At 43.8% G+C, this 62,941-nt stretch overlaps 1 protein-coding gene across 2 annotated transcripts; it reads right to left on the bottom strand.

Moving 5' to 3' along the window:
* Positions 1-22,920: 22,920 nt before the first annotated feature.
* LOC147620483 (amino acid transporter AVT6A-like) lies at positions 22,921-58,151 on the bottom strand. 2 transcript variants are annotated; one of them, XM_086824703.1, is made up of 7 exons: positions 57,994-58,151; positions 57,544-57,608; positions 56,971-57,458; positions 56,726-56,881; positions 25,585-25,791; positions 24,890-25,355; positions 22,921-23,492 (listed from the first exon to the last, which is right to left on the bottom strand). In XM_086824703.1, exons 3-7 carry the CDS (start codon positions 57,344-57,346, stop codon positions 23,375-23,377), a joined length of 1,323 nt encoding a protein of 440 aa, XP_086680829.1. In that variant the 5' UTR covers positions 57,347-57,458; positions 57,544-57,608; positions 57,994-58,151; the 3' UTR covers positions 22,921-23,374. The 2 variants fall into 2 exon arrangements, with proteins under 2 accessions (XP_086680829.1, XP_086680830.1); XM_086824704.1 differs by having other exon boundaries at positions 57,998-58,145.
* Between the last annotated feature and the right edge of the window lie 4,790 nt (positions 58,152-62,941).

Genomic DNA, 62,941 nt, shown 5'->3' with positions numbered 1-62,941 from the left:
CATGAGATTAGTGATCCAATGGCTCATCACATGAATATACAAGAGAGAGAAAATCTATAAGTGCATGTAGCAAGAGAAGATGCACAAATAGCCTAAGTGTGTTTAACCTCTCACCAAGAGGATGACCATGGAAGGCCAAATCTCCATAGATAGAGCCCAAAGGTACAAGATGACCAAAATTAGTAAAAGTGTCAAAAGATCCTACCAATGTCCTCCAAGCCCTATTTATAGCCACTTTCTCCTTTTGTCCATGGGCCTCTATGTACATGTGGAGATCAAGCTCTATGGTTCATGACAAACTATCCCTTCCCAAAGATTTTGTCCTCAAAATCATACAAGATATTTACAATTGAATCGCAATCTCAATGTAAACCCATGGGAAGTAGAGAGGTCTTCAAAAATGCGCCTCGAATACATTTGGAATAGGAAAACCAAATGTAGTGAATCCGGCAAACTCCTTCTCCAAAAATAGCATGTAGGACTGTTATGGCAGCCATGTTGTCGATGAAGCTTCCCTTGAAATTCTTCATGAAACCTCCATAAAAATGAGCTGCAAATGATGCGTAGCCGCACCCAAAAGGGTTCCACATATTTGTCATCGAACCAAATGATCTTCCAAGTGTGTTGGAGTAGATTGGTAACCCCAACAATAGATCCAACCAAAGCTGTCCAGAAATTACAGCACATATAAAACCTCATGATATGCCCATTCTTCACATAATAATCATACCACTTGATCAAGGAATACTTCCATCAAGTAAACCATGTTGTTGAACATACTCCATTGATTGCCAAGTAGCCTCATCTATGGGCAAGCACTTCCATTTCACAAGGAATTCATCAATGTTTTGGTTCCTCAAAACCCTTGTCCTCTTGTCCACAATCCTCTACGGCTCATAGATAATCTCTCCTTCTTCATCCATCGGTGGTAACTCTTCAATCTCTTGAGGAAGAGAGCCCACAAACCTCTTAAGGTTGGATACATGAAACACATTATGAATCCTTGTAGAAGGAGGTAGGTCAAGCTTATAAGCCAAATCACCCACTTTCTTGGCTACCAAATATGGTCCATAGTATCTATGTGCCAACTTAGAATTGGAAGACCCTTTGAGAATATTGTGACGGCTCTTAGGAAGCTTGAGCAACACATAATCACCTTCCTTGAACTCCATTTTGCGTCTATGCTCATCCGCATTTGCCTTCATGGCTTCTTGTGCCTTCTTCATATTATCCTTGCATAATTGAAGAAGCTGTCTCATCCTTTCCAACTCTTCCTTGGCTAAAGGATTAACCATTTTATACTCATCATGGAAGGTAATAGATGGCACATGCACTTGATACCCATAAAGAGTCTTGAAAGGTGACATCCCAATACTCAAATGCTTGCTTGAATTATGACAAAATTCAGCAAGGTAAAGCCATTCATCCCATGATGCTTGCATGTCATGAGACAATAGTGCCTCAAGGACACTTCGAGCCATTTGTTTGTGCACTCCGTTTACCCATCCGTTTGAGGGTGATAGGCTGTAGAAGGAGTGATTTGAGTCCCCAAGTTCTCATACAATGTCCTCCAAAAAGTGCCCATGAACTTGGTATCTCTATCACAAACTATGTTGGGTGGCAAACCATGTATCTTGAATACATGCTCCATAAATTGCTCGGCAATGTGAGAGGCCCCATAAGTAGTCTTGGAAGCAATAAAATGAGCTGATTTGGTGAGTCTATCCACCACCACAAATACTTGATCCCATCCATGCTTCGTCTTTGGCAAGCCCGTGATGGAAATGTGAGTCCATTTTCCATTCGGAATAGGCAAAGGATGAAGTAAACCACTTGGCAATTGGTGACTAGATCCTTATTCCTTTGGTATGACACATATTCCAAAACAAACTTCTTGACATCCCTCCACATGCCTTTCCAATAGAAGCTTTTGCTCACTTTGTCAAATATCTTGAGAACACCAAGATGACCCGAAAGCGGTGAGGAATGCATCTCATGAAGCACCTTGGGAATGTAGGATGAGGTTAGAACCAAATACACCTTATCCTTGTGCCATAGTAGACCATTTCGAACCTTATAATGAGGAAATTCTTCACCATCTCCTTGCTGTAATTTTCTGTAAATATGGGCAGCACTCTCATTGACAAGATACTCCTCTTGTATCCCTTTTATCCATTCACTATACACTTCCATAATTGATGTCAAGGTGTAAGTCCACATTCTAGACAATGCGTCCGCCGCTACTACATTGTCCTTTCCTGGAGCTCAAAGTCATATCCTTGAAGCGTAGCCAACCATCTCTTTTGCTTGGGAGAAAGATTGGGTTGAGAGAGGAAAAATTTCAGCACCCTATGATCACTTCTCGCCTTGAAATGAGCACCATAACGATAGTGATGCCATTTCTTGATTGCATGAAGTATAGCCAACATCTCTTGTTCATATACATGCAATTCCATCTCCTTCTCGGAAAGCTTCCTACTCTCAAATGCAATGACACCATGCTCTTGATACAAAACTGTCCCAAGACCTCTTCCACTTGCATCCGCTCTCACATAGAATGTCTTGAGAAATCCGGACAAACAAGAATAGGAGCTGATGTAAGTAAAGCCTTGAGCTCATTGAAACTCTTGTCGGAAATGGCATCCCAAAAGAAAGCTTCCCTCTTAAGTAGATCGGTAAGAGGTGCCGCAATTGATGCATAGTGCTCAATAAATCTTCTATAGAAAAAAGATAGACCCAAAAATCCTCTCAATTGAGTTGTATTAGTAGGGGTTGGCCATTCTTTGACACATGCCACCTTCAAGTTGATTGGGTTGAATAATATATTTTCTTGCAAGTCTCTATTTTCTCTATTTTCCTAGAAGTGGATCTGTGTCAATTTTTCACGGCTAAGGAGAGATACAAACACATTTCATGATGATATACATCGGCAATTGCAAGTAAGCACACATGTTTTAAAAAACATGTGAATGGGGGGCTTAATAAATAGGTTGTGTGAAAGGATTTTTTATACCTTAGGGTTTGAAACCCTACCATTATCTTTTTTGCAAGTATAACGAAGGCCTTCATTTTTTTGTTATGGTGGCGTGACCACCTTCTCGCTTCTTGTCTCAAGACTCCTTACTCTACTACTTTAGCAAAATCCTCGACTTTGCTAATGTTGGGCGGCTCTCTCTTTATGCAAGTGATGTTTGCTTTGGTTGCTGAAAGAATCCTTACGAGATTCCCATGAAGATGTGCTATGCAACACAAATCTAATTTGATTGGTCATGGCATAGTTTACAGCCTATTTAAAGAACAACAAGGCCAATTGGAGGAGTGAGAGCTCCACTAGTCTTTGTTTGATCTACACTTGAACCTTTCTTTAGCCCTTTCTGAATAGACAAAGATGACTCTACAATCACCAATGGCCCATCGGAGTTCTCTTTTTTCTATTACGCGAGTTGCCATCGTCTTTCTTTTGTCACTACTAGGGGCTCCCATTTGGAGCTGTCCCGTGCTCCATGTGTTTTCCCAAAACTCCTAGATCTCTTTGCTTGGCTTATAGTTTTTGATCTATTGAAAGTGATATGGTCGGTGACCTTGTGAACCTTCTTCTTAGACTTGGCTAACTGTTGTTTTTGTCTTCTGTCAATTTTACTTGTTGATGTGTTGCTCCTTCAATATGCTCCTATTGTGGACTCTCTTGTTGGCTGCCATTCTACTACCACCACTATTGATTTTGGATTGCCTTCTCTCTCATTAGCAACCCCAAGGTGCTACTCTACTACACTTCCTACGATTGTTACTGCAACCTCCTTTCTCTATAAGGTTTTTTAGTCATCATTCTTGATACCTTTAGCTCTCATATAAGATTCAAAACTCCATAGCATCTCCCATAATACGCTATTAACATGGCTTTGATGAGCTCCACCCTCCTTAAGCTCTATATACAGCTGTGTTTTTACCTCAGTCCCCCAACCACACACAGAGGTTCAATGTGACCCACTGATTAGGCCACCACGAGATCCTAATTGAGATCAAACATGTATGCCTTTGCTTGTTGCATACATCTTCTTTAAGGGTGCTTTCTTTGTAAAGTTTCCCTTGAGAAACCATAGGTACAGACCATGTGAAAAACTTATATTGCTTCTATGTCAATGTTGCTCATCTTCCATAAGCAAGTCTTGAGCATTGCCCCTTTCAACATGCTCATCGTGGACTTCTTCCAAGCCCACAACCACTAGCCCCTTCTTGGACAAGCTTTACATCTCCTACTTGCTCTTTGCGTAAGTGCAAAGAATCATGGGAAGAAAAATGGGATGCTTTGCATATGTGTTGATTTGAAGAAAGTCAATACGGATCATTATCCATTACCATACATAGAGCATGTTTTGGAAAGAGGGATTGGTGTGGAAGCTTACAATTTCATAGATGGCTGGGGATATAATCAGGTGTCCATTGCCCTGGAAGACCAACACAAAACAACTTTCACCACTACACGGGGAACCTTTGCATATAGGGTCATGCCGTTCTGACCAATGCTCTTGCAACATTCTAGAGGCTAATGAACATCGCTTTCAAGGAATACTTGTAAAAGTGGTTAGAAGTGTTCATCGATGAATCTCTATGTGTATCCATAATGGAATGGAACATTTAGCTTACTGAGAAAAGTTTTTAAAAGGTGTCGATTATATCATATATCTTTGAACCCTTTAAAATGCCAATTTTGTGTAAAGCATGGAGTGATATTGGGAAAAATAGTGTCCAAGAATGGGATTTCCACTGATGACAGCAAGGTGACACCCATACCACCTACCAATTACAAAGTAGGACAACAGTTTATGGGTTACGTAAGCTAATACTAAAGATTCATTGTATTCTTTGTCAAATGGACTGAGGAATGCCAATAAGCTTACGATGAATTGAAGAGAGTATTAGCCCCTATAGTGCACCTATCCTGAGATCATCAAATTGGGACCTCATGTTCCATGTGCATATTGATGTGTCAAACTTGCAATTGGGTGTATTTTGGCATAACCAAGAGAGCATAAAGCCATGGTATATGCAGCTCTCTTCCAATATTTACAGTACTCCCTCTTTGAATATAAAGCCATGCCAAAAGTCATCTTCTTTGTGGATCATTAAGCTTTGTTATATCTTGTCAATAAACCTTGCATGACTAGGCGAATTACTAACTGATAGAGTTTGACTTATTGTCATAGTAGTAAGCAAAGGTTCACAACATGTATTGGCAGATCACATGTCTAGAATAGCTAATGGAGAACCTACTAGCACTAGTGTTGATGTTAAATTGCCGGATGTAGCACTATTCAAATTGGATTTGACACTAGATAAAGTGAAGAAATCTATGAATATCTTGCCTATGGATTTCCATAGGATAAGCTATTGAACAAGGATAAGATGGGATGACTTATCAAGTTGGTAGCACCTTGCCAATTGATGGTAGGTCAATTGTATAAGCTAGGCAAAGATACGTGCTCAGACGGTGTGTTAGGAAGGATGAGCTCCTGACCATTTTGAAAGAATCTCATAGTGGGATCATTGGTGGACATTTTGCGGGCGGAGTAACTGCTCAAAAGATCTTGTAAAAATTGAGGTTATGGTGGCCAACTATGTTTAGTGATGTCATGGAATTGGTCTAACATTGTAATGAATGTCAACGCTTTGGTATCCCCATTTAGTGATGTTATGGAATTGGTCTAACATTGTAATGAATGCCAACACTTTAATATCCCTCATGGACAAGATAGAATACCTTTGGTTCCAATCATTGTGCGATAATATTTTGAGAAATAGGGGATAAACTTCATTGGACCCATTAGCCTAGCTGTGCATCAAACATTGATATATAATTGTTGCCACATACTATTTTAGTAAGTGAACCAAAGCGAAAGCCACACGGAAGGCAGATACTCATACAACTACCAAATTCTTATACGAGTGTGTCATATCAAGATTTGGATATTCCCTAGAGTTGGTTAGTGTGATAAGGACTCCCATTTCATCAATGAGGTCTGGATTTTTGATGCTGCACTGAAAGTTATCACCATACTATCGCCAAGCTAATGGACAAACAGAAACTACAAATAAAGTCCTTTGTGGTATCCTGACCACGAATATAGAAGCTAATTGTTAACTATTAGGAGCACATGTTAATAATGTGGTCCTATAAGACTTCCTATAAGATCGCTGTACATGACAAATTCCTTTTCGGCTCGCCTACCAGATTGAGGTAGTGATGCCCATGGGAAATACTTAGTGCCCAACTTGAGGATAGTAGTGAAAGAACGTTTTAGGGAGAACGCTCTAGCTGAGAGGTTAATCGAGTTGGAAAAACTTTATGAAACTGGAGTTGTTGCTCTCCATGGGATGATAGTAGAGAAGCTCAGGCAAAAATGATGGTTTGACCAAAACATGAAAACAAAAGATCTATAGGAAGGAGACTTGATACTTATATACGGAGTCGGCTCTTCCAAAAGGAAGAAGCTGAAATATCAAGGGCTAGGCGCATTTAGGGTTACAGAGCTCACCTCCCAAGGTGCGGCTCATATCAAAACCATTGATGGAGTCAAAATGTAAGGCTACATAAATGATACTAAGCTAAAAACATACTATGGACCCTTAACCCATGATATGTTAGAACAATAACAAGAAATAGGAGAAACTGAGACAAGAGAGGCTCAAGAAGGAGGCATACAAGGAGGCTAAGGCAAGGGCAACCGAATTCAAAGCAAAACAAAATGGGCTCTCTATTGAAGGAAAAACCACGAATCTTCTTGCTATGATCATATGAGATGTGGGTGAAACTAAACAAACCAGAGCTAAAAGTCTCTAGCATAGAAATTGGGGAGCGTCATAACTTACTCTCATATACGAGACGTGAGTGAAACTAAACAAACCACAGCTAAAAGCCTCTAGCATAGAAGGGACTTGATCACAAAGGTCGTACTAGCGCCATGGTGAAAGCTAAAATGATATATTGCTCGATGAAATGCCCTACTATAAAGAAAACCCACGGATGCCTAGTAACTGAGATACCTCGAAGCCACTAAGGTACACGATGAGTTTTCTAAGGATTAAGGTGAGGAATTGAGTAAGATATCACTTGAAGGGAAACATAAGGAGGAAGTCATCCTTTAAGAACCAAAAACCCCTAAGCTTACGAAAGCTAGGCATCGAAAATGAAACAAAGCTTTGGTAGAAGCTGAGCGAGAGGCCAAGAAAGTATGGCTAAAACAAAAAGTGAGAATGAGGATAAACCAGACTTGCTTTCAGTACCAAACCATTTTAAAACCTACACAGTTGACGAATGAAAGGTGGTCCAACTGACGGCAAAAAGAGTTAAGGAAGATGGGCTGTCCACAACATCATATACGATGGCCTAGCTGAAGTTAAGGAAGTTGATAATGCGGGACCAAGGGAGGAAGCCAAATCTATTTATATCGCTAAAGGACGTGACTTCGATTGAAGAAAATGAGCTCGTTACTCTCCTTAAGGAGTTTAAGGATTGTTTCTCCTGGAACTACAAGGAGATAAAGGGTGTACCATCTAAGGTGGTGCAACATACGATCCCAATCATGGAAGAATCAAGACCAACCAGTTCAAAAACCATACTAGATGAATCCTAAATATGTGGCAATTCCAGTGATGACCACCGTTTTGCAAACACCTCCAAATACAAAGCCAAGGGTAGTAAAGGCATTCAGAACCAACTCCCAACTAAAACCAATGGTAAGAGTACACAAATACTGGTGTGGAGGAAAAAGCTAACCCAGCAAGATGGGTTAAATATGACCAAACCAATACCTCTAACCACCTCAATCAAAGAGCTACACAAGGACATTGAAAGGAGGGAAAAAAAGGTGCAACAAATGGACACTGATACAAGCCCCCAATCCACAGGACTCAGTAGAAACACTGTTCAGTTGGGTGGAGGGAAGAATCAAGCACTCTCACACAGGAGTTAAAACGTCTGAAACAAAACCTACCCAGAAGTGCTAAAGTACCACCTTGGTTTCCATGGAAATAAAAGGATGAAGTTATCCATGAGAAGGAAGCCAGGTACCAAACACTGGAAAACAATAATTTGGTTCTCAGCCAAACTATTGTGCAAAGAATTAAAGAGAATACGAATTTGAAAGCACAGCTGGAGTAGGCTAAAGAGTAACTTTAGAAGGAAGTCACCCATAACCAAGAGCTAGAAGCTATCCATGCCCAGCAGCAGGTACAGGAGCTCAAGCACACTTCCCTAGCCAAGGAGGAACAACTACAAGGTCAAATCCAAACACTATCCTTAACTCTGAAAGAAGTAGAAAATAGAGTGACCCACTTGTAACAAGAAAGAGAACAGAACAACAAGGTAAATGCGGAGAAGATTAGAGCGCTTAATGACACCATCAGCACCCACTGAGATACAGAGAATGATGATTGCACACAAAGAAGCAATGGCATAAGTCACCCAATAGGTACAAGACAGTTACCAATTGGCTGCAAAAAGACTTGAAAGGATCACCGAGGCTCAAGAAAGAGAGGCTACCGTGCCAGAGAAGCGCAAGAAGAAGCAACAAGGCGCTTTGAGGAGCTAGATGCTGCCAGGATGGTCAGGGAAACAACAATTTCAAACATTCTAAGGATTCACGCATCCAAGAATTGGAACGTCAACTGGCCATCCAAGAATGAAGTCAACGATAAGAACCAACAGATGAGATGCGCCTACTCTTCCTTGAGCGAGCCTCAGAGATAGGTCAGTTGCCAGTAACTCCTCGGGCCCCTCCTCAAAATCTTACTCTCTTTTTGTCTACACTAACCCTCTCATTACTTCAATATGATATAAGCCTGTCTGAGGACCTAAGCCTAGGAGAACTAACACTCATTAAGCAAAATACCGAATGTGATGTTGATCCCACTATCATTATGGGAATTTTTTAAGGGGAAGTAGTATTAGATATTTACTTTTATCCCTTGCACCCAATTGTGCTAAACCTTCGTAGAGTTAGTGTCAGGTGCTCCAGAACTTTGAAATCCTGGACAACAACGTTGACAAATTAGACCTGTCTGTTCCATATAATATTCCTAACACACCGGCCAGCTAATGAGGTTGTAGCCCAGACTTATCAATGGATCATAAACCATGGGTGGCTAGAGGTATACAATACTCACCAGTACTTAAACCTATGTGAATCGTCTTTATATCACTCTTTTGGTATTCTAAAACTCTATCATAACATCTACAAGCATCAGAGGCAATGTTAACAAATGTCCTTTACACTTTTGATAAAACACATATTGAATATTCTAACATAAGTCCTAAGGATATAACTGAGCTCCAAGACTTTATGAAACTACACAAACCTAGCCACCCACCCCCAAGTTTTGGCCATGGTCAGGAAGAGACTTCAAGTTCATCATCTAACCCTACTTATCCCGTGTATTCTAATGTCGCTAGTAAATTACTTAATCCGTATCCTAATTCTCCACTTGGCTGACAAGTCTCAAGCAGACTGCATTTTTTCTACTCTCCCTTCTTAACCTTTAGAATTTCCTACTAACACTCTCACCCCCAAACAAGGAGGTACCGGCACCTGACCCATCTCCCCCACGACAAACTCAAGAGGTACGTCACACTCTCCCACAAGACACCATTGAATCTTTTATTGATGATACTATTCTGGACTCCTTGTCTAGTGCAAAGTATGAAGGATTCATAAGAGCTGGAAATCCACTACTAAAGCCAAAACTTATGTTCAAGGTGTTAATGCTACAGATAACACCCTTTGAACCAACTTGGTAGATTTTACCAGAAGCATACTCAGATGTCACACCGACAAAGCAACCTTATGTACCGTACCCTCTCCGAGAACCTCGCCCAGAATTAGAAGAACTGCTACCTTGGCTAGAGAGGGCACTTTATGGTCTAACATGGCACGGCACATCAAGTTAGCAAATCCACAATTGGCCGATCTCTTGGAAATCAGAATGGTGACATTTATGATCAGTTATAGCTTCCATAGATGGAGGAAGGTTCGCCCAATCCAAACAAAAGGAGGGTATACGACAATTATCACAGATGATGCAAACCCCAAGCTGGAACATTTCAGCATATAGCCAGACTGGAGAAAGGAGTTCCTCACAATCCCAAAATACAGCCATGAATATATGTGTGTGCCACCAACTCAACAAGTGGATCCCTTGTACATGCCACTAAAGAGAAGATGAACACCTTTGGAGTTTCAAGAGGCCAAGCAACAGGATTCACATGTCTGTTATAACTTCCCCATCTTCATGCCAGCCACATTTATAGACATAAGAGAACAAAGAAAGCAGATGCTGAATTGGATACATGCATGGCCTCATATCCCGGACCCGACAATAGTGGCCAGCGTCTGATTCTTAAAATTGCTTGTGGTCTTGATCAATCAACCCAAGGAACGGTATGATGGATATGATGCTGAGCAGCTACAGTTTGGCACATGAATCAAGGACCCTCTGATAGAGGCATGATGTTGTATTACCATTGCCTATGGTGTCCTCCAGCCTATATGCATGTCACATTCAAAGGCATGGTGGACACCGGGTTCTAGAGATCACACTCGAAATTCCAAGGAACCTTAAAAAAGCTTCAATCATGCCGTGACTTCTACCATCATCACGAGTTCGGCGACTAGGTCTTTCGACCTCGGTAACAAGTTCTGAGGACAGAAACTACATCAAGTCCGTGGGGGATGTTAATCCCATTTTGGATTAACAAATATGCTCCTCCAATTGAGGACATTAATAAGTGTCATGCAAAGGCACTATACAAGTTGTACATTATGAGATATTGGCCACCCAAGGCCTTAGTTAAGTAAGTTTTGGGCATCCAAGTGTGAATAAGGGCCAATTGTATATAAGGCATTTTCTCATAATGAATGGACACAATCCCCCTTTGTGCTATTGAGAGCTCTTGTTTGTGTCTTGAGAGAGAGCATTCTAGCACTTGTGCCTCTTCTATACTTGTATGTTGCATGCTTGTGTTGAAGAGTGAGAGAGAGTGATTGCCTTATGTGATGGTGCAAGCAACTCTACGGTGATAGCTTGGAGGATTGGAGCTTCTCAAGTGAGCTTGGAGGCCTCAAGCGACACAAGTTTGAAGCAACTCTACGGTGATAGCTTGGAGGATTGTGATGGTGCAAGCAACTCTACGGTGATAGCTTGGAGGATTGGAGCTTCTCAAGTGAGCTTGGAGGCCTCAAGGGACACAAGTTTGAAGCATTGGTAAGTGCCCTACAACAGTTGTGTTCTATTGCTCTTCCCTTAGGTGAATGCATTGAGTTCTCTCTTGGAGGTGTAACAATGCACAAGCACATGCGTTGCTTGCTTTGTTAGGTAAGAGGAGTATCATTCCTTACATTTGGTTATGTAGGACTGCTAAACATGCTTGGGATGCACTTGCGTTTCTTGCTTTGTCAGTTGTGAGGAGTATCATTCCTCACATTCGGTTATGCAGAACTGCTAAACATGCTTGGGATGTACTTGCGTCTCCATGGAAAGATTCCTTACAAAAATCAAGGATTTTAAGGAGAAGTTGGCTAGTGTTGATGAAATATATCATGATAGTTCCTTGGTGCCGACTGTCTTGATTGCATTGGCGGACTCATATCCAGGTTTTTCTTCTACCATGAGACTCATGAGTGATGAAAGGTAATCCAAATGCCTTGAATTTTGAGGAGTTGCTTTTTGTGCTCTTACAAGAAGAGTAATCAGCAAAACATATTTGTCATGTGTACAGGAGATCAGGCTTTTGCTCTGCTAGTCAACAAAAAGGCAAAGGTAAGTCCTTTCCTCAAGGTAGTTACAAGCTGAAATCAGAGTCATCAAGCAAGCTTATAGACAAGGAAGGTGACAAGCCAAAGAAAAAGGAAAAATGAAACTATTGTAGGAAACCTGGTCACTACATTAATGAGTGCAAGAATAATAGCCATGCATACATCCTTATGCGAAGGGTCATAACTGCATTATACAATAAAAGCCCAATAATCATGTGTATAGTTTGTAGATTCTTTGTTTTCTGCATTAGATGTTGATGCATCAACTACTACAGCCATACTTGAGTTTTTCTTACTGCTTCTCCAACTGTTTCCTATTGATGCATCAACTACTACAGCCATACTTGAGTTGTTCTTACTGCTTCTCCAACTGTTTCCTATTGATGCATCAACTACTATAGCCATACTTGAGTCTTTCTTTTTCTCCTTGTCCATGTTACCATATTATAGTAGTGATGTGTGTGAACACACTTAGGACCGCCGGGGCACTTTTTCCCTCACTAGGAGGTTTTTTCCCCCGTGCATTGTATATACGCCCATTATCTTCTAGGGATGGTTATCTTTCTTTTTGGCACTCATAATACACTACTGTGTTATGCTCAAGCTTCCTCATCTTCTTGAAGTTGTGTGTGCATTCCTGCAACCCTAATTCCAACAATTGGTATCAGAGCAGGCTTCCTCCTCCCGGGCAGCATCACCGGCACCTGCCGCTTCATCTCCTCCGATTGCGACGAGGTTTTACGAGCGTCTGCAGGTTAGTATATGCCGTGGGAAAGCCCGTAGGGCTCGTTCGTTTCAGAATTTTGATCTGAAGTCATTTCGCCCTCCGTTTTTGCATTCCAAGTACTGCGCAGGCAAAATCGTCCTACTGTGCAGATTTTCTGTCAAGATTAAAATCTGCAGGACAGGTGCCCATTCGTCTGTTTTGGGCTGTGCTACATAGCACAGGTCGATTTTATACAGGTTTACCTCTTACAGACAGCATTTACATCTAGTAGTACAGTCATTGGCCATGGCTGACAACAATGATGTATTCCGCATGTTGGCTGCTGAGGATAAGTTGGATGGCACCAACTATCCATTGTGGGCATATATGATGCGACATGTATTGGTAGCAAAGGGGTTATGGAACATTGTGCAGGGTATTGATGCACGTCCTATTGTGGCTGGGAATGTTGCAAACACATCAGAAACAGGTACTGTTGATGATGGTGCAGGCACAAGTGCTGTAGCAGCTGTTCGAGAACCACCACTTTCAGCAGAGCAGATTCGTTGGGATGGTAGAGATGCGCAGGCTCATGCCTTGATTGCGCTGTCTGTCAAACGTACCATTATCCCACATATTCGCTCCTGCAGGACTTCTAAGGATGCTTGGGATGTACTTGCCACATTGTATCAGGCAAGAAATGAGGCTCGTGTTGCTTATCTCCGTAAACAGTTGGAGAGTGAGCATATGAACGAAGGTGATTCTATGGATAGCTTTTTGACAAAGATCAAGGATTTCAAAGAGCAGCTCATTTCTGCAGATGAAATCCTGTCAGACAGTTCACTTGTGCAGACTGTTTTGAATGGTCTACCAGATTCTTATCAGGGTTTTGCTTCCACTCTTCGCTTGATGATGAAAGGCAATCCCAATGCCTTATCATTTGAGGAGTTAGTTTTTGTTTGCTGCAAGAAGACCAGTCAAGGCAAAACAGGAATATTATGCGTGTCGCAGATCAAGCTTTCGTTGCTAGTCAGAGAAGCGGGAAAGGTAAAGCTGGCTTTTCTTCTAGTAAGCAGAAATCTGCAAATGCTGCGCAACCAAAGAAGGAAGACAAAGATGAGAAGAAGGGTGACAAACAGAAGACATTTTGCAAGTACTGTAAGGGAAATGATCATGTCATCAAAGCGTGTCCTAAGCTGGCTGCGAAAGAGGCTAAGAAGAAAGAGGCTGGTATGGCTGTTGCAGATGCCTCTCCTTCTAACAATGAATCTGCTAATGTTGTGCTAGATACAGAATGGGCATTCAATGCGCAGTGCAGTTATGACCCATCTTTGCATGACACATGTATGTCTGCAGTAGATTCAGATGTATGGTACTTTGACAGTGGTGCCACTAAGCATATCACCTCGCAGCGCAGTTTATTCACTTTCCTTGAGTCTGCTCCCACAGGGAATACTGTCACTTGTGCCAATAACTCCTCTTATTCCGTTGAAGGAGTTGGACAGATTGTGCTGAATGTTGCAAATGGCAACACCTTTACACTTTTTGATGCATTGTATGTGCCAGGGATCAAAAAGAATCTGCTGTCAGTCTCCGCATTTGCCAAAACAGGTTTGGTTGTAAAATTTGTGGATGACAGATGTACTGTTCATGATCTCTCTTGTGGTGACATGTCGAGGGCTGTATAAGCTCAATATGGATGGCAAATGTGTAGAGGATTCAGCATGTGCTATTATGGATACGCAGGCTATTTCAGATGCAAAACTGTGGCATGCACGTTTTGGTCATCTGAATTTTGCAAGTTTGCTGCGCCTGCAGAAATCTGAAATGGTGTCTTCTTTGCCTAAGCTTGAGGCACCTGTCAAGCATGTTTGTGAGGGCTGCATATTGGGTAAAATGCAGCGTGCTTCCTTTCCCAAAGATGGATCAGTGAGAGCTGAACGCAGATTGCAGCTTGTTCACAGTGATGTTTGTGGTCCCATGCAAACTCCATCATTTGGAAACTACCTTTACTTCGTGACTTTCATTGATGATTTTACCAGGCATGCATGGGTATATCCTTTGAAGGCAAAGTCCGAAGTGTTTTTGTGCTTCAAACAGTTTTTGGTTATGGCTGAAAATGTGTCAGAAAGTAAGATGGGCACCCTCCGTTCAGATCGAGGGGGGGAGTATATGTCTTCAGAATTTAATGCATTTCTGGCTGAGCGTGGGATAAAACACCAATGTACAGTGCCGTATACACCACAGCAAAATGGTGTGGCTGAGAGAAAAAACAGGTCTCTCATGGAAATGGCAAGATGTATGGTTAAGAGTCAAAGTCTACCACATGGTTTTTGGCTTGAGGCTGTCATGTGTGCCACTTATGTACTAAACAGGTGTCCCACCAAAGCATTACAGGTTGTCACTCCATATGAGGCTTGGCATAGCCGCAAGCCATCTGTTGGCCATTTACGTGTTTTTGGTTGCCTGGCATATGCATTAGTGCCTGTGCAACATCGCAGAAAATTGGATGACAAAGCTGTCAAATGTATTTTTGTTGGATATAGTGCTGAGAGCAAAGGCTATCGTTTGTATCATCCACAGACAAAGCGCATTTTGGTTAGCCGTGATGTTGTATTTGTGGAAGATGCAGTTCAGCCCTTGGTTTCATGTACTAAGGAGACAGATATCAGCTCACGTGATGTCTATGATACATTGTTGCCTCTTTTCAGTGGTGCACAGTCAAGTGCAATACCTCATGAGGCAGTTTTTCAGCCTATGCAGGTTTTAAATGATGGCACAGATCAGCCTATATCTGATGCAGATGTGCATGATGCACTTGAGGATGAGAGACAAGAGATTGAGGGCTCTAGGAATATGCCTAGATGGCTGGTGCAGACTTTGCGTGACAGCAAGTTGGATGCCCCTTTGTCTAGTCGCACTCGTTCTGGCTCTCATGGTGCCTCTTATGCGTCAGAATGTTATGCATTGGCTGTTTCTAGTATGTGCGATGAAAGTGAGCCTGTTTCATTTGATGAGGCACAAAGTTCAGAAAATTGGATGGCTGCTATGCAAGCAGAATACGATGCTATTATGAAGAATGGTACATGGTCTTTATGTGACTTGCCCCCTGGCAAGAAGGCCATTGGCACTAAGTGGGTATACAAATTGAAGCGTAAGCCTGATGGCACAGTGGATCGCCATAAGGCTAGGCTTGTTGCAAAAGGTTATGCTCAAGAGAAGGGCATTGATTTTGATGAGACTTTTGCTCCCACATGTCGTATGACCACTGTTCGTAGCATCTGTGCATTAGCAGCTCATAATGGTTGGAATGTACATCAGCTGGACATAAAGACTGCGTTCTTAAATGGAGATTTGCATGAGGAGGTGTATGTATCGCAGCCTCGTGGTTTTGTTCAAAGAGGGCAGGAAAACAAAGTGTGCAAGTTAAAAAAGGCTTTATATGGTTTAAAGCAAGCTCCACGAGCTTGGTATGAAAAAATACATGCATATTTGACTGCACATGGGTTTCAGAATAGTCCAACAGAAAGCACTTTGTATGTTAAACGTGTGGATGGTGTACATCTAATCATTGCTCTCTATGTCGATGACATGCTGCTCACAGGACCAAATGAGAGTCATATTGCTGATTTTAAGGCTGATTTGAATGCCTCTTTTGAGATGTCAGATTTGGGGCATTTGCATCATTATTTGGGGATACAATTTAAGCAGTGTGATGGAGGTATTGCTTAGTGTCAGACAAAGTATATTGAAACATTGTTGCGGAGATTTGGCCTTGAAGACTGCAAGCCTATTGCTACTCCAATGGAGACAGGTTTGAAGTTGAGTCTTCATGATGCTGGAGATCACTTTGATGTCACACTCTATCAGACAGCTGTTGGTTGCCTCATTTATGTATGCATTACGAGGCCAGACATTCAGTTTGCAGTCTCACAGGTGAGCAGATTTATGCATAGCCCAGGCATTAAGCATTGGCAGGCAGTGAAGCGTATCTTTCGCTATTTGAGTGGTACTCGGCATCTTGGGTTGTTTTATCCCAAGGGGGGATCATTGCCGCCAGATTTACATGCTTTTTCAGATTCTGACTGGGCTGGTTGTTATGACACACGCGTGTCCACGAGTGGTTTTTGCTTCATGCTTGGAAGCTCATGCATATCATGGTTGAGCAAGAAGCAGCCTACTGTGGCCACTTCTAGTTGTGAAGCTGAGTACAGGGCAGCTTTCACAGCTACGGTTGAGTGTGTGTGGCTCAGACGCCTTATGGCTGATTTGGGTGTTGGGCAGCCATCTGCCACCACCATCTTCACTGACAGTCAGAGCGCATTGGCAGTTGCGCGGAACCCAGTGTTCCATGCTCGTACGAAGCACATTGAGGTGCACTACCATTATGTCAGGGAGAGACTCTCTGCAGGAGAGATCAGTTTGGCTTATGTGCCAACACAGGATAACCTTGCAGACCTTTCACAAAGGCTCTGCCTCGTGAGAAGTTCGAAGCTTTTCGCAAAGCTTTGGGCTTACTCCCTTTTGTGGATTCGTCCACATAGCTAGACACTTTCCTATACATGAGTGCTAGCTCTTGTTCACCGCATCACTCCAGGGGGGATTTGTTACCATATTATAGTAGTGATGTGTGTGAACACACTTAGGACCGCCGGGGCACTTTTTCCCTCACTAGGAGGTTTTTTCCCCCGTGCATTGTATATACGCCCATTATCTTCTAGGGCTGGTTATCTTTCTTTTTGGCACTCATAATACACTACTGTGTTATGCTCAAGCTTCCTCATCTTCTTGAAGTTGTGTGTGCATTCCTGCAACCCTAATTCCAACAATCCAACCATTGGTTCAAAATGCTTTTGCATGTAAGATTGGTACCCTACGTATTGATCGAGGGGGGGAAGTATATGTCTAAGGAGTTTCATGTATACATGGCTGATCATGGGATAAAACATCAATGTACTATGCCCTATACACCTTAGCAAAACGGTGTAGTTGAACATAAAAACAGGTCTCTCATGGAGATGCCATGTTGCAAGGTGAAAAGTCAAGAGTTACCTCATGGTTTTTGGCTAGAAGCGGTCATGTGTGCAACATATGCTTTGAACAGGTGTCCTACAAAGGTTTTGCATACAATTACGCCTTTTGAAGCTTGGAATGGCTGAAAACCCTCTATGGCTCACTTATGCATTTTAAGTTGTCTTGCTTATGCACTTGTGCCTGAGCACCTTTCCACTTGTGCCTGAGCACCTTTCCAGCAACCTTGATGATAAGGCTGTTAAGTGTATTTTTGTGGGTTACAGCTCAGAAAGTAAGGGTTACCATCTCTATCATCCTACTACTACTACCAAACAAGCAGATTCTTGTGGGGGTAGAGATGTTATATTTGTGAAAGATGCAATTCATCCCTTGCTTTCATGTAAAAAACAGCAAAACGTATGTTCGTAGGACATATTCGACACTCTCCTTCCATTATTCAATGCAAGACACATTTATATAGAGTATTTGGGTAATCCAAGGAATGTTGAAAATCAGCCCACACAGGTTACAAATGACCATGTTTTTCAATCCAAAGATCAGCCTATTGATGAGGCAAATGTGGATGATGCAGTTGATGAGGTAAGAAGGGAAATCGTGGAGTTTAAAAGTATGCCAAAATGGCTGCTGCAAACACTACGTGACAGCAAATTACTCACTCCTTTGCCTAACAGCACACTTGCAGGCTCTCATCATGCATCTCTTGTTGACGTAGGTTATGAACTTATTGCCATTTTATGTGATGAAGAGGAACCTGTCTCCTTTGATGAAGCAAAGGAATCTGAAAATTGGATGAGTGATATGCAATTTGAGTATGATTCGATACTAAAAAATGATACATAAGGGGGCCATTGGTACAAAATGGGTTTACAAGAAGTGGCTGGCAATGTTGAACGACACAAAGCTAGGCTTGTTACAAAGAGTTATGCATAAGAGAAAGGCATTGACTATGGTGAAACCTTTGCACCCACGTGTCGTGTGACTACCATGCAGACTATCATTGCATTTCCAACACATAAAGGTTGGAATGTACGTCAATTGGATATCAAAACTGCTTTCTTGAAAGAATCTTTATATGAGAAGGTCTATGTATCTCAGTCTTATGGTTTTGTTCAAAAAAATTAGGAATCAAAAGTATGTAGATTGAACAAAGCTTTATATGGTCTTAAGCAGGCTCCCAGAGCATGGTATGAAAAGATACATGCATACTTGGTTGCAGAACTGACAGTACCCTTTATATTAAGGGGACTAAGGATGTTTTATTGGTCATCATGTTATACGTTGATGACATGTTGCTCATAGGTCCTAATGATAATCATATTTGAGCTTTTATTGTGTTGATTTAGAGAAGTCTTTTGAGATGTCAGATCTTGGACCATTGCACTATTATTTGGGCATTGAGTTTTTATAGCGGAATGATGGCATTGTTATACTGCAGAGAAAATACATAAGCATTGGATGTCTGTTAAACGAGTATTGTGTTACACCTAAAGGGTACTAAGAACTTTGGGTTATTTTATCCCAAGGGGGGTAAATCATAGCTGCATGCATTTACAGACTCAGACTAGGCTAAATGTTATGACACACGAGTGTCCACGAGTGGTTTTCTCTTTCGCCTTGGTGATTCATGTATATCATGGCTCAACAAGAAGAAACCCACTGTGGCCACTTCTAGCTATGAAGCTGAATATAGGGTAGTGTTTTTATAGCTACAGTTAAGTGTGTTTAGCTTAGGCACCTTATTCTGATTTGGGTATTGGCGAGTCAGCCACTACCATCGTCACTGACAATCAGAGCGCTATGACAGTTGCGAGGAATCAAGTTTTTCATGCTCACACAAAGCACATTGAGGTGCACTATCATTATGTCAGGAGAGATACTATGCATAAAAAATCAGCTTGGCTTATGTGCCAACATAGTACAATTTGGCAGTTTTGTTCACAAAGAATCTCCCACAAGAGAAGTTTGAAGCTTTTTGCAAAGCTTTAAACTTACTTCCCTTTGGGGACTAGTCTGGGCTCCCTATCTCACAATCCAAAGAGCGTGGCACATCTCTGCACTTCGAGTGCCATGTCACCCCTTATTCACATCATCACTCCTAAGGGGGGTTTGTAGCCATATTTGGTAGTGATGTTTGTGAACCAACCGAGGCACTTTTTCCCTCTTTAGGAGGTTTTTTCTCTCGTGTTGGTATACGCCCATCTTGGGGTATACTTATCATTTTTGTACAGCACACATTCATTATCTATCTATCATCTCATTTTGTGTGTACTCTAGAGCTTCTCCACTATGTATGTGTGTACTCTAGAGCTTCTCCACTATGTATGTGTGTGTGTGTGCACGCGTGCGCACGTATTCTTGCAACCCTACCAACAATGTATGTTAAAAGGACATGCGGGGTCCTATCTAGTTGATTAGTTGCCTAAATTTTATAAATAAAATGACTATTCATTACCCAAATTAGTGCCCCTTGCCCGTTGTGTGTGTGAAAGGACATGCGAGGCCCATTTGGTAGATTAGCTGCCTAAATTTTACAAATAAAATAAAATAAAAAAGTATTCATTTGGCATGATTCTTAATTGCAAGCGGAAACTAAAACTTGTTTAAAATTACATAGATGGATTTTTATGTTCACAATTGGCATTTTATACGTATTTTCTTATGACCCTCAAAATTTTTGCAAGTAAAATGCCCAACAATGCAATAGCAACACACAATGTTGTCACAAAGATGTGACAAGGCGCTCAGGCTTCTGAAGCCACCCTAATTAGGCCTTCAGTTTAAACACAAAAAATGAATGCCCTTTTGTTGTTCTTTTTAATACCTTTATCTTATATCAGGTATGTCATTTGGTGGCAATCAAGCACTTGGATATGATCAAAGATGAGCAAGGCCTCATACAACAATGTTGTGGTTATGTGATTGACCTTGATCATCTTGATGATATGACTGCAAGAGATTCATCTTAATGTTTTAGAATTCATTTGCTTGCAAAAGCATAAAAAATGCCATCAAGAACCAGCTTCACCCTGTAGTTACGGATGGTCCCTATTGCTCATGCAAAAGCATAAGCTTGATGTTGGCATGGTGCACTAGATATGGCAAGCTTTCATATGGGGACACTTTTTGGTCTATTGTTCATAGAACTAAAGGTGAAGTATGTCCATGAGTTTTTGGGATGACATTGGGGATGAGATCTAATCAAAGTCTATGACAAAGTGGATTGGGACTTATTAGAGGGTACTCTCACACACATGGGATTTTCTCAGGACTGGATTAGAGGTGTCTTTTGCCTTTATCAGGAGGCTCACAAAACGATGTGCTTTCTTGTGAAGGTCGAGGTGAGCGCTACCAGATCTCTCGCTCCGTACATCAGGGCTATCTCTTAGTTCCTCTGATGTATCTCATTGTTGCAAAAACTTTGAGCATTTTCCTTTGCTCAAATGCCAGAATATCTGGATTGAGATTGCCATTGCACACAGAGGAGAAGCTTTTGGTCTCTGAATTGGCTGACGATACAATGATGTTTCTTGAGGCATCCTACTCATGTCTTTGCTCATTTCGCACTGCCTTGGAAGAGTTTTGTCTAGCAACAGGGCCTTTTATAAACTTGCATAAGTCTATATCTTGGATACCAAGTTGGGATACACATTACACCTGCCCAATAGTTTTCCCCTGTGTATGAGCACAAAGAAAAAGCTCCTTCATTGACGCTCCAAGAAGCTTGATCTGGCATCTAGAGCCCTAGTGGTAAACCACGTGTTGCTTGTCTCAGCTGGGTAGTCTCGTTGTGGTGCTATGACCATGGATGCATTAGATAGTTGTGAGGGTGAAATGCAACTTCTTATGGTGAGGGCTTGATGGTGCATCAAATACCAGGGATAGAGTTGCAAGGGAAACTATTATCCTTCCCAAACACAAACGGGGATTGAATATCATTGATCTAGAGATCCAATGCAAAGCTCTACTTTGCAAGCTGGTGGTTAGAGCATTCATTCCTGGCACTGAGCCCTAGAAGGATTTCATGTAACATATTCATTCAGATGAGTTTTGGCAAAGACTGTGCCACTCCTACAAGAGAAGCTAGGTATCCTACTTCTTTTGTTTGTTTCTACATGGTGGGTTGCCCACCAACCAATGGAGATCTATTTTTGGTGTGGATTCCTCTTGTCCTACATGCTCAACTCCATCCGAGACAATGTATCATTGCTTATGGGAGCATAGAGGATCTAGGTATTTATAGCCGAACGTTCGGGCAGATTCGAAAGTGATCCTATGTGTATTACTTGGGATGCTATTGCATGGTTCACTTAGTCATGCCCATAGCTTCTTTTTGAGAGTAGAGGAGCATATCCTCTTATACTTGTCATACTTGTGAATAAGGGGTATCGCTCTGAGATGTTTGATTCAGGATATCCCCCAATTACGATACACACCACTTGGTTGAGTATTGACACCACTTGGGAGATTATTGCTAGTATCATCACATGGTAAATTGGAAGACGAGATGCTTAGAGGCCTTTGAAGCTATTCCAGTTTATGACACCCCATGTATTTGCCATATATGGAGCGAGATCATTCACACTCTTCGGCCCCCCATGCAGGGCTCTTCTAGAGCTATGTAAACAAAACGCAACAGATGTGTGAGAGTGGAACCATGGTATTTTCTTCTCCTCCACTCCTACAGGGCTTTTATGGCAACATAGTGCCCCTGATTGGTTGAGATCTCCCTATCTGTTGGCTTGAGATCTCCCTTGGTACGATTCTTTTGTACTTATTAGAAGTCTTTAAAAAACAAAAAAACAAACTTGAGGTGGATGTCATTGTTCCAAACTAATCTTGGACCTTGCCTTGAATGGCCAGTAAGAGTGTGACACTTGTTGAGATGCCACATGGGTGGGTTAGGTGTCAACTTGTGGTTTTGCATGGATAAGCTCTCTAGAGCCAAACAATGGTGTAACATCAGCCATATAATTAGTAAGGACAAGGAATGGAAACTCTGAATGCCATACATGGCCTCAACACATCATGATCTCCAACCTTGCAAGGTGTTAGGCTCCCAAAAATCTCCCAATCAATATGCAATGTTATATACAGTGACCTAAAGGCTGTATGCAGAATCTTCACCAAGGAGCATACTGTGTCACCATATAAAACAAAATCATAGAGAGGATCTAAGCCTAGGACCATCAGCTACTACACAACATAGTGCTACACTCAAATGTTCAAGTAAAGGGCGTTTTCAAAAGCACGGGAGCTATTGCACATAGTCTAGTGCTAAGTGGACTAAGCATAGGTTTGCTGTGGAAGGAAAGGACTGTTTTGATAGCATGAACTCAAAGCTTTGTACCCTTATGCCTATCATACAGAAAATTGGTAATAACCAACACATTTTTTAATACAAAAACTAAATCATAAAAAAGTGCCAGCATTCTTGATCAGGAAAAACAAAATTCGGAACTTCGCAGCCCTCTTGTACAATGGGTGTTCTGATGGGGGGCACACTCATTGTCAAACAAGCTTTTCAGCCCTCTTATATAATGGGTGTTCTGATGGGGACACACTCATTGTCAAACAAACAATGCACTTTGAGGAATCTTGACACCAGAAATTCAAAAAATAAAACAAAATATCAATGGTGGCTCACAGGAATCACCACCTAGCACTGACAATATTTGGTTCCCATGCTTTAGGAGCTTCATGGCATTGGAAAAAAAATGACTCAGGGTATGTGGAAGATTTTAATGTGGGTGTCTTTGTCTTTGATGCCACAACCAATACAAACAAATATTTTTAAAGTGCAAGGTTGCCTGGCAATATTGATCATGGCTCAAAAGAAAATATCATAGATGTCCCCAGTCAAAGCTATTAGACTTGACCCAATGGCCAATACAACCATAAAACTTGATGTCCACCTTTCTCCTCTTGTTGCAATACCATGAACGTCTCTGCCAAAGTTAAATGAACAAATAAGTATCACTCAAACTGAATTTGATAAAGCAAGAAAATCAGTTTACTAGGATTTCCGTGTAACCAATGCAAAAACAAAAAGAGAACTAGACGAGGCGGGCATGATTGCCAATCCATGATGAGGACCCCCCTCCCCAATACACAGACACCCCCCCCCGCCCCCGCGGCCCTGCCACGGGGAAAGACAGGTGGGTTGTAAGTAAGAAAGAGAGAGAAAGAGAGAGAGAGAGAGAGTAGTCAGAAGCATATCATCAGAGAAAGCAAAGAGTGCATGTGTATGAGTGTGCGTGTTTTTGTGTGTGTGTGTGTGAGAGAGAGAGAGAGAGAGAGAGAGAGAGAGAGAGAGAGAGAGCCTGATTTTGATGTTTTCTTTATATGGACTAGATATTGGGCTCTATGGACAATATGGAAGATGAGAAACAATGCTAGAGGCATATGCTTGCTTTAAGATGAATTTGTGACAATCTCTCCATGACTGCTTACAGTTGGAGGACATTGATTTTAGCCAGTTCGAGGTGTTTTGCCACTGCTTCTGAAGTTCTTTGAAGATGGACTTACTTTGAGTCCATCTCCTATATTGTACATAAGTCATTGTTAATATAGAAGCATGGTTTTCACCCCAAAAAAAAAAGTGTGTGAGAGAAAGAGAGATTAGTCAGAAGCAAATCATTAGAGAAAGCGGAGAAAGAAAGAAAGAAAGATCTGTTAACGTCTACAAAAGACCCCAACGGCCTATGAGACCATGAATAGTACAATGATACCATGGGTATACATTGCCATGGAAAAACTAAAAAAGAACGTAAAAACTGAAAACTGAAACATGACTCTATAAGCCTCCTGATGGGAGATGTGGCTATGATGAGGGCATGTCACATCGTTGGAGAATCTCATGGATCTGTCTACGTGTGGTGGAGATCTCGGTGCTCTAGAGGTGAGGGGCGCTTGGCACGTAGGATAGAGTGTGGCTCTAGAGGTGAGGGGTGCTTGGCATGTAGGATGGAGTGTGTGCGTGCATGCACATGTGTGTGAGTGTGTCTGTGTGTGTGTGTGTGTGAGAGAGAGAGAGAGAGAGAGAGAGAGAGAGAGAGAGAGAGTGTCTTCAAAAGACCAATTTGTCTATGGGATCAAAAGTAGTACAATGAGTCCATGAGAATACTGAGTCTTACAAGAAAAAGTGAAAAGGAAAAGAACAGCTACCTATTCATGTGAGTACAAAGTGAGCTTATGAGTGTACAAGACAGCCTCAGGCCAAAGTGTGTGAGAGAGGGGCGGGGGGGGGGAGAGAGAGAGGATGTGTGATAGAGAGAGATGTAAAATGACAATGAACCAAATATATGAATATACCATATCCTACAAAGAAAAAAACTCGGATTACCTCAGCACAAGAATTCCAGGTAAGATGTAACCGACCAAGACTCCTGACGTAGAGCCAGTTATCTGAAAGGCGTCCCAAATGTCTGGGACAAAACATGCACTAAGAAAAGAGAGCACAATGAGGCATGCAGTAAGCAAGAAGAATCTCCGCGTGTCTTGCGAAAGCGGGCCCGCCCGAGGAAAGATTAGACCGTCCAGATTAAGGCGAAGTGAGAAATGAAGTAAGGGGAAAACAAGCATGAGATGGATGGCATAACCCACACGGACAATGTCTGAAAACACTGAACTGTAAGGCACTCCAAGGTCCACATCAAAGTTTGATAGCACATCACTTAAGGTGTCATCCCCAAACAGGAGATAACCAAACATGCTCGTTGCCACGTAGACAGTTGAGCACAGAACAAGAGATGTCCGGACTATGGCCTGAGAATCAGAGCCCTTCTGCAGCTCATTGAGTATAGGATGAACTGTAAAAGACCAAAACAAAGAGACACCTAGAAGGTCAACTGCATGATATGATTTTAATAACATATTTTTTGTTTATTATGATTAATCTTCTCTGGATCACATATGCCCTTCACAGGGAAGACTTGACTTTTCATTACTCATCCTCTTGCCCGAGTAATTAGCTCACATCTGGACCCCAACACCTCCTAGCAAAATAAAAGAGGAATTTTTGCTACTCTTGAAGCTTACCACAATGATGGCAAATAAATGCTGTCACCACAACTGGCACCACAGAAAAATAGTTGAAGATGGTGAGAGCATCATCATTGAAATTAGGAAATAGCTTTGGTGAACTGATAGATCCATTTATTAACTTCCAAACTGTGACTGCTGCCATGACTAAAACGAACAAGATGGCCAGAGCAACCGACAAGGCTGACGAGAGCCTCAATGAATCTGAAACACAAAAACCGCAAGCAGCTTTACCTTAGTAAAGTGAATCAACAAACGTTAGACAATCCTGCTAAAATGTCTCTTACCACCTGTCACAAACTCACAAAATGGAGTCAATATATGCAGACAATCCATGAGGTCCCAAACTACCCACCACTATGTCACGCATACACAACGTACTTCTACAATTTCTTTGTTAACTTCTGGTAATGTGAGAAGCTATTCATGAACTCTATGATGAAAGAGATCGTGAGGGGCTATAGATGGAGTTCTTTCCCATATTAGCTCAACTTCTTGATGAGGCTGTTATGCCACGGTTTTCTTAAGACTCCCTTTTTTTTTTTCCTTGAGTAGATGCTATGATTAGTCAACATTTTCCACCCCCCATAGGTACTTTTTCCTCGCCTGTCAGCGCATCTACTGAGGCCATGCCCAGTCACGTACCAAAGGGTCAGCCTTCAGTGGGTTTGAAGCTCTGACCTCCTGGTCAAAAGGCACAAAACACATGCCGCTGGGCCATCAACGTGTTGTGGCCGGCTTTCCTTAGACTTGAACTCTCAACACCACAATTCCTATTCAAAAGGTTAGAGGTCTTATGGATCCAAGAGCAACTACAAAACCAACATGGAGAGCCATACTGACACATGGTGAACACTTTTGCAAAGAGCCAAAGGATGGGCTGGTTTCACAAGTAGTTACTGCATTTTGATCTCATTTTCACTTCTTCTTTTCCAAGAAAAGATCCTGCATTAGTCACGAAAGAAAGAACACCTACGAAAGTGGACTACAAAGCAGCTCTTAAGTGGAGTGATATGTACAACCCTCAAATTAGGTATAGCTGAAAAAGAGAGGGGGAACTCCCTTTCTTGCTGGCTGCTCTAGGAGGGAGTCTACATCGGGGGAAGAGGGGGGAAAGGGGGGGAGAAGCAACATTGGGGGCCTGTAATGCCATGACAGGTGCTCCAAGCCCGTAGAAAAGGGACCTGGCTCCACATATGAAGAAAAGCTGCATGCCTCAGCTGGCATCCTATCGGAATCGCCAACATGGCGTTCCCCCATCTCCCTCAGAGAGAGTTCCGTCCAAATGTGCCAGACTCTCTCTTTGCCGGACCGTCAATAGCCTCACGACATCAAATATGCCAGGCGGAGATTCTAATGATGAGCTCTAAGCTCCCCCCGTGGACGTACCTGGATTCCTCTTTTTCAGCAAAGAAGCTAGTGGCTGCACTTCAGGCACTACCTTGCTGGAAGTGCCCTGGAGAGGATGGCCACGCGGTTTCTCTTCCTTCGTCATTGGGATCTCATGGAAGTGGGCTTTTGGGCCGCTTTAAATGAGGTCATGCAGACCGGCTCGCTTCTTTCCAAGTGCCTGGCAGAGGGTCCCATTTGCCTGATGCTGAAGGAGGGTGGTGATTTCCTAGAGATTCAACAGTTGTCTGTTCACCCTCTTAGGGACAACCTATAAGATCCTCGCCAAGGCAATCAATCCCCGCCTCCAGCCTCACCTCCCTGGAAGGATTTCTTGATTAGCCTTACAAAACCCACAGGGGGCCTTGGATGCCCAGTATCAGATGGATCTTCTTTGAGGTTCCTTTGCACAGCTTAGGATCCAGTTTTGAGGATCAATTCGCCCGCGAGCCTCTTCCACACATGGATCTGTCCATTCCTTATTCAAGCTCCTCACGTCTTGTCCGCGCAAGATAAAGAGTATCTCCTCCCATGCTACCCCTTCCGGGCCCATCATAGTAGCTGCAGTGCCGCCACCACTCTGATCCTCCAGGGTCTCGATCATGTTAAAATCCCCCCCACCCCAATGCACCAAAAATCTGCAGACAGTAGACCCTGGTGCACTTTTATCCGAAACTTTATGCGCTCTCTCATCCCATTGGGGGCATAAATTTTGAGGAGATCCAATCCACCCCTACTGAAAGCACCAGCCACTGTCCCCTGCCAGCCACGATGGTGCTGGAATCCGCCACCAGTGGAGATAGGTGGCTACCAATAGAAATGCATACACCACCCTGGTTTCCCAGGGGACCATAAGTGAGGAACCAGAAGGTATGGGTGCGGCCAGGGAAAATCTTGCCACACAATCTAGTCCTACCTGCCGCTAGATGATAGTCCTGTAGTATGAGGAAATCAAGATCTCTCCCTACTAGAGCCCTCAAAAGCTCCTCGCACTATATGCGGTGATATCATCCATACTCTTATGGCTACTTGGGCTCGTATTCAAGGGCCCTCTTGTTCTGCGCAGGCAAAGCGTGTGATATTTATGCGGGAGTGGGACCATGGCATCTTCTTTTCCTCTAGTACCACAGGTCTTTCATGGCATCATGATGCTCCTCAATGGTTGAAATCACCTTACATATTGGGGTGATTCTATTCTTTTCCGGCTTATAGCTGTGAAGGTTGTATGCCTTTTTCATACTTAATAGAAGTCTCTTTCTGAGAAAAAAAAAAAAAGCCTCCTCGCACCACCTTTCTCCTTTTACAGAAGGCGCTGCCCAATCCGTGATTGTTCCACGAGGCTATCCTCATGGCTATCTGCTGGCGAGGTTGGTGAGATCCCCCCTCAAAGGGTGCATATGGAGAAGCGGCAGTTGGGGGGGGGGGGTGCTCCTCGAGTGCAGGGAGGAGCTCCTGATGTTGCTCCTTTCGTGTCTCACGGAGGAGGTTCTTCACTTGTGCGACAAGGGACGAGCTCACATGAGGTGCCCCCCATCAGACGGCAGATGAAGCACTGTCTTGGAAGGCCCAAAGACTCGAGCCTCTGGAGATGAATGTAGCTGTTCAGCAGGGGAATCGCCAAGTGTCAGGGGAACTTCTCCAGCAAGATAAGTAGCACTCGAATGGAAGAGATCCCTGCTGCCCTCACAACCGTGGTGGCTGCTGGGGAGGGGGGGTCGGGGGGGGGGATCCAACACCTTCCCCAGAGAGCATCCCAGCACATGGTACTCTTTGGGAAGGCCTAGGAAGCAAACCATCACTGGGAAACCTATTGCCTCCACCAATGGGTCCAACTCCAGGGAGAAACCATGTTTCCACGAGGCCAAGTAAGCCTGGGAACTCTGTCTGCACTGCAAGTGGGCTCTGCGATAGGGCCTTCTCCGCAATGGTGGAAGAGGAGCTCTCCACCCGAGTGTACCCATTACCTAGAAACTGGATATCTGAGACTTGCTGATAAAGAGCCGCCTGGAGGAACCATTTAGGTGCGATAACAAGAGTGGGCTGTGAGCCCCCCCTGTACCTGAGCCCTGCCCTGTCCTTTTTCACCCTGCACCTCTCTCCCCCGCTGCCCATCCTCGCCCCCTTCCTCCTCACCTGCGCGGTTCCCCCCTTCCGCCTCCTGCCCGTCCTCTAGCCCTTATTCATGCCTCTCCCTCCTCCCGCATGCTGCCCCCCTTTCTGCCTCCTGCCCACCCTTTCTCCAGCCCCGTCCTACATCCCTGTTTTGGTGTTTTTCCTCTGCTTTCCGCCGCTCCTTTTGAGCCTCCCTTTCCTTCCTACTCCTCGTGACCGCACCCCCCCCCTCCCCCCCTTTGCTTCCCTTCCCTTCAGTGCTTCCTCAAGGCAGGTTTTCAGCTTTTGGGGATTTTTCTTTTCGGCGGCAAGTTTCGGCCTCTTTTGGTCTTCGAACCCCCAAGAGGACTCCATGGCCGCTGCCCCTTGCGTATCTTTTTCAGAAGCAGACCAACGGACCTACACCTCCTCGCTTTGACAGTCACATCTTTGGAAGCTTCCACCCTAGTATGCAAGATTGTGGGTAGCCGCCCGGCGCACGGACAGCTTAGGAACCTGTTAGTCACGCTAGGAAAGATCTCTGATATTCATCCCTTGGGGTGTGGCTATTATCAGGTTGAGTTCAATTTGCCTGCAGCTTCGGACAAAGTCATGCAGCTGAGCCCCATCGCACTGCATACGGCCCAGGTCTTCTTTGCGAGGTGGTAGCACAACTTTGACCCAGCGTCCGACCCTTTGGCTGGCATCTCAGGCTTTCCTATGATAGTCTGCTTTATTGGTCTTAGGAAGGAATACCTTCCTCTCCTTCTGGTGATTGGTGGTGCCAGCGGTGGGAGGGTGATGGAACCCCCCTCCACTGCTGCTTCGATTCTTGCTTGGATGGCCAAGATTCCATTCCTTCGTATCTGCATTGCCTCTTTGGAGTCGGTACCTCGTGCCATATTGCTTCCTAGCCTTCGAGGGGACCCTATTTTACAGAGAGTTGAATACTCTTGCCGACAGATGGGATGCCTCGCTAGAGCTTGTCCTCGTCAGCATAGTCTAGGACGCCTCCAATGGTTCCCCCCCCTCCTCCCCCCACAGCCCCGTTCAGATCCTCCTCAGGGGGATGGGAGGGACACACGCCCCCAAGTACCTAATCGCCATTCCGAAGCCGGTAGAGATGACCATCACTGCTTCTCCAATGCGGGCTCTCCCTCTAGAGTCGCCAGACGGCCCTCCCAAGGTGCTGGGGCCACCAGTTGACTACAGTTTTTTCCAATGCCCTCTTATCGAAGGAGCTAGTATGTTTAAGGAGATGGTGGCTCCCAATCGCATTTGTGTGGCGTTATATCACTCCAGAGCGTCCACCCCAGAGAGTGGCACAATGATCTTCTCCTTCCTACTGAGTGCAACACAGGGGATGAGTGCAGCACAGGGGATGGACTGGAGCATGGAATCAGTGTTCACCGCTATTTAGGGGTCGGCCATTGAGCTCTCGCACCATTTGCATGACCTACATATCGCTGATGTGCTTACCCACCTCTAGCCCTTGGCTCAGATGGATCACTTGAAGATTGGCTCACATTGAGACGGATGCCCCCTGAGGCCCAAGAGAGGAGCCATACTAGAATCCGGGGCAGGGACACACTTAGCCCTCAACATCGACTCCACCATCCCTCCAAAGTGGTTGGCCCCGATACCGGACCCTCCTCCCCCGCAGTGGGGCTGGGAGTGTTCACAAGAGATGATATTCCCCTAGTAGTTCATGGCACAGATGAGAGCTACACCTTACTCGCCTTCTCAATTGGACCTCATGGTGGTAGACTCGAGAGAGCGAAGACACCCTTGGAGGATTTCAGTGGATGCACCTTGCAGAGGGTGAGGGTGATTGGTTTCCATGCACATGAGTGGCACATCGACCCTCCACAGGCCAAGGTGGCCAGAAAGAGACTTTGGCAATTATGGATTTCGGAGGGTCGGCCTCTCACACGTCTCCAGTGGGACCTGGAAGAGTGGACCCTATACGATCCAGAGGACAGTTGTAATACACCCAGCTAGGTGTGAACGTTCCAGGATACTGTCTTGTGAAATAGATAGCACATTAACACTGAAGCAATGGACACTGCATCAAAGTAAATAACAAAGCTGAAAGTGAACTGCACAATGACACCACTACTGGGGCCTCGAACAGGTTGACCCCCCCCACCCCCGCCCCCCAATACTGAGTATATTATTGGAGTATTTTAATTTTGTACAAAGTTCCAAGGGCTTGCCTGCCAGATAATCCAATGCAATGCAAGCATGAAGACAAGTTACCCAAACAAAAGTATGTCGGAGTAGACTGTCGATGCCAGACTCGTCGAACGAGTCAAAGTTGCTGGTCACCAATCTCATACACTTGAGTGAACGCAAAAACTGTCATTCCGAGACCATGCACAAACAAGCACTCTCGTACTAGAGCCTGGCTCAGACCCTTGGAGAGACTCTGGCTCAAGCCTCCCTAGCGCGAGTACTCAAACAAGTACTTGCACATGAACAATTACAAGCAACAAGCAAGTACTAGTATGCGGTGTCAATAGCAGGTACTCAAATAGATACACATGGTGCCAGTTCACAGCACATACATCGGGTTCTATAGATGTAGGATGATATTCAGCACGTACTGGCAGGTACAGTTAGGGTTTCAGCTTGTACTTGCAGGTACAGTGTACTTGTAGGTATAGTTAGGGTTTTAGCCTATACTTGAAGGTACGGTTTAGGGTTTCAGCTTGTACTTGCAGGTACGGTTTAGGGTTTCAAGCTTCAACACATATTTGCAGGTACAGTTTAGGGTTTCAACGGTACAGTAGGTGCTACAGAAGGTGGCAGAAGGTGCAGAGCAGGTACAACAGGTACAGCAGGTACAGCAGGATAGTCGACTTGCAGATAGGGGTAAAGGGATGCGCCAGCCCCTAATGAGAGAAAGAAAGAAAGAAAGAAAGAAAGATTTTATTAACGTCTTCCAAAAGACCGAACTCGGCCTATGAGACAAATCGGAGTACCTGTATGAGGTATCCTCTGTCATCCCAACAAAATGAAAAAGTACTGAACAAAAAAGCTGAATCTGGGTGTGCAGGGGATGGAGCTCTACTACTAGGAGAATGCAAAGCTATATGCATGGAGTATACAATCATGATATGCAACCTAGCTAGCTCCATCCTGTACCATACTGGGACCATCCTGTACCATACTGAGAGAGAGAGAGAGAGAGAGAGAGAGAGAGAACTAGTCATGGGAGAGGTTGGTGAAAGGGGGTGAAGGGTCAATTGTTTATAGGACACATGGCACCCCCCTTTAATGAAGGTGGGCACCTCTATAAGGTGCCTCTCATTAAAGAGTCCCCACAAATGGGTTTTAATGGGATAAAAGGGTGCCCAAGGCTTCGACAGGCCATACCTTGGTCCTTGGGCCCCTAGCACTGGCCAATGGCCAGTGCCCAACTTAAAAGAATGTGAAATAGTAAGGTTATAAAGTCTTACAGAAATAAACAAAGGTTCAAATGAATACTTGCCACCTGTTCACATGCCACAAACCATGTCAGAATACAAGGCATTTGCACGGTTTACGAGTGGGCATCCCCTGCCCATGAACTAGACACGTTATAGGAGGCAGTCACACAAAATCAAGTCACGCGAAAACAGTTTCAAACAGGCAAAGATGCGTGCATATGCAATGTGCATTATGCAATGGATATATCTCCCGTTCCTAGAACCTGTAAATAGCAAGTCTTCCCGAGCACGGAACTAACAATGGGTTCAACATCCTGGCCACCCTACGGGTGACACGAGGCTTGGCCTCTCATAGGTGACAGGAATCCTGGCCTCAGTATTGGTGACACAAAGCTCCCTGTCCTCCTGTACCTTGGTGCAAAATTGGGCGGCCCAATGGTGGCATCACAACCTCCCCCCCCTCCCCCCCCGCGCACGCACGCACGGCTTCTAAGTAGTTGACCTCAACTGAAAAGCCTCCAAATATGCCTAAAGAAGCTATGGGTAATCTTTCAAGTAGTCTTCCCTGTATTCATCAGCCGAGATGTCTTGGGGGTAGGCCACACGCACAGTGTCAAACAGGTGGCGTTTGCTGGTGCTCATGAGTTGTAGTTGCTTCCAGATCCTATGATACAAAACGAGGATGCCGATGGGCTTGTAGACAGTGCTGGCCTTTGCGGTGAGATGGCTGTAGGCTTCGTCCATAGGCTTTGTCCACTGCATGCCAACCATGTGTGTGCATCCAGATGGCTCTGCTGATGATGTCAGTGGAGGTTGGGTATGGGCATAGCTCCTCGGGAACAAAAAGATCAATGCGGTCGAAGAAGTTAAGGACATGGCACCAGGATTGAAGGTTGAGGCATAGCACATGGTGAGGGAAATAGATGATGGTGGAGGGTTCTGTGAAGGAGATTGTGTTTTGGAAGAAGAGCATGGTGAGGGTATGTGGGAAGCGTAGGGCACCTTGGAGAGGATTGTGTGAGGTGGAGGTGGTGATGTCTTCGTCAATGTAGATGTTGTGTTGGAGGAGGTTGAGCTGGAGGCTACGGTGCGAGGGTTGGAAGGTTGGTGGCCATGCCGTGTCCATTAAGATGTCGACCTTCTTCTCCATTTCAGGGGCGACCTGCTCTTGCTGTGGCCTGGATGTCCTTTCTGTATTCTATTGTTCTAGTTGAACAATCGTCTGCTGATTCCCCGCTTCAATGGCCCTCCAAAAATCCTTGTGCTGCTCGGACATCCTATTGTTGACTTCATCCATGAGCTATTGCTTGTTTTGTGCCATTGCTTTGGCCCTATTAGTGCAGCGGGAGCTCCTTGTCGCCGTCTTTGCGCCAACACCATGCCGTTCCCATGGTCCAGCCCATCGCCGCCAGCTGCTCCAGATCTCGCCCACGCGTGCGCCCGTCTGCTGTGCTCTATCTTTACTGCCCCCGACTGTAGCTCCCGCACCGTCACCTCTGCTGCCTGCAGTCGCCCACTCAGTTTGCAGCTCCTACATGTGCCCACGTCGTCTGCAGCTCGTACATGCGCCGCCTGCAGAGCAGCGGGAGCCGTATGCAGAGTCTCCAGCACTGTGGGCTAGAGACTTTGCACAGCCATTTCAACGTGCCACCTGCTGGCCAGAGGCCATCACCAGAGTCTACGGTCTGCACACAACTTCTTCAACAGGCATCTCTGCAAAATCAGGGTTCCACCAAGTACTAATTTTTTGGTTCAGTTCAAGGGGCTTTATACATTTCTTGCTTCATTGCAAAAATTAGGTGTAGGCAACAGTGCAGGGTAGCATTAGGTTGTAGGACATAGGGAAAATTTGGGGATTTTTCAAAATTTGTGCTTAATTGCAGTTACAAGACGTCGGCTGTAGCTCCTACATGCGCTGCCTAGAGCAGCGGGAGCTGTATGCACAGTCTCCAACACTGTGGGCTAGAGTCGAAGGAACACTGTGAGCTAGAGTCTTTGCACAGCCGTCTGCAGTCTTCAACGTGCCATCTGCTGGCCAAAGGCCATCGCCAGAGTCTACGGTCTACGCACAACTTCTTCAACAGGCATCTCGACAAAAATCAGGATTCCACCAAGTATTGATTTTTTGGTTTAGTTCAAGGGACTTTGTACATTTCTTGCTTCATTGCAAAAATCAGGTGGTGCAGGCTACAGTGCATGGGCAGCATTAGGGTGCAAGACACAGAAAATTTGGGGATTTTTTGAAATTTGTGCTTAATTGCACAATTGCAATTACAAGATAGAGAAATTTGTGGCTTTTTTTAAAATCAATGCTTAGTTGCACAATTAAATCTCATTGGTACACAGATTTTTGGGGCTTTTATAAATTATGTACAATTGACACATAAATCAGCCCATTGGTGCTCAGAAATTTGGGGATTTTCAACATTGCTTATCTGTAGCCTTGTATTCGGAGTAAAACATTTGCACAGGACACTGTGGTTGCTTGGCATTGCACTCTGGTGCGTTTGGGATTTTGCCTGTAGGTGCTTTTTACAGCATATTTGGTTGCATGTGTTTGCATCTCTCTTGCAAGAGATTTCAGCATATGGCTGAAAATACGACCGATGGTAGTAATTACGCCCTCTGGAGTTTGATGGTCCGAAATCTTCTTGTGGCCATCTTCCAGAGCAACTGCTCAATAATGATGAGTTCATTTCTGAAAAGAAGTTGGTTTCCAAAACACTATCCAGAAACCTACTTGAAATTTCACACATCGCTCACTCTATCTATGATGCGGGGAAACCTAGAACCAATCTTGTTTGAAGAGTTGGTTGGTTTGTTACTACAGGAGGAGCAAATCTTCCAACATGCGTGGTAGTGATAGGAATTTTGCTATCCAAGATAAGGACAAGGGAAAAGCCAAACACAGTTTTCAGCCAAAGGCTGATTCAGGATAGCCTTCACAAAAGGCTAAAATTGAAGCAGGCAAGCCCAAGAAAAAGGACAAATATCACTTATATACTTATAAGTGATATTTGCCCAAGAAAAAGGGCAAATATCACTTATATCACTATTGCAAGAAGCCAGGTCATTACTTGAATGAGTGCAGGAAAAGGCTTGCAAAGGAGAAGAAAAAGGAAAGCAGCATGCTTCTTCATCACCTATAGGGAAAGATGATGCATCAGTAAATCTTGTGCAAGATGAGTGGACTTTTCTTACTTGCAGTTATATTGCATCATTGAAGCATATGTCTCTCAATGTCAATGAAAGACATGACACATGGTACTTTGATAGTGGTGCTTCTAAACACATTACCTCACGGAGGGATTTGTTTAAGAAGCTTATGGCTGCCCCTGAAGGCAAGCAGGTAACATGCGCAAACAATTCTTCTTATCCAGTTCAGGGTGTCGGTGAGGTGATCCTCACAACAGCAGATGGTGTAGAATTATGTCTTCCAAATGTGTTGTATGTGCCAAGGATTAAGAACTTTTTGTGCGTCTCCTCTTTTGCTAAAAGAGTATATGCAATGAACTTTGAGGATGACAGATGCATAGTGAAAGACCGTGAAGGTGGCTATGCATTGGTCACTTCCGGCACATTGTACCATGGGTTATATCACTCTTACACCTGCCATGCACGAGGCAAAATTGTGGCATGCCAAGTTTGGGCATGTGAATTATGGCAGTTTGATGCTCTTGCAAAGGCATAAAATGGTACAGGATATGCCTCATTTAGAGCTATCACCATGTGAAGAGTGCATTGGGTAAGATGTACAGAAATATTCCGAAAAGATGGATCTGTTAGAAGTCATCTCCTGTCTAGTTTTATAAACCAGGGCCTTTGTTGTGGGTGTGCCCGCCCTTATGAGGTGTTTTATCATTTTCCCCACTCTCCGCATTTTTCCCTTATTTTTCCCATTTTTTCTGTGGCTTGGGAGGCAGCCCTGAGTTGGCAGGAGCATCCATTTGCTGGCCGACTGTACTTGACCAGTCATGGACCCTCAGTGCTGGCCGACTGGATGCATGCTGCTAGCCGACTGATGCTGCAGTCGTGGAGCCTTTTTCAGCAGGCTGACTGCTCATCTGGGGGCATATAAATAGGCCCCCAGCCCCCTTGCCACTTGTGTATCATACTGGGATCTTCTTGTGTATCTCAGAGCAGAGTTACACGCCTACTTCTCTCTCTCTTGTGCTGTTTTTTTCTGCATACGTTTTGCTCTAGTGTTCCCAGATCTGGTCATCATCTCCGCTGCGTATTCTGACATGGTATCAGAGCCCTAGGCTCTAGATAGGTCTTGGGATTTGTGTGAGCAAGAGGGGGACTGTTGTGTGGCTGATTGGTGGACTGTTTGGGACTGTTCGGGAAGAGGAGAAGCCAGAGGACGGCGGGCTGATTTGCTGGACAGCCACTTGTAGGTATTAGTTCTTCTTTGTTCCCACCCGCCCACCCTTTTCAGAGTACATCCCCGCAATGGCAGATCTGTTTGAGATGGCCGAGAGGCATGTGAAGATCCCGACACTCCCCACGTTCCCGGTGGACCGTCAGTTGGACGGGAGCAACTACGGCATATGGAAGGTTATGATGGAATCTGTTCTGGAGTCTTACGACCTCGCTGATTTCGTCGTTGTTGGGGTTCCACGGCCGGAAGTAGAGGAAGGGGAGTTACCATCGATCCGGAAGGACCGGGAGGCTCAGACACAGATGTGGGATCGTGTCAACGCCAGGGTCCGTTCGTTTATCTTTCTCAACTGCACACCGCAGGTAATCAATCATGTAAAGCATATGACGTTGGCCAGAGGTATATGGCAGCATTTGGCCTCACTTTACAATAGGGTATCACCCATGAAGAGGATTTCCTTGGAAGTACAGATGTGGGTTATGAACCCTGCAAAGTCGTCGATGATGCGGGAGCATATTAACAAGCTGCAGGCTCTTCAGCAGGAAGTTCTTCAGGTTGGGAAGGAGATATCGTCAGAGGACATGGCCATCACGTTGCTGTCACATTTGCCCTCTTCGTACTCAGTATTTTACTCATCTTTGATTACCAATGGCAGGCTCAGCACCATCACGTGGGAGGAGCTTGTGCCAATGGTCCTGGACCAGGAGGAACGATTCACGAACCCTCCTCAGGCTGGAGGTTTGGAGGCCTTAACTGGCCAACGGTCGAAAGGCCGTAACACGGGCAAGGGGAAGGCTTCGTCGGAGAAGTCTTCTGAGAAGATGTCCGTTAGTGACCGCGAGAAACTAAAGGCAGAGAGGACCTGTAATGATTGTGGCGAGAAAGGCCACTATTGGAGGCAGTGTCCCAAGCGGAAGATCGAGAAGGGTGAAGATTCCTCAGCAGCAATCATGAAGACTCCGGCTTTTGTGCACCTGGAGGTGGTGGACACCGATGTTTCATTTTCTTCAGGCAAGGAGGAGATTGGAGGACTCTCCGCAACGGATACTCGAGAGTGGATTCTCGATCGTGGTGCTTCCAGGCACATGACTCCTTCCCGTTCCGGTTTACAGGATCTCTGCAGGCTTTCTGGTCATATTCTTACCGGGGATACGTCCACTATCCCAGTTCACAGTGAGGGCAGGATGGAGATAGTTCCCGATGGCAGAGGGGGGAAGCATTCCTCCTAGGTGTTGTATGTTTCGGCACTTGGTTTTCATCTGTTGTCAGTGCATTAGGTTTGCAAGACTGGCGTACGGGTGGAGTTTGATGAGCATTTTGTTGCTCTCCGGGACAAAGCAACAGGCCAAGTGGTTTGGGAAGGCGGAGTGGAGAATGGAGTTTACAAGCTTTCAGCACTCTCTCTCCTAGGTCCTCAAGTTTGTGATGAGTGGCAGTCTGGTAATGGCCACTTAAGTGTGGATACGCTGCAGGTACAGGCTTTCCGGGACCAAATGGTGGATAGCTTACCAGTACATGGCAGCAGTTGGCAGGAACTTTCCAGTACTGATGTTGGTGGTTCTTGTGTTCGTGAGTCAGAGGAAACTGAACAGGTCACTTATGCTCTGATGTCTCGTCGTGTTCGGGACAAAGAACCTCCAGTAGTTAGCTGAGGATGTTCTTTCCACGGGGACCTTTCGGAAAGCCAGGCAGGTGGCAGGTGATTACTTGCAGAAGGAGGTGTTTTCTCCAGGCTTTGTGGTTCCGGATTTAGAGGGGGTGGTTGACAGGTTTCAGAAGGCCTTGCGTGGTCTTCATAAGGTTTCCAAGACTTGTTTTTGCAGCACTGTAACAGGTGTTGATCCTTGTGAGCGGTGTGATGCCTCTTTGACTCAGAGGCAGTATGGTTCATGGATCTTGTTGATGGACACCAGATTGGACGCGAGCTTCCTGATGAGGCAGTTGAGCTCATGGTTGCAGATGACTCTTTGGGAGGCAGGATTGCGTTTCCTGTGGTTTCTGCGGCATGCGAAGGATCATGGACTCTTGTACACAGGAGGGGGATTGCTGGATGGAGTCCGACTCCACGGTTGGAGTGATTAGGTTTGGGGAGGAGATCCGGACACGAGGAGATCTACTTCAGGCCCAGGAGCAGTTTTATGGAGCAGTAAGAAGCTGTCATCTTTTGCCTTGTCGAGCACAGAGGCAGAGTACCGGGCTGTTTGTGATGCTCCTTGTGAGGTGGTGAGGATGCAGAGGTTGCATTGCAGGTTTGGGCTTCCACTCGAGGAACCCATGGTCATCCAGAGGCACTTTGTTCGTGAACAGATCGTTGCTGATGACATCTTGCTAGAGTTCTGTTTGCGGAGGACAGCACGGTGGACCTCTTCACGACGTCGCTCTCTCAGGATTTGCTCAAGCAGCACCCCAACTCCCAGTGGTTGGTTTCACAGCCAAGAGCTGAGAGGGGGTGTTAGAAGTCATCTCCTGTCTAGTTTTATACACCAGGGCCTTTGTTGTGGGTGTGCCCGCCCTTATGAGGTGTTTATCATTTTCCCCACTCTCCGCATTTTTCCCTTATTTTTCCCATTTTTTCTGTGGCTTGGGAGGCAGCCCTGAGTTAGCAGGAGGATCCATTTGCTGGCCGACTACATCAGGATGTGTGTACAGGTGCTGGCCGACTATACTTGACCAGTCGTGGACCCATGCTGCTGGCCAACTGATGCTGCAGTTGTGGAGCCTTTTTCAGTAGGCCGACTGCTCATCTGGGGGCATATAAATAGGCCCCCAGCCCCCTTGCCACTTGTGTATCATACTGGGATCTTCTTGTGTATATCAGAGCAGAGTTACACGCCTACTTCTCTCTCTCTCTTGTGCTGTTTTTTTCTGCATACGTTTTTCTCTAGTGTTCCCAAATCCGGTCATCATCTCTGCTGCGTATTCTGACAGGATCAACAAGGGCTGTTCAGAAATTACAATTTGTGCACAGTGTGGTGTGTGGTCCTATGCGGGCACCATCTTTTGGAAAGCATCTATACTTTGTAACCTTTATTGATGACTACTCTAGATTTGCTTGGGCATATCCCTTGAAGGTAAAATCTAATGTATTTGCATGTTTTCAACATTTTGTGGCACAAGCTGAAAATCAAACAAGTTGCAAAGTGCAGATCCTCCGTATAGATCGAGGGAGAGGAATACATTTCCATTGCTTTCAAAGCTTTTATGGCATAAAAAGGCATAAAGCATCAATGCACGATGCCATATTCTCCTCAGCAAAATGGTGTTGCTGAGAGAAAGAACATGTCTTTGATGGAAATGGCTAGATGCATGGTTAAAGGCAAAGGCTTGCCTCACAAAGTCTAGATGGAGGCAATAATGTATGCTACATGTGTTGAATAGATGCTCTACCAAAGCATTGAAAACCATAACGCCATATGAGGGCTGGCACGAAAGAAAACCTAAAGTTGATCACTTTAGAGTTTTTGGATGTATAGCATATACACATGTACCTCAGCAGTTGAGAGGTAAGCTTGATGTTAAAGCAGCTAAGTGCATATTTATAGTAGTGGCAGTAAAGGCTACCGTCTCCTTAATGCTTCAAACACAAAGGATTTTTGGACAGTAGAGATGTATTTGCTGAAAATTCAGACCAGCCATTGGCTGAATTTTTTGGACAGCCACCTTCGGGCCCACATAACGTGTTTGAAGGACTACTCCCGTTGGGAATTGATGGCTCAACAGATCAGCCATCAACTTTGCCTAATGGACAGCATTTGAGTACTCAAAATCAACCCATGAATGAGCTTATTACACCTCAAAATGTGGAGGAAGCAAAAGAGCAAGAGCCGACAACAACAGAAGAGGCTAGAGTTGTGCCTCGTTGGCTGCTCTGTACTTTACAGGAGAGCAAACTTTCAGCTCCACTTGGTAGCAGGACTAGGGTTGGTTCACGTAATGCAAGAGAACATGCACATGTTGCTTGCATGAGTACACTTTGTGATGCAAATCAGCCAGATTCATTTGAAGAGACTCATGAGGATGAGCATTGGATGCAAGCCTGTCACATGCACTCTGCACTCTAGTGCATGGTGACAAGATAGCTCATCATCATCAGTGCAACATTGTACACAGGGTTAGTTCCGTACGTCGTACGACTGAAACCGTACGTACCTGCCGCACGGTACGGTACCGTACGGATTCGTACGATACCGTACGATTTTTTTTTTGGGGGGGGTGTGTGTGGGGTGGTGTTGTTGTTGTTGTTGTTGTTGTTGTTGCGTGGAGCAATTTCAGTCTTCTAGAGAGCCATTCATCGCCCTTTGCAGCCTATAGGGAGCTGTTTGTCAGGAGCGTGTGCACTTGCCATTGCCATATTAGGCAAGCGATCATATTGTCTGATGAGGAGGAGGCAATCTTCATGGAGCTCTATAGTGAGCTTGTGGCAGCAGATACTCGCAGCACCAGGAGTCAGCATGGACGGGGCCGAGCAGTTGGAGTTCATAGGCCTCCTCCTTCGGTATCGGCAAAGGGTGGCCTTCGCACATATGTGAGACGGGGATCCTCGAGCTCCAATCCCCGCCTTCATGATGATATTCCATTGCCCCCTCATGATGATACCCCACTGCCTAGAGAGCCCTTGTTTGATGATGATGGCAACCTACTTAGCGAGAATGATCCCCAGAGTGTCTCGTCCACCTTCGAAGAGTCCTCTTCAGAGAACTCTCTTGATGGACACTCTAGTAGTGATCATGTTGATGATCATGCAGATGTTGGTGATGATGTAGACTTTTGATATGTTATAGCTCTCGAGTCTCTAGGCATTGGGCATCTATCTCCTTCTAGCCCATCGATGATGTATTGTAGTATGTAGTATCATGTATGTACGCATGTTGGCGGTCGCCCATGCCATGAGTTTTTGGCCTATCCTTTTGTAGCAATTTTGTACTCTAATGGCATGATGACATTATGTTCATGGTTCTACTATTTTGTAACTTCTTGTCTACAATTTTTAAGTTTAGGAAGTATTTCAAAAAAAAAAACGTACTAATATCGTACCGTACCTCAAAAAATTTTAAGGTACCAATTAGTACCGTATTTTATCGTACCATACCGTATCGTACCTTTCGTACTAACTAACCATGATTGTACACTATTAGAACCCTTTAGGATTGATATTTGTCGTACGCCGTGACCCCATTGTAATCCTCAGTCCACGATATGTCAGCAGGATATGTCAGGCATGAGCTACGTAGGTCATTCCTCGGCCTTAGTGAGTCAATCAGTCAGTCGAAGTCCCTTAATCCACTTGGAGCCAATCATTCATGCATATAGATGTCATAGGACATGTGTGCATTTTGCATAGCATTCATTCCATATGCATGTAGGCCATCTAGACCATTGCAGAAGCATCAAAACTTTATCTGGTAGTTTTCCTATATTTTATAGTATTTAATTATCATTTTCCAGCATTTAATACCATCTATAACCCATTTATCTCATAATATCCAGTCATGTAGCTTTAGGAAACCAGTCGGCCAGCCCTACAGCCAACCGACCAGCCCTTGTGCATATAAATAGCCTTCCATAGCAAGCATACATCATCTATCTCAGCATTCAGCAGTAAGCGCTTCAGCGTTTTCAGCCATACAGCCATAAAGCGTTCATCTCATCAGCGTTTTGGAGAAGCGTTACATCCTACACCACCCAGGAGCATCAACGCATGAGCAATCAGCCTCCAACAGTGAAACGCAGCAATCCACGCATTCAGCCTACAGGGAACTTTGTGTTTTCTGCTTGCAACCAGTTTGCATCATTTATATCATCATCGTTTTGCTATAGCACTCCGGTGAAGGTAACCCGCACGCATTCATTCATTTACAGCATTCATACATAGCCTAGAACAGTCCCGAACAGTCCATATCTCAGCCTTAGATTTGCAGCCTTCCTACATTCCATTGGGAAGAGTGCATAGGCTCGAGATCGGTCATTATTGGTGCTTCTACAGCCGTGTACAGTTCAGTGCGACTCTTGGTCTTCCGGGATCTTGCGTTTGGCTTATCTACAGGCCAAAGTCAGCAATCCCAAGTCATTCTCTTCAAAGTAATAAAAGCAAATACTATTAGGGGGCCCTTCAGTGGTTGGGTGATTCGGGACCCAATGTGGTGTAAAGTTTCTATCTCTCTATCTCTAAATCTCTTAAAGTTTAAAGTGATAAAAGTGGATTGCTAAACTCGCGAAACTTCAGATATAGAAGGCAGTGTGAGACTTGTGTGATAGGATCCTTAATTACGAATACTTCCGCTGCATGTTACAAAGCCATGCAAAACGAGATGGATTCTATCCATAAAAACAACACATGGGATTTGGTAGACTTGCCTGCAAGCAAGAAGCCCATTGGCACAAAGTGGGTTTACAAGTTAAAAAGAAAGTCTGATGGTACCATTGACAGGTACAAGGCCAGGCTAGTGGCAAAAGGATATGCCAAGCAAAAAGTTATTGATTATGATGAGACTTTCGCACCTACTTCTTGTATGGCCACAGCTAGATGTGTTGTTGCATTGGCTGCCCATCATGGATGGAAAGTGCATTAGTTGGACATAAAATCAGCTATTCTCAATGGGGATTTGCAAGAAGAAGTATATGTAAATCAGCCCATTGGTTTTGTGATGCATGGTCATGAAAACAAAGTATGCAGCCTTCGAAAAGCACTTTATGGTCTCAAACAAGCTCCTCGAGCTTGGTATGAGAAGATATACTTATTTGACCATGCAGGGATTTCGCAATAGTCCAACGGAGAGCACCCTCTATGTGAAAGAGGATCATGGCACTTTGATTATGCTCATTCTTTATGTGGATGACATGTTGCTAGCTGGGAATGACATGGATAAAATTTCAACATTCAAAGCTGAATTGCAAACATCATTTGAGATGACAGATTTGGGATTGTTGCATTATTACTTAGGCATACAATTTGTGCAAACAAATGTGGGGATTTATGTACACCAATCAAAGTACATTCAAAAGTTGTTGCATAAATTTGGCTTCCAAGATTGTAAACCCATCTCTACTCCGATGGAGCCAGGGCTGAAATTGAGCATGTATGATGTTGGAGACCCTTTTGATATGAGTGTTTACAGCCAGGCAGTAGGCTGCCTCATATACTTATTCAACACACACCCGGATATTCAGTTTGGGGTTTCCCAGTGTAGCAAATTTATGCACAGCCCACGTACAAAGCATTGGCAAGCGGTGAAGCAGATCTTCCGCTATCTTCAGGGCTCCATGGATCTTGCGTTCGTATATCCCACGGGGAGGCAGCTTGCAATTACATGCTTACAGTTATTCCAACTTGGTTGGTGACTATGATACACAACAATCCACCAGTGGGAATTGTTTCTTTTTGGGACATTCATGCATATCATGGCTGAGCAAAAAGCAACCCACTATTGCCACATCTACTTGTGAGGCTGAGTACAAGCCGGCCTTTACAGCCACAGTAGATTGTGTATGGCTGAGGAGATTGATGACTGATCTTCGTGAGTGTTAGCACACACCCACCACCACACTCACTGATAGTCAGAGTGTTGTAGCCGTGGCACGAAACCCAGTGTTTCATGCACGTACTAAGCACATAGAGATTCATTATCACTACGTCAGGGAGAGGATTCATGCAAGGGAGATCTCATTATCTTACTGCTCTACACAAGACAATGTTGCAAATCTATTCACGAAGGCGCTATCTCAAGAGAAGTTTGAAGCTTTCTGCAAAGATTTAGGCTTTCTCTCCTACAAAGAGTGATCTGGTCAGACCTTGTACATGTTCACATTGCCACTACAGGGAGGATTTACTGATATATATGCTATGAGTTATACCAGCAGTGCCACATGTGAACATGGGCTAACCAAGGGCACTTTTCTCCCTTTGGGTTTTTTCCCTTGGATATTAGGTGTGAAAGGACACCACATTTATTTGTATTTTGATATTGTGGAGTCAACCCTCTTGCTCCACACATTGTATCCCATCTTCTTTGGGTGAGCATTAATCACCATCTCTCTCTCTCTCTCTCTCTTTCTCTCTCTCTCTCTCTTGAGAGTGCTCGCTGTCTGTGTATGTATATTTTCTATGCAACCCTAACCTAACAAAGTCTCCTAATTGGTGTCCCTTTTTATGTGATGAGGGTCATATACCTATTTTTGGTACATTTAGCAAGGCTTGAGAGGGAAATGGGTGGTTTTGGGTCTTCAGCATGAGGTTTCATTGGTGCTGGTAGCTTTGGGTTGCCATCGCCATCTCTCCGTGGTACGTTTTGTTGCAACTGAAGAGGTTGGGGGTAACGACGACGTGACTTTAGAGACGCAAATGCTTTTGTTACCTTCATAATTGTGACATGCGAGGGATTGATTGTCTTGTAAACAACCTTAGGCTTAACTAAACTGCACTTAATTATACTTAAGAGACAAACAATGGTGTCAATGCAATGCAATGCAGCTATGTTAAATGAATGGTTACAATGAAGATCCATAAATAGATCTATGCTGTCCCTAGATGAGTATCTATCTCGAGAAGAGAGAGAGAAGCTGAATGCTGATGAGTGACTGTTCCCTTCTCCACCAATGATGAGGTCCACCCCTTGGAATGTTGGTTTTCCTCTATGTAGGAGAGAGGAGAATGATGACTGAATTCTGACTGCATGCTGAATAGGCTGATGTTGATGCTGAATATGCTGGATGCTGAACTCCACTAAACGATGAAGAGATGATGGAGATAATCTGAACTGAATGATGCGCAGCCCTTTTATATGAGTTACGATGCTGGTCAGGTTGGTATGCTGCTGTTGGCCAGCTTACTGTAACTTCATGATTTCATCAAATGCTCAATATGCTCTGTCGGCTGCTGAGTAAAGGGTTGTAGATGATGAGTCGGCTGCTGACCACAGTCCACGACTTGATGTGATAAATACTCTATATGCTTTAAATGCTTTATGTACCTGATGTGGGTGCTGTAGAAGCCCCAAACACAAGCTCATGCTGTGATATATGCCTATATAAATGGATTAGAGCCTGGATAAATGCTTATGGATGCCATGTCATTTGTACAACCCATTGGGTGTGCACGTGACAATAATACACAACTGAAGAGATTGGAGATAACGTCGGTGTGAATTTAGGGACCCAAATGCTTTCGTTACCTTCATAATGCCATCTCTCCTTGGTACATTTTGTTGCAACTAAAAAGGTTGGGGGTAATATTGGTGTGACTTTAGGGACCCAAATGCTTTTGTTACCTTCATAATACCCTTGGGCCACTAGAAAAGTACCAGGTACCCACCATCTTTGGGTAGCACTACTTTGTCGGAATTTCCCTCTCTGGTTGGTTTCAACTCCGCTGCCTTGGTGTGTGTGACCAGCATAGTATCCTTGGGCTTCCAACAACTCCTTTTTGATGAACCACGTTTTTGGTTTGAGGTTAGGGTTCAGTGTTTTGCAACGCGGTCCGGTGGGTGGTATGGTTGTTACTGGCGTATGCTGGACCTTCCTCTTGGGTACCCAAATTTTCCTTTTCCCTTCATAGTAACCTTGTGCTCAGAGAATTTCTTTTGGTACCCACCATTTGTCACCCCCATCATGGAAACATTAGTGTTCTCAAAGACTCGTGGGAGATTCTACAAGGTTAGAAATGTTAGCTGTAAACCGGCCTTCAGAAACCAAAGGGCGGTGAAACAAACACTCGCACATAAAACACTTCAACACCATTGAGGACCTAGAAAAGGAAAACAAACAGGGGGAGCTAGAGTGCTCCTGCAAATAGTACACGGACACCGATTGGCCCCAAATCGCAGTGGCGCCCCTTGCGGTATTTCTTTAATTGATTATAAGAGCTTTGATTACAATATAAGGCTGGCAACTCAGCCGTCCCAGTAGAACTCCTGAAGCCTGCAAAGAACCTGCATCTGGCTTCTAATCCACACGGCATCCACAAACAAGTCCAGCCATTGTTCACATCGAAAGACTCTTCTCACATTGAGTCTGCATACAGAAGCTTTCTCCCATGATCAAGGTTGCCACAACCATCCATAGCCTCTCACACTATGAACAGCATCACACCCTGACACATCCCAGTGCCCCTGCATCACAACACAGACTCCCAAACTGTCTCTCAGAAGAGAACTCGTATCACAGCACAGCATACCATACAGTTGACACACCTGTACAAACCCTCTCTACCTTCCAAGGGTACTATCCATCTCTGTCATGGAATCCCTGTCCCCTGTCTTATCAGTAGCAAGGCTGTACCAAACATGTGTCCACTCCTGTACCTTCTGCCTGCATGTGACCTATCTCCTGGAGAAACCCAAATAACATGTTTCCTCGAGAAAACCTACGACCTGTTTCCACATGAAACCCTTAGGCCTGTTTCCCTTTGAAACTTCTGTCCTGTTTCCATACATCTAGTCACCTGTTCCCTCATGAAACATCTGGCAACATAGAGATGCCCATAACTGTAGGTCCCACTGTTCCTTTCTAGCAGGAAGAAAACAATCTGCTCCATGAGCACGCAGCCATGTGAGCTTGCATCACTCCCATGCCAAGAAACATAACCAAATGACCTTGTACTTGCAGCCAAAAACCCAAGCACATAGCTGAATTTGCAACCAAACAAAAACAGCCCATAAACTGTCCCAAAACAGTCCCGAATCCAAAGCAAATAGAAGCTGAAAGTTCCATCAGTTGAACGCCATCATCATGATGTCTATGTTCATGAATATCCAGCCTCTGTCCACCTTTGTGTCAAGAGAAACCAACCCTTGTCTACTCTTCAGCAGAGGGAGAGAGAGAGAGAGAAAAAGGAGACCTGTGTCTCTATTCTGTAGCACAGCACAGCAGCCAGCCCTTTCATCTCCAAAAAGCATGCATAAATAGACACTCAGATGCGCCTACATAGCCTGTAGCGCAGCCCGCCAGCAGTACCTTCCTGCTGTCCATACAGGCCTGCATCTACCACCTGGACCAGCCGCCAACCAATCTGCAGCAGCCGTACAGATCTGCCACGTGGACTGTACCTGCACAAGCGCCGCCTCCAATGTGCAGCAACCTGACCTGCGCCGCCTGTACCTGCATCGCATGAATCTGCACCTGCAGCAGCCTGTCCTGCCACGTGGACTGCACCTGCAGACAGCAGCCGTACACTACCTACAGCAATCATACAGTCCCTTCCATGCGCAGCCAACATGCATCTTCAGGCGACCAGCCCTCCTCAACGAAAAAGCACACACTTTCTCTAGAGAGATAGGCGCCTCCTTTGCCTGGCAGCCCCTCCTTTTTCCCAAAAAGCACACGTGGCCCCAAAATAGCATAAGGGCCACGTTTTTCTTTAATGAAGGGCTTTATAAATGATTTTAAAGGTTTTTAAACCTTTTAAGCTAAAATCTCTTTGCCCCCTTTCACACATGGGGTTATCCACACATGGGCTTCCATCTTCACTCCCACCTGATGCCATTCACACTGTCCACCATGTCCCCGTGCACATCTGCATCTTGTCCAGAGAAAAACACAGGGTCATGACATTAGCAATATTGTCGTTAGTTGGGTCAATTCTTGGAGAGGCCACTTGTGTCAAAGGGGGTACTCGACGAGCGCAAAGGTTGACCCTGCTTGGGCGAGGCTTTTGATGGATCTTGGTTACTTACCCCTGCGGCCAAGTAAAGGATAGGCCCCTTTCGATTGGCATGATCGGAGTGTGGGTTGCCTTTGGAAGCTCAACGGGTTCTAGCTCTTCTCTAGTGTTGAGTTTTTGCAAGGCATGGGCTCCTCGTTTGTCATCAGAATAATTACCTACCCTAAGGCTAGTTGCAAGGTAGCGGTTTACGAGCCCTATTCTATTTGGCATCAATTGTACCCCATCCATCCTCGCCCAAGAAGCACTTCTTCACACATGCTACCTCCAGGCATGACAGAGAACTTCCCTTCCAAGGGGTTATTCCAATGTGGAACATGGCAATGAACGAACCCATGAATGTGGTTTTTAATACGTTTACTCCTTCCACTGGCGCTTTGGTGGGAACCACCGACAATTTCTATAGCGCCCACTTGATCTCATGGGATATTAGGTTATGGCTAGTGCCCGTGTTGACAACAAGCGCTAGCTTTTGTTCTAGACCAACGTCTGGCAGGCTTCACTTTCCAATCTTCCTCTTCAAGGTCAACGATTTGGGCCATATTAATGAAGATGTGGCAATTACGCAACTTGTCTTGCCTCGACTCATGTGCCGATACCACCCCAAAGTTCCAGTAGGAATGAAGAGCAGTGACTACCACCTCCACTCATGTGCTGACACCTTGCCTGCTACTCGTTCCAACACATGCTCATGGGTAATGGTCCTTCACCATGGTTGCATTAACCTTTTTGATGTTAACACAAACCCGGATCTTCCCATTTTTCTTAAGCACTATGACTATTGGGGATAGCCATTGCATATGCTCTATCTCGTAAATGTGAATCCAGCTTCGATGAGTTTGTCAATTTCGTCCTTGACGATTTTGGAGTATTTTGGATTCATCTGATAGGCCATGTGCTTTGATGGCTTTGCTCCTTCAACAATGGGAATAGTGTGTTTGACCACCTCCGAAAGTATTCCTTTCATATATGTGTTTTCCAAGCGAAGTAGTCTTGGAATTCTGTGAGTAGGTCAATGGGGTCTTTTTCTTCTTCTGGAAATGGGTCTTTCCCAATGTATACTGGTTTTGGATCCTCATCAAGTCCTACTAGGTTAACCTCCTTAACTTGAGCCGGTCCATCATAAGATGTTCCAGGCTTCCCATCAGCTGTCCTCTTTGCCTTCTCAAAATGTACAAAGTGGTCACCCACGTTATACATTTTGAAGCGCTCGAGCACCTATCTAAGATCTTCCATGCCGGTGCTCCCTTGCAGAATGCACTTACTCCTTCCTCCACTCAGTTGCACTTCTCATTCCTGAACTAGACTGGTTAGGGTCCATATTAGGAGCGGATGCCGCCATGTTTGGCCTTTCTAGCTGGCGGTCTCCTACTTGCTGGGCAATTTGATGATACTTTTGACTCCCACTCTTTGGTTGGACTTCCTGTGATGATGTCTCTAATCTTGTCCATGAGAATCCCTTGAGTGGTTGTAGGGGAATCAAGTACACCAACCTCTTGGTCATATGAGGCTCAAAGTGATAGGCTCCCGGTAATAGGCCTCACTCAAGCTAGTGTCTTCCCCACCGCTCGAATACTTTGTGCCTAGGGTTGCTTGGCTCCTATGAGGTACCAAGGACTGCGATGCGTGAAGAGATTCCTCTTGAGAAGGTACTCTTGATTCAGCATCCTTTGAAGCGCTCTCTTCAAGGGGAGGATTGAGTCCAAAAATCCTTCTTGATCTTGCATACATGTAAGGGTGATTGGCTTAGAGCACACCCTTTACCAATACAAGTCACGCGATGGCCCTGGATATTCTGGATTCAATTCGATTTTTTATGTTTTTAGTCTCTGTTTGACTTGTGAACGTGCATTCACAAGTTGAGAACTTGCTTAGTGAGTTGGGAACGTGCATGGCTAGTGAGTTGGGAACATGTGTGTCTAGGTCCCAGTTGGACTTGAGAACGTATGTTCACAAGTCTGGGAACGTGTGTGGCCAGGTAAGGTAGGAACGTGCTAGGTGCGAACGTGAGTGGTCAGGTCTTGCGAATGTGGACACCAACATTGCGAGAGGGGGAAAATTTTCTGGATACAGGTGCGCTAAGGTTTACCACCAGCAGATTTTGTGTGCATGGGTTTTGTTTGGGGGGAGGGGGGGGGCGGGGGGGGGTGTGCACGCTATAGAGACCCCAGAGAATCGCAACGGCAGCAGCACTGCAGCTACCACCTTGGGCCCAGAAGGGGCTGCATGGGAGGAGCTTCTCTTTTCTCTACGTGGATAGGACGACTGGCACCTCCCTATCAAGTTCAAACGTCCTACTCAGAGCCTTAGCATTTCCAGAGACAGTGTATCAGTAGGTGCCCAGATGGAGACTGCATGGATGGCCCTCCAGGCCATTGAGACCTAGAGAGTAGAGTACTGCTACCACGCCGGGCGCCCGCACCTTCTTTTGAACACAGGCAAGTGACAGCATCACAGGGAAATTCTTCACTCTGACAGGTCCCCACCACAATAGAGATGGGAGTTCAGTGCCAGATGGCACGGTGACTTCGGAGCAATTCTAGGTCTGCACCGTTGCCTCCAACTTCTACAGACATCTTCTCTCTTCTGACCCTTCGACCTCGCACCAGAGTTTGGCGCACGAGCGGGTTTGGTGATACACCCAGCCTGTTGTGACAGATGGGTTTCTCTCTTCTTCCAAGTTCCACAACCAGGATCCATAACAATAATCCTTCATGAAGGCCCAGAAACATGATATATCTTTTTCCTCAGATAACCTTTCGTTAGTGTCAAGACACTCCACACTAGCTGGTGTTCCCTAGGAATTAGCCTAGTGGTTAGACCTATGAATCGCAATGGCGAAATTGTGGGTTAAAGCCCTCTTGAAGGATAACCACCCTCTCCTTGTAAGAAAGGTTTGCATTGTCTAATGTGCGAATCTGCAGGATGTTCACTCCCACCGGCTGAGCTGCTCACTTGTAGGCTCGTCTTGTGGCTTGTCCATTGCTTTGACTAGCAAATACTTGAAAGGGTAGTATCCCCTTGTGGTGTGTGAGTGTGACTTTCCACAAAAAACAAAGCCCACTTCACACAAACTATAGCTATATTGGTGTAAGTTCCTGGCTTCATAAAGCTAGCTTGTGCAACTGTGCTACAGCCCAAATATCATATGGCCTAATCACTTTCAAAGACCATTGCCTCCGACTTCCTACAGACATCTTCTCTCTTCCGACCCTTCAACCTCGCACCAGAGTTTGGCACACGAGCGGGTTTGGTGATACACCCAGGCTGTCATGACAGATGGGTTTCTCTCTTCTCCCAATCATGCTGCACAAAAAAGACCTTCATACGTACTGAAAGCTGGTCAACTGGTAGCACGCCCAGCTGCAAAAGAATGACACAGCAAGACGTCAACCACAAAAAGAGAAAAATCTCTTTTTGGGATCGGTTTGCGCTGTCAAAACTCACTTATAGCAGATTTGAAGCATTTCCAAAGCAATTTCGAGACTGTTTTCTTTCAACAGTAAACGTCTCATGGATCAACCTTGAACACCTGGAAGAATCCATTTAAATTGTTTACAAGCTCCATTGAACCCCTTGGAAACTTCGAGTAGCGATTCAAATAGTAGTTTGACTTACAAGTTATAAGATCACTGAGGAACTATTTATAGGGCTGTCTTTCAACTCTTCTCCTGGTCAGCCTGCTTGACCAGCCCACGACCAGCTGGCCGACCTGCCAATACTGCTGATTGACCTGCCAGTACAGCTGCCTGACTTTCCCGGGTTGTCAAGATTCGCTCTACGTTATCCTGACGGGCTGCCTTACTGTCGTGACTTGGGAATCAGCACTTGGTCTAATACACTGTCAAACATCTCTCTACTTACCTCAACTCCAAGTGGGTTACAAAACTCTAGAGTTCACAAATGGAAAACCACCTGGACTTACCCAAGCCTATGGTGACAATGACTGGCCTGACATGCCCCTAGACTAGGGCTCACAATGGGCCACAATGCTCTTCACTAACCCAAAACTGCACATAATGATGGTTAATATGTTCATGTGGCACCCAAGTGCTGGGTGAAAGAATGGGTACTATGCTGAGATACCCACTCAGAAATGCTGCAAGAACTGTACAACACCCAAGTGCTGGGTGAAAGAATGGGTACTATACTGCACATAATGATGGTTAGTATGTTCATGTGGCACCCAAGTGCTGGGTGAAAGAATGGGTACTATGCTGAGATACCCACTCAGAAATGCTGCAAGAACTGTACAACACTGTATATGGAGAGCAAGCATAAAGGAGAAAAGAAGATCACTGCTGAATATCACCAGAGAAGATAGTACATCATGTGGAGCAACATGAGGGAGGTCCCGTAGATGCTGCCTATCATTGCAGAAGCTGAAAAATGAGATGATCTGAGGGAAAACCGGCCCTTTTATAGTACCTCAGTATGCTGGTCGGCCAACTGTAGCAGGCTGACAACATGGTTGCAGAAAAAAAATGCTATAAGATGCCTAAAAATTACCTAAAAATGGTAGAAAAAATGCTGAATAGTCTCTGCTAAGATATGCCAATGCAGGGCTTCATATGGAGCCAGATACAAGCATGAATATGCATGGGAAAGTCCATCTAGGGATGAAATAATTTCCAACACCTCCTCTTCAGCAACAGATGGGTGGACCAACTCCGGCACGCTGCAAAAAATCCTCCAAAGAGTCTAAAGGAACAACCTCCTCATAAAAGGCACAAACCTCGCGAAGATATGGTACATCTGAATACCAAGAAGATCCCCAGAAGAAGCCACGAGAAGATCGAGAACATATCGAAGACGAAACACCAGGATCAATCTGGAGAGAGAAGCCCTCAGGAGATGGAACCATAGATGGCTCGAAAAATGTGGTACCTCCTCTGCATCTGCAACAAGTATCGCGACCGAAGTAGAATTCTCCTCTAAAGAAGAAGGAAATGAAACAACCATTGGAACAAATTGATCATCATTGATAGCTGAATTTGCCAGGTTCGAAGTAGGAACAGGCTCCAAGATAGTGGAAGATGCCTCCTCTGAAACATAAGAAGGAGAAGCAACTGCCAGGAGAGAAGCTGCCAAAGTAGGAAGCTCCAGAATATGTGAGGATATCTCAACAAAATCATCCACCTACTTTGTAGAAGAACCATTATCCTCCTCTGAAAGAGAGGAGAGAAAATCTGCAGTAATAGCATTAGCATGTAACAGCACAAGAGAAGGAAGATACTCATCCAAAGGGATTAGAGGAACTAATAAGGTCTCTCTCAGAAACTTCTGTAAATAATCCTCTAGGGCACTGACTTCTGAATCAGAAGTCTCCTGTGTGACCACCAGGATGATGGACTCATCCTGCTCCTCCTGTGAAGATGAAAGAACAAGGGGATCATAGACAGCAAGAAAAGCCATCTTAGCATGAGACTTCGTACTCTCCTCTATCGTTGGTGAAGTATCTGAGCCATCTGTCGTGGGTGAAGTGTCTGAGCCATCGGAGGAGGACTCCTGCTTTGCTTTAGCTTTGGCTTTAGCTTTGCGGGAAGCGGCCTGTTGGGCAAAACATTTGGCCTCTGAATGACCAAGTCGGCCACAAAACTCAGAAGATTCCTTCGTCTTGGAACCCTTGATGGTGTTAGAATTGTCAGAATCGTCATCGTCAGAAGATGACTTTGTGGTGACTTTTTGCTTGTTGTTGTTGGAGTTCCCTTTTCCACCTTTGCCTTTGCCCTTGCCCTTGTTAGAGGCAACAAAAGTAGACTCCGACTTGCCTTTTCTGCGAAGCATGAACTTGTCATGAAGATAACTCACGACTTCCTCAAAAGGGGGGAGAGGATCACGGAAATAATTATTATCCTTGAAAGAATCAAAGGAAGCAGGCAACTTACCAAGAAGTTCATGGATGGGATTGTTGATGGTGCTCCCGTACTCCTCAAGTTGCAGCTTGATACGGGAGAACTCTCCAATCTTCTCAATCAAGTTATCTGACTCAGTGATGGTAAGCTTCTCCAGATCTGACTCCAATTTGGCAATCTTCACTGTCAAAACGCTCCCATACTTCCTCTGGATCTTTGTCCACATCTGATGAGCATTACTCCGAGAGGAGACAAACTGTGCCTGTATGGATGGAGTCATGCAATGGATGATGATAAGACGAGCCCGAGCATCCAATATGCTTCGCAAAGTATAGTGCACCAAGTGAGGTGTGGAGATAGCCATCCACACACCGGCTCCTTCTAGCAAACAACTGAGTGTAGAAAGACCAAGTATGATAGTTGGTTGCTGTAAGCTTCATGGAGTCACTGACTTGGAGAGGATTGTAGGATGGTATGTGGGCAGGGGTGGGAGCAAGACCTGGATGAGAGAAACTCACAGAGGAAACATTGGGAATAGGAACCACCTGTGGAGCAGCGGGAGTAGGTGGTCCAGGCTGTGATGGAGCGGGAGAAGAGAGAGGAGAAGGAATGGCTGTAGAGAAGTGGTCTCCTGAAACCATGTCTGTTGAACAAAGTACCTCCTCTCAAGTTGTGCACAGCAAGAGAAGGAAGAAAGAAAGGGAAGGGAGGGTGGGAATCTGAAAATAGAAGAAGCAGACTATCTCAAGGTTCCTATCCTCAGCACCTATGAAGAGGGTTTCAGCTAATAACAGTAAAATTGCAGAAGCTATGCAGAAAATGTAGCCTACAGCAGCAAGAAATTGCAGCATTTGAGGCAGTCCTGCAGCTCCACAGTAAAACGCAGGTTACCGATGAAGAAACGCAGCAGTAAACACCTCCTATATGCTGTAAACAGTCAACAGCAGCATGGGAAAAGAAACGCAGGTCCCTGTAGATGTTTCCCGCTCTGATACCATGAAAGAATGGGTACTATGCTGATATACCCACTCAGAAATGCTGCAAGAACTGTACAACACTGTATATGGACAGCAAGCATAAAGGAGAAAAGAAGATCACTGCTGAATATCACCAGAAAAGGTAGTACATCTTGTGGAGCACCATGAGGGAGCTCCCATAGATGCTGCCTATCACTGCAGAAGCTGAAAAATGAGATGATCTGAGGGAAAAGGGAGCCAGCCCTTTTATAGTACCTCAGTATGCTGGTTGGCCAGCTGTAGAGCAGGCCGGCAGCATGGCTGTAGCAAAAAATGCTATAAGATGCCTTAAAAATACCTAAAATGGTCGAAAAAATGCTGAATAATCTCTGCTAAGATATGCCAATGCAGGGCTTCATATGGAGCAACATACAAGCATGAATATGCATGGGAAAGTCCATCTGGGGATGAAATAATTTCCAACACTGGGTACACATGACAAAATCATACTCTTATATGACTACTTTGGCTCTATTACCATAGTAATTATTATGGCAAGCAGTCACTTTGGGTCTATGCCAGACTAATAGCCAGACACAAGCTCCATCTCTTCAGGGATGCCGCTAAATAAGCATTGCCCACTTACACAACCAGGATCCATAACAATAATAGAACATCTCCTTTATGAAGGCCCGGAAACAAAATATATCTTTTTCCTCAGATAACCTTTCGTTGGCTTCAAGGCACTCCACACTAGCTGGTGTTCCCTAGGTATTAGCCTAGTGGTTAAACCTATGAATCGCAATGGCCGAAATTGTGGATTAAAGACCTCTTGAAGGACAACCACCCTCTCCTTGTTGTAAGAAAGGTTTGGATTGTCTAATGGGTGAATCACTCCATCCAGCTGAGCTGCTCACTTGTGTGAAGTGGGCTTTTGTATAGGTGAAAGTTCTTGGCTTCATAAAGCAAGCTTGTGCAGCTGTGCTGCAGCCCAAATATCATATGGCCTAATCACTTTCAAAGACCTTAACTTAAGTAAAGGTTTTGATCTGGGAGCTTAAACTCCATCCTCATGTTAGCCATTAGCCAGATCTCCTCATGTCAACCTAGCCAGATCAAGAAGAACACGATAGACATCTCATTTGTATACTCGTAGCAAACCAAGGTTTCGTTGAAGACTCATCAATGCTGTGAATAATTGTTGAGATGCTAAATAAACTATCAATCAGTTTAATCATAGCAGTTAATCAGGTTGAAGTCTCTTTCAACTTAGTGATTAAGAAGTAAAACAAAGGTTTGCGGGTTTGTGATGCCTTTCTTGGGTATTGACATAAATTCAGTGCAACTTCAAGACTCCACTGTGCTCGAGCATGGAAGCATACCGATATGCCGAAAAGACACTAACGGGACCAGAACGAACACAGCCGTGAAAAACATGACAACACTTCGCCGATTCCACCATGTTTGACCGCCTGCCCATTCCTCTAAAACTCCAGTGTGATGAACAGATGATGATGAGGAGCCAGAGAGGACATCAGCTGCAAAACCCCACAATGCTCTCATACAAAGTAAACATATAGAAGGTAATTCAAAGAAAAACCATTCGCAGCTTGCAGAAAGGCCTTACCAATAATAATAAGATACACCACGAGAAGTCCGAAATTGTTGATTATGATGCAAATTTGAACAATGATCCGGCCCATCCGGCCATAAGAATCAGCCATAAGACCACCATAAGTAGTGGCCTTTGTGGCATTTGAGTATTTGAGCATGTAATCAATGGAGGCATTCGTCAAGAAACCCACAAAGACGATGAGGATGAGACCAGGAATCAAGCCGATGATTCGCATAGTGGCAGGGAGGCCCATGATGCCTGCCCCCACAATGCTTGTGGACAAGCTGAAGACGGCACTGGAGAAAGAAGCGGCGTTGTAGCCATCCTGCTGCCGGTCTTCATGGCGTTTGAGAGGTAGTAATGGTGAGTCTATGGTTGGGGAGGCCATTTCTGCTGGGGTGTTTGGTGAGGAGAAGGTAATAAGCAGGCAAAGCCTACATCCTTGATTGGAGGCAAGCTTCACCTGCTGCTTGTTCTACTCTTTTCTGGGGGAATAGAACCTTCTCAGTGATGAGAGCAGCAAGTCAGTCATCTGCAAAAGCTTTGTTTTTTTTTTCTCTAACAGAGAGTCATGAAAAATCTTACCTCCTTTTTTTTTTTTTTAATGACAGAAAATTCGATGGCCTCCTCCCTGATCAACCCACTTTTCACTGTGATGCAAAAATCCCAATCATCAAACACAAACAGTTGAAGTATTAAGAACATTCCAACTCTGAATCCAAGGCAAAAAAAAAAAAAAAAAAAACACACTCTTAAACCCAATTTATCTCAAATCCTTCATGAAAACACAGGATTGTTGCAGACTGCCATAAAAAACTGAACCTAAGCAGACCCAAATTGAAGGGAGAGAAAAAAAAAAGATTAAAGCAAGAAAATCTTTCGCTAACTACTGCTTTGCGATTAAAATCTTGCTAATGAGACAAGATTAGTGTTAAATGCAAGAAATCCAGTATTGTTTCCTGGAAGTTATGCTGCCAAAGAACCGAACCATGCAAGAACTCATAAAATTGGGTGGCTTAATGGATAATTAAGCACCTACAAAATTGGGTGGCTTAATGGATAATCAGGGGGCGAAAAGGATTTTTATTCGAATTAAATGTTCCTGCAGAAATCCCTCTGTCGCAAAATCCCATAGCATTGAATGTGGCAGTCAATTGTGAGATTAATGGAGACTCGAGGTGGGTTCTAAAGTCACATTTGCTTACGAGTTGCCTTCATTACGTCTCTCTTAGTTATTGCACCATGACAAAAACACTTTTGCTTTTCTTAGAATAGTCCAGAGTCCAAAAGTACCACCTTTACATATTGATTTTTTGCTCGTGTGTTATTGATTTATTTTTTCCCTTTGAAAGAATCTTAGGTTGATTATTTTTTCCCTTTGAAAGAATCTTAGGTTGTTTTAGAGGTTTTTCACATGAATGTTGTTTAGGTATGCCCTCTCGTAGGCTCTGTGCTCAATTTTTTCCTAGCACTACGTTTCAAGTACTGTTGTGCTCGGCCCGTTTAGCCGACCCCAAACTTACTCTTGAATTCCCAATTATCGCGTTTTCACTAATCTCCACATAGAGGTGATAGATAATAAATAATTTTGGGGCGTATACAATTTCACCTTTTCTAGAATTACAGGAGGTTAGCATTGGATTAATTGTGTGAACGTATCATCACAAGTTTGCATCTATTCTCCTAAAATGAAGTATTATAAACACCTCTTTGAGATTTTTCTTCAAGAAACTGAAAACATTTGAGTAGGTTGTTTGCTTTTACTACTTGTCATATGATATCTAAGGTTATAAAAAAAATCATAAGGATTGCCCATGCAAGCTAATAATTTTTTCCAAGGGAGGTTGAAAAAAAAGTTTCACACAAACCCGTAAATGCAACACTTTCCAATAGCTACCAATCCTCTGTGTTCACATGCTTGTAAAACTCCAATGGCTATCCACACTAAATGATAGTAGACATTGTTTTGAACAGTTTTTAGTAGTTTTTCACAATCCTACAAGCTATTTAGATGCTCAAACCCTTTTTTCACACTTTTAGGTTGAGTTTGCTCAATGTTTAAAGAGTACACAACAATCGGGCCACTATGGTACAAGTAAAAACACCACTTTTGTGTGTTTAGTCCATGCAGTAGTGGCCAACATCCCACTACATTTGCATACATGTGTGAACAAGCCCTTATTTTGAAGACTCGCACTTTTTTAATGTTTTTTACTCTTGAATGATGAAGATAATGGGTCGTCATTAATTTAATTTTTTGCTTCAAAAAAATCATTGTTTTACCAAGATGGGACAAGCTTCATGTAATTTTGTAAAACTCATGTTTAAAATATAACTATATTGAAACAATCAAAATAGTGCATGCTCTTCAAAATATAAATTCCTCACACGAGGAAGTTTGTCAAGGTTTCCGTGGGAGAAGTGGGAAGAAGGCATGCCTAGAGAAAATACAAAAGTTGAGATGAATGAGAGAGAGTAAACAAAAAAAAATGATTGGTGAAACACTCTCAATGAATTAACCAAAAGAATTCCATCAAATTCTCCTCCAAATCTTTAATTGCAAAGATTATGTTCAAGCCCTTTTTATAGGCCAAGAAAGATTTACAAATCTCTCCTACATTTTTCCCTAATTGATTGCTATGATCACTCCACCTCTCCTTCATTTTCTCACGTGTAACTTAACTAATCAATTCACATAAAGCTATTTCTCACTACTTACTCTCATGTGATTACAAACCAAATGAAATCAAAATGATGTGATTTATATTCTCAACAGTTTCTCATGCAAGTTAACACAATAGTAAAAATCAAGTCTAGTATTATGCTTAATATATGAGCCAAAAAGGCTCCTCATGCAAGTTAACACAATAGTAAAAATCAAGTCTAGTATTATGCTTAATATATGAGCCAAAAAGGCTCCTCATGCAAGTTAACACAACAGTAAATCAAGTCTAGTATTATGCTTAATATTACGCCAAAAAGGCTTTTTGTGCAAGTTAACACAATCGCAAATCGTCTAGTATCATGCAAGTTGATACTAAGCCAAAAAGGGCCCTCATGCGATAGAAAATTAGTATTATGTAATAGGTAACTTTAATATACTTGCATGTTTTCAGGACACAAAATAAAACATTAGCTTAAATACAAATCGTAAAAAAAAATGCACCTTCTTTGTGGAATGTTAAATGCATTCTCTTGGAGTGAATTGGAGATAAAAACGAATAAAATAAAATTTCAAGATAGCTTTCATAAAAATTTAAAGAAGCATACCATATGATAGTACAATAGAATCATTTATACAACTTGAGTCCTAAAGGTGAGAAGCCACGTAGTCTCTCTCTCTCTTCCTCACACACAACTAGTCAAAGCTGATGCTTTGCATAGGGTGTAACCCCTATGTAAAGTAGTGTAACCCTACAAAGTAGTGTCTTACATGCATAATAATCTTAATGGCATAGCTATTACTCTTGTAGCACCATCTTAATCATAAGTGTCCATGTTTCTCGATAGAGAACAAACTTCTATAAATATACATATGAAACAGAAAAGAAAATTGGAAAACAACCATCTTTAAATAAACTTGGCACAATGCTCTGATTGAAGTTTTAAAAAACCCTCAATAATCATACTAAAGTTTATAGCACATAAATTTCTTCTATATAAATATAATATCTTCATTGTATCTTAGCATAAATTTTGAAAATGCCTTTGTCTCAACCATGACAAACTTTGTGAATTGGGTAAGAGTTTGTAACATCACACTTTGTTGACATTCATGTACCACCATGCATCTCAAGCTCTTATTCGCATCTTCCCAATAAGCACAATAAATATATCTTACACAATTATACAAGCCATGTTCCCATTTGTACACGATTATGCAAACTTACACGAACCAAAACATGCAATGCATGTGGGGCACTTCTTTTGGCAATTTAGTGCGCACTTCTTTTAGCAATTTAGTGCGCTCTCTCTCTCTCTCTCTCTCTCTCTCTCTCTCTCTCTCTCTCTCTCTCCTCCATGCGCGCATGCGCTTACATGCGTGCGTGTGCACGGCATGCCTCTCTCCTTTGTTTTTAGATTGTGGCTTTTCTTGTCAGTATTTATTCTCATCCCATAGGTGAGCTTTTGTTTTATGATGTGAACCACAATTGAGTTTTGGCTTTTCTTGTAAGTATTTATTCTCATCCCATAGGTGAGCTTTTGTTTTATGATGTGAACGACAATTGAGTTTCGGCTTTTCTTGTAAGTATTTATTCTCATCCATAGGTGAGTCTTTTGTTTTATGACGTGAACCACAATTAAGTCTTTAAAATATTTCATGCATATTAATATGGTTATTCTTATATAGGTACCATCACATATATGCATATGTGTGAAGTTCATCAATTATGATATTCAAGATCTTAGAAACTCTATGTGTTCGTGCAAACTTTGAAAGCATGTGTCTCTTAATCCATAGCTCTTGTCAAGTAGCTTCGAAAGGAAAAGTGTATAATTTTTTGAGCTCTACGCAACCATAAATTTTGTGACGATGTGGAAAGGTGCCAATGTCATTGATGATGTCATAACATCATGAATGGACATTATTGATGGCATGGCACCTTGCCACATCATCACAAATTGGACAATTATGTAGAGCTTTAAAAAATAATAAACTTACCTTTATTGAAGCTTCTCAACAAGAGCTACAACTAAGAGGTATAGGCTTTCAAAGATTAAAGAGAGATGGATGAATGGACATTATTGATGGCATGGCACCTTGCCACATCATCACAAATTGGACAATTATGTAGAGCTTTAAAAATCATACACTTACCTTTATTGAAGCTTCTCAACAAGAGCTACAACTAAGAGGTATAGGCTTTCAAAGATTAAAGAGAGATGGATACACACACACATATTCCTCACATTCTACATGAAAAAATTGAAGCCAAGCCGTATATAAGCCATATTTAAAAATTTGCGGCATGCCTATTAAGAAACATTGTATTGTTGTTAAAAGTTATACATCATATAATTTATCATACAAATGATGATATTAATATATAATCTCTCTCTCTCTCTCTCTCTCTCTCTCTCTCTCTCTCTCTCTGCACACACACACACACACACACACACTCATTCCTCACATAGTACATTAAAAAAATGAAGCTAAGCCTTATATAAACCATATTAAAAATTAAGAGGCATGGTTATTAAGAAACATTGTATTGTTATCAAAAGTTATGCATCATATAAATTTCACCTTTTCTAGAATTATAGGAGGTTAGCATTGGATTAATTGTGTGAACGTATCATCACAAGTTTGCATCTATTCTCCTAATGAAGTATTATAAACACCTCTTTGAGATTTTTCTTCAAGAAAATGAAAACATTTGAGTAGGTTGTTTGCTTTTACTACTTGTCATATGATGTCTAATGTTATAAAAAAAATCATAAGGATTGCCCATGCAAGCTTATAATTTTTTCCAAGGGAGGTTGAAAAAAAAGTTTCACACAAACCCGTAAATGCAACACTTTCCAATAGCTACCAATCCTCTGTGTTCACATGCTTGTAAAACTCCAATGGCTATCCACATTAAATGATAGTAGACATTGTTTTGAACAGTTTTTAGTATTTTTTCACAATCCTACAAGCTATTTAGATGCTCAAACCCTTTTTTCACACTTTTAGGTTGAGTTTGCTCAATGTTTAAAGACTACACAACAATCGGGCCACTATGGTACAAGTAAAAACACCAATTTTGTGTGTTTAGTCCATGCAGTAGTGGCCAACATCCCACTACATTTGCATACATGTGTGAACAAGCCCTTATTTTGAAGACTGGCACTTTTTTAATGTTTTGTACTCTTGAATGATGAAGATAATGGGTCGTCATTAATTTAATTTTTTGCTTCAAAAAAATTATTGTTTTACCAAGATGGGACAAGCTTCATGTAATTTTGTAAAACTCATGTTTAAAATATAACTATATTGAAA

Source organism: Cibotium barometz, chromosome 31 (assembly GCF_041138505.1).
Source record: "Cibotium barometz isolate CiBa-2024 chromosome 31, ASM4113850v1, whole genome shotgun sequence".
In the NCBI taxonomy this organism is placed as follows: domain Eukaryota; kingdom Viridiplantae; phylum Streptophyta; class Polypodiopsida; order Cyatheales; family Cibotiaceae; genus Cibotium; species Cibotium barometz.
The sequence above is the reverse complement of the archived record's forward strand: the minus strand, read 5'-3'. Positions and strand labels throughout refer to the sequence as shown.

Excerpts from the sequence above, each read along its gene's own strand:
- LOC147620483 (XM_086824703.1), bottom strand. The coding sequence starts at position 57,346 with ATGGCCTCCCCAACCATAGACTCACCATTACTACCTCTCAAACGCCAT. Across the intron at positions 56,882-56,970 it reads GGTGTATCTTATTATTATTG|CTGATGTCCTCTCTGGCTCC; the intron begins GTAAGGCCTTTC and ends GGGGTTTTGCAG. Across the intron at positions 25,792-56,725 it reads AGTGTCTTTTCGGCATATCG|ATTCATTGAGGCTCTCGTCA; the intron begins GTATGCTTCCAT and ends TTTGTGTTTCAG.